Source organism: Cannabis sativa, chromosome 8 (assembly GCF_029168945.1).
Source record: "Cannabis sativa cultivar Pink pepper isolate KNU-18-1 chromosome 8, ASM2916894v1, whole genome shotgun sequence".
Classification (NCBI taxonomy): Eukaryota; Viridiplantae; Streptophyta; class Magnoliopsida; order Rosales; family Cannabaceae; genus Cannabis; species Cannabis sativa.
The window spans coordinates 32340986-32413074 of NC_083608.1; the positions used below are offsets into that span (position 1 = coordinate 32340986).

Below are 72089 nucleotides of genomic sequence, written 5' to 3' on the forward strand. Positions count from 1 at the left end.
AAAATTAAATGGTATAAATCTACTTTAGTCTTGTTAAAGTGATTTGCATAGCACACTAAGTTTTTATAAATTTGAATTTTGGCCCATTCACTAACTTGTGCAACAAGTTTTCTCACACGATAGTTCAAAAAATTTTTTGATTGAATTTCTAAATCACATTTTGTTTAACTAAGAGAACAAAGTTTGAATTTCTGAAATCGGATAATCGAGTAGAGAGTTATGGCCGTTTTAGTGCGAAAAATCGAACTTTTTCCACTGCTTGGATTTAGGTTAACCGGTTTCAAAGAGGTAAACCGGTTCTCCATGAACCGGTTACCCTATTGTAAACCGGTGAACCGATTTTCCCAGAGGGAGTCTCGTTTTTCGTGCCCAACGGCTATAAACGGCTATTTTTCACTCAAACACTATATAAACTCGATTTTCACTCAAAAAATTAAGTTGGTTGAGCATTTATTACATATATCTAACCTATCTAAGTGAGATTAAGGAGCTTCTAAGTTTGAAATCCAAACCAACACTTTTCACACACTTTGAGCCAAAATTTGATTTTATTCATCTTAAGTGTGCTTGCTTTTCACTCTAGGTTTCCATTGTATCATCATATTTCTAGAGTGATTTTAGCTTGTATATCAAACACATTTCCATATTGTGATTGAGGTGAGGTTGGCACCGGTTTTGTAAACAACCCGGAAATAGTGAGATTGGCACTTTAACAATCCGAGAAAGAGGTTAATAGTCCTCGGGGGTGCGAAACTATTGTAAGAGGTTTGGAAATACCTTGGTGAAAATTTCCCGGTTGTAAGGGTTAGTCAAGCCCGTTAACTTGGCTCGATATTGGAACTCAAAGCTAGGTCCATAGCTTTGAAGACCAAGGACGTAGGTGGCATAGTTCTACCGAACCTTGTAAAAATCGAGAGTTTGCATTTTCTAATCCTTAAACTCTTTACTTTACAAGTTTAATTATTTGTCTTAATATATTGCTTGCCATACTACTTGCTTTTACTTGATTAATTGACTAATTGCATAATTTTGTGTTAAAAGTTTTAATTTTCCGAAATTAGTTTAAATTTCCAATTCACCCCCCCTCTTGGAAACATATCTTGGGCTAACAATTGGTATCAGAGCAAGGGCTCAAATTATTTGATTAGATTTCACAATCTAGAGCATGGCGTTTCCAAGTAATTCACAAAATAACATGTTAGAAGGTTTTAGCACAAATAGAGCACCATACTTCAATGGAGTAGATTTTCCTTATTGGAAAATTAGAATGGAAACTTACCTTCAATCTATTGACTATGATTTGTGGCATATTGTATCTAGTGGTCCTTATGTTGCTAAACATGTCATAAATGGTGTTGAAGTAATTAAGACTTATGAAGCATATGATGAAAATGATAAGAAAATGCTTTCTAAAAATGCTAAAGCTAAATATGCTCTTATATGTGGTTTGGATAGAGATATTTTTAAAAATATTGAACAAGCCTCTACCGCTTATGATATGTGGAAAATGCTTGAAGTTACTCATCAAGGAACTAGTCCTATGAAGGAAACTAAAATTCAAATTTATTCCACTCAATATGAGAACTTTAAGATGAAATCGGATGAAACCATTGCTAATATGTATACTCGCTTCACTACAATTACTAATGGTTTGAACTCTCTTGGCAAGGTACTTACTCAAAAGGATATGGTGACCAAGATTTTGAGAAGTCTCACCAAGGCGTATCAAGGAAAGGTGGTTGCCATTCAAGAAGCCAAGGATCTCTCAACACTTCCCTTGGAAGAACTAATTGGCTCACTCATGAACCATGAAATTTTCATGAGTGCTCAAGAAGAAGAGGAGGTTGAGAAGAAAAAGAAGACTATTGCATTCAAGTCTTCCTCCTCCCATGCCATTAGTGAAGAAGATGAGGAAAGCTTATGTAGTGACATGGAGGACTTGGCACTCTTCTCTAAGAAATACAAAAAGTTCATGAAATTCAAAAAGAACTTTGGGAAGAGGCCACAAAGAGGGAGTGACTCAAAAGAAAGAAAAAGCAAAGATGATCCACCAATTTGCTTTGAGTGCAAAAAGCCCGGACATATGAAGATGGATTGTCCAATGAGAAAGAAGAACAAATACAAAGGAAGGGCAATGTTGGCGGATTGGCTCAATAGTGACGAAGAGGACTCCGAAGAAGAAGGAAAGAATGAAGTGGCAAACATGTGCATGATGGCACTTGATGATGGGGTAAGCATTTCTAACCAAAATGATTGTGATAGTGAAAATGATGATGATAACTTAGATATGTCATATGATGAGTTGTCTAATTCATTTAAGGAACTATTTGATGATTTTGGTAAATTGCTTGTTAAAAACCAAACCCTTAGAGAGAAGACCAACATGCTTTTAAAAGAAATTGAGATTTTGAAAATAAATGAAAAAGAACTTATAGCTAAATCTCAATGTGCTACATGTGCTTCACATAAGAAAGAAATTATTGATTTGAAAGCCCATGTGAGAAGCCTAAAAAATGACATATACACCTTCACTAGAGGTAAGGAAGGCTATGATCTCATGGTGGGAAACCAATCATGTGGTTTTTCAAAAAATGGTATTGGTTATGATCCTAGTAAGAAACAAAAATTTTTGAGAAACTTTTTTGTGAAATCATCTAGTCTACCTCACTTTACATGCACATATTGTAACCGAGATGGTCATACTATTTCCTATTGTCATGTAAAGAAATTTGCATATCTAGGCAAGACTAAATGGGTACCAAAAGGTTCTAGAACTAACATGAATGGACCCAAAGTTATATGGGTACCAAAAGCCAACAAATGAACTTGTTTTTGTAGGAATCAACAAGAAAGAGCCAAAGCTTATGGTTCTTGGATAGTGGATGTTCAAAGCATATGACCGGTGATCCATCAAGATTTTCAAGCTTTAAAAGCAAGGAAAGTGGCTTTGTCACTTTTGGAGACAATTCAAAAGGAAAAATCTTGGGCATTGGTGATATCGGTAACGTATACTCTCCATGTATTAAAAATGTGCTTCTTGTTGATAATCTTAAACATAACTTGCTTAGTATTAGTCAATTATGTGATATAGGTTTTCGTGTTGTGTTTGAATCCTCAAAATGCTCCATTGAAAATGTTTCAACCAATGAAGTTATTTTCCTTGGAGTAAGGAAGGATAATGTGTATGTTATTGATGTTGACTCTTTTGATAGTAAAAATAAATGTTTAACCGTTATGAATGATAATTCTTGGTTGTGGCATAGAAGATTAGGACATGCTAGTATGGATTCTATTTCAAAATTGGTTAGAAAAGATCTTGTTATTGGTTTGCCATCTATTCCGTTTGTTAAAGATAAACTTTGTGATGCATGCCAATTTGGAAAACAAATTAAAACATCTTTTCATTCCAAGAAAGAAATTTCAACTACTAGACCTTTGCAATTGCTTCATATTGATTTATTTGGTCCTTCTAGAATTGCTAGTCTTGGTGGTAAATACTATGCATTTGTAATTGTTGATGATTTTTCAAGATTTACTTGGGTTATTTTCTTGACTCTTAAAAGTGATGTTTTGGAAAACTTTGTCAAATTTTGTAAAAATGTGCAAAATGAAAAAGGATATTCTATTACCTCCGTTAGGAGTGACCATGGTGGTGAGTTTGACAATGATGCCTTAGAATTGTTTTGTGATGATCATGGTTTTAATCATAACTTTTCGGCACCAAGAACTCCACAACAAAATGGAGTTGTCGAAAGGAAGAATAGAACAATTCAAGAAATGGCTAGGTCAATGCTAAATGAAATTTCATTACCAAAATATTTTTGGGCCGAGGCCGTTAATACCTCTTGCTATATTTTGAATCGTGTTTTCATTAGGCCCAACATGAATAAAACCCCTTATGAGCTTTGGAAAGGAAGAAAACCCAACATTGGTTATTTTAAAGTTTTTGGATGCAAATGTTACATTTTAAACACCAAGGACAACCTTGGAAAATTTGATGCGAAATCCGATGTTGGAATTTTTATAGGGTATTCAACACATAGTAAAGCTTATAGAATTTATAACAAAAGAACTAATGTTGTTGAAGAATCTATTCATGTTGCTTTTGATGAGACTAACCCGCCTACAAGCAAAAGTTTAGATGATGATGTTGTAGGTTTGGGAGATGAGGTTCAAAATCTCGAAATTGGAGAGACTTCCAATGCTCCTTCACAAACTCCCAAAGAGGAACCACCCGTGGAAAAGGTAAATGAAAGCCAAGGTATGAACTCTAACCTTCCACATGAGTGGAAATTCAAAAGTGCTCATCCTATAGACCAAATTCTAGGTGATCCTTCTCAAGGTGTCACTACTAGAAACTCCCTTAGAAACTTGTGTAATTTCATTGCTTTTATTTCTCAAATTGAACCAAAGAATTTTAAAGAGGCCGAAGTTGATGAATTTTGGCTTCTAGCTATGCAAGAAGAAATAAATCAATTTATAAGAAATAATGTTTGGGAGTTAGTTCCAAGACCGTCACATCAATCGGTGATTGGAACAAAATGGGTCTATAGAAATAAGGTAGATGAGCATGGGGTCATTGTGCGTAACAAGGCTAGATTAGTGGCCCAAGGTTACAATCAAGAAGAAGGAATTGATTATGAGGAAACCTTTGCCCCGGTAGCAAGACTTGAGTCCATTAGAATGTTGTTAGCTTTTGCATGCCACAAGAATTTTATCTTGTATCAAATGGATGTAAAAAGTGCATTCTTAAATGGGTACATTATGGAAGAGGTTTATGTCTCTCAACCACCCGGTTTTCAAAATCATAAATACCCTAACCATGTTTACAAATTGAAAAAGGCTTTATATGGTTTAAAGCAAGCTCCTAGAGCTTGGTATGAAAGATTAAGCACTTTTCTTATTTCAAATGGTTTTTCAATGGGTAAAGCGGATAATACACTTTTTATAAAAAGAAAATCTAAAGACATTATTATAGTACAAATTTATGTTGATGATATTATTTTTGGTGCTACTAATGATGCTCTTTGTGAAGAATTTTCTAAGTGTATGCATAGTGAGTTTGAGATGAGCATGATGGGAGAACTCAATTTTTTTCTTGGACTTCAAATCAAGCAACAAAAGGATGGCATATTCATAGGTCAAACTAAGTACATTAAGGATCTTCTTCAAAAGTTTGACTTGGCAAATGCAAAGTCCATGAATACACCCATGAGCACATCCATAAAGATGGACAAAGATGAAAGCGGTAAGAATGTAGACATCACCAAGTATCGAGGTATGATTGGCTCTTTATTATATTTAACCGCTAGTAGACCGGATATTTTGTTTAGTGTTGGTCTTTGTGCTAGGTACCAATCTTGTCCTAAAGAATCCCACTTAAGTGCCGTTAAAAGAATATTTAGATACTTGATAGGCACAATGAATCTAGGACTTTGGTACCCCAAGAACTCAAACTTTGACATAGTTAGCTACTCGGATGCCGACTTTGCCGGTTGTAAGACGGATAGAAAAAGTACTAGTGGAACTTGTCACTTTTTAGGAAATTCCTTAGTGTCATGGTTTAGCAAGAAACAAAACTCGGTAGCTCTATCCACAACCGAAGCCGAATATATAGCCGCGGGTAGTTGTTGTGCACAAATACTTTGGATGAAACAAACTCTTAAGGATTTTGATATTAATTTTGAATGTACACCCATAAAGTGTGATAACACTAGTGCCATTAACCTCTCTAAGAATCCAATATTGCATTCTAGAGCCAAGCATATTGACATAAGGCACCACTTCCTTAGAGATCATATCCAAAGAGGTGATATTATGCTAGACTTTGTAAGCACCGAATTCCAATTAGCGGATATATTCACCAAGCCTCTTAGTGATGAGAGATTTAGTTTCATTAGAAGAGAGCTAGGCATGACCAACTTAAATGAAATATAAGGTTTGCTAGCTATGAAAAATTTCATATCTCTTTACTTACTTATTTATGCATAATTGTTCCAAGTATGATATTAATGAGATTTATATGCATAGATGAGAAAATTTATTGATACTTGACCTACATGAACTATCCTTGTTAAAAAAAAAATTATAGGTCAAAATGTGGACTTTTGGTGAACTTTGGACTTGTTTTTAAACAAGTGAACATGTGAATTTTTGCATATTTGATTTTCTTGTGTGTCTATATGCTTGAATATGTGAAATAGAGTGTATTTAGTATGCCTATAGGTTTGCCTTGATTGAAATATGCATGAAACAAATTTTTGGTACCTCACTTGTTGAATTTTTAGATTTTTAGGCCTAAAAGAGTGTTTTTCGCCAAACTCTCTCATTTTTCAACATTTTTCGATTCCGTAAGTTTGTACACCTCACATTTTATTTTATAAAACTGCTGGAAAAAGAATTTTTCAATTTCGTTGCATAAAACTCATTTTTGGTACGGTTCTAGTTTCTTGGCAATTTTCGAAAAGCTTACCGTAAATCGTCATTTTTCATCATTTTTGAGTTTTTCTTGTTTGAGCAATTTTGTTTTATCATATTTGAGGTGCTAAAAAAATTTTTGGTCAAACGGTTGGACAAAACGGGTTTTCAAGCAATTTTCGGGAAAATGGCCTGCTGCAGAAACCGGTTTACCGGTTCTGCGTGTATCTGATAAACCGGTAAACCGGTTTTTCACTGGGCCCGATTCCAAGGCTGTTTCAGTCTTTTCAAAACTGATTTTTTTGCTATAAAAACCCCATTAACGACTTCCTCACCCCCCATTCAGATACCTTAACCCTAAATAGAGCCTCAAACCCTTTTTCTCTCAAATTCTCACTCTCTAAACCTAATCTCCTTATTCTCTTCAACCTCCTACCACCATGGCCTCTTCTTCAAGACCAAAGAGGCAAAAAGTGTCAATGCAACAAAAGGAGCAAAGGACTAAGGCAAAGCATGATCTCTTCTCACATGGAAAAATTGCAAGGAAGTTCAAGGAAGATTACTCTCAAAGGGATGTCATCAATGGTAAGCAATGTGATCTCCAAGCCCTTGAGTATGTCAACTTTAATTTTCTTATTGAGCGTATGGGATGGGAAAAATTGTTAGAAATTCAAACAAATATATATCCTAGGTTAGTTAGAGCCTTCTATGCTTGCATTGAGTTTCAATGTGATCCATATAGAGTTAAGGGAGATCTCAAAGGAGTACATTTTGAGTTAACTATTGACTCGCTTAATGATTTTCTTAATGCACCTAAAGATGGCCTCTTGCTTGACCATAGACCTCGCCTTAAAAATAATGCCTTTTTCAATTTTAACCTCTTTAATAATCATGTGTGTGTAGGTAACTCCTTTAGATCAAAACAAAAAAGAACCTACCTCACCCTTCAAGGGAAAATAGTTCATGCCTTTATATGCTCTAATCTTATTCCTAGGAAAGGCCATCAAGATGAGGTAAGTGCCATTGATCAAGTTCTCCTATACAATCTTATAATGGGCGAAAACCAAATTAACCTAGGCTATCTCATCCTTAAAACCATGCATGAAGTGTTTAAACCTTCCCTAAAAAGGGCATTACCCTATGGTTATCTCCTTAGCTATTTATTCCCACTTCTAGGAATCCCAATAGAAGATGAAATTGATGTTTATGAACCCAAGGATTCCGACACTCTTGGTGAGATCACATTCAAATTCATGCGCTACAAATTCGATGAAGAGGAAAAGAAGTGGATTCCCACCACTTCAATGTCCCATGTCCATGAGGATGAACACTTGGTCCCAAGTGAAGATGAAGGGGAAGAGCAAGATGTCCAAGCTCAAAATGAAGAGGAAGGCGAAGAGGAAGTGCCTCCAATACCCCAAGCTCCTCACTTTAACCTTGAAGAAGCTTTTGCCAACCTTACCACTTCCATGACTTCCAATTTCACCACCTTGAGAGGTGAAATGAACAATCAATTTTCAACTCTTCAACATGAGATGACAACCATAAGGAGTGATATTACCACATTGAGAGTAGACATGGAGCAAGGGTTTGACAACATGCAAGAGGAAATGACACAATGGAGGGCATACATGGATCGCTTTGGCCCCCCACCAAACTAGTTTTTTTTTTGCATATCTTTTTTTTTTTTTTTTGCATCTTTATTTTATTTTTTTTTGGTTGTGTGCAAAGGCTTCATGCCTCTTGACTTTGTGTTAGTTGGTCTTTTTCTTTGTTTTATTTTTTTTTTTGTTGTGTTGAATGTTATTTTGGATATTATGTTTTTTTTAATGCATTGGATTGTTGCTTTGTTTTTATTTTTATTATTATTTTTTTTTCTCTCTTTTCTTTTATATTTTGTGAATTCCTTGCCACCCTTTTTGATGAATCAAAAGGGGGAGAACAACTATTGATTAATTTTTGGCATCACCTCAATTTTTTTTTTGGTATCTAATTCATTTATCATAAGTAAAAATTGAGGGGGAGTTTACAATTTCATGCAAGGTAAAATTAAAAGGTAAATTTTTTTTTTCTTGCACACATTAAGGGGGAGCTAATCCAACTTACTTTGCTTAAATTTTTTTTCCCTTTAAAAATAATCAAATATTTGATATCATCAAAAAGGGGGAGATTGTTAACTCAAACTTTTCGATCTCCTTGTTTTGATGATTATCAAATATTTGATTATTATTTGTTACTAATGATTTATTGATTTTGTAGCAAATTTAAAAGAGAAAATAAATATTTTGGTATTTTTACCAAACTTTTGAAAGCAACACTAAATGGATTCAACAAGCATATCAAGAGCAAAAGATTCATCAAGGGATCAACAACTCAAGACCCTATTCAAAAGAGGTCTTCAAAAACCCAAAGTCAAAAAGTCAACCCGAAAGTCAAAGTCAAAGTCAAAGTCAAGGTCAACTCTCGGGAAAAGTCAACGTGGGATCAAAAACATGCAAATCAAGATAGGAGGCTCATCTACATCAAGACTACTCAAAATTAAATGGTATAAATCTACTTTAGTCTTGTTAAAGTGATTTGCATAGCACACTAAGTTTTTATAAATTTGAATTTTGGCCCATTCACTAACTTGTGCAACAAGTTTTCTCACACGATAGTTCAAAAAATTTTTTGATTGAATTTCTAAATCACATTTTGTTTAACTAAGAGAACAAAGTTTGAATTTCTGAAATCGGATAATCGAGTAGAGAGTTATGGCCGTTTTAGTGCGAAAAATCGAACTTTTTCCACTGCTTGGATTTAGGTTAACCGGTTTCAAAGAGGTAAACCGGTTCTCCATGAACCGGTTACCCTATTGTAAACCGGTGAACCGATTTTCCCAGAGGGAGTCTCGTTTTTCGTGCCCAACGGCTATAAACGGCTATTTTTCACTCAAACACTATATAAACTCGATTTTCACTCAAAAAATTAAGTTGGTTGAGCATTTATTACATATATCTAACCTATCTAAGTGAGATTAAGGAGCTTCTAAGTTTGAAATCCAAACCAACACTTTTCACACACTTTGAGCCAAAATTTGATTTTATTCATCTTAAGTGTGCTTGCTTTTCACTCTAGGTTTCCATTGTATCATCATATTTCTAGAGTGATTTTAGCTTGTATATCAAACACATTTCCATATTGTGATTGAGGTGAGGTTGGCACCGGTTTTGTAAACAACCCGGAAATAGTGAGATTGGCACTTTAACAATCCGAGAAAGAGGTTAATAGTCCTCGGGGGTGCGAAACTATTGTAAGAGGTTTGGAAATACCTTGGTGAAAATTTCCCGGTTGTAAGGGTTAGTCAAGCCCGTTAACTTGGCTCGATATTGGAACTCAAAGCTAGGTCCATAGCTTTGAAGACCAAGGACGTAGGTGGCATAGTTCTACCGAACCTTGTAAAAATCGAGAGTTTGCATTTTCTAATCCTTAAACTCTTTACTTTACAAGTTTAATTATTTGTCTTAATATATTGCTTGCCATACTACTTGCTTTTACTTGATTAATTGACTAATTGCATAATTTTGTGTTAAAAGTTTTAATTTTCCGAAATTAGTTTAAATTTCCAATTCACCCCCCCCTCTTGGAAACATATCTTGGGCTAACAATTTACATCTTGGGGACATGATAGTTCAATTGAGTGGGAGCGCTAATCACAGATACGGTATCTATAGTTTTTATAAGTATTTAGAAGTGAAACGATGATTTCCTTTGAGCTTGGCTTAATAGAGATAAATGATTGAGACCTCATTTTAGTAATTATATTAGTTTACTGAAATATCATTTATATGTAGCTAAGTGTTTTAAGGATAAAATACATTGAAGGGTAGAACAGTAAATTTGTCCATATTCGATGTTGATCATCTATAGGGGATCTTTGACTATTAGGATTATAACAATGGATAATTATAACGCATTTATATCTTGGTACATATAAAACGTTCTATATTATTGAGAGTGCAATTCCAAATCTATAGTGGCGCAAGGCAGAATTAATAAGTTATTGAATTTATTTTGTAAATTCTAGATCTACTTATTGGAAGCTCAGTTATATAGGCCCATGGTCCCCTCACTAGTTGAGATAATACTACTTGCAGACTCAGTTAATTGGTTTTATTTAATCAATTATAATTCTAAAATTAGACTATGTCTTATTTAAGAATTTTCACTAAGCAAGGACTTAATTATGACGAATAGAGGTTTTTGGGTCAATTTATTAATTAAGAGATTTTATATGGTCTAATTAATAAATAATATAAATGACAATTTTATTTAATAATTAATTATAATTATTAAATAAATAGTTTCTACATTTATAGGATTGAATTAGAAATATGGTATTATTGAAAGAAGAATAAGTGGTTGAAATAAAGTGGCAAAATTGTAACTAGAATGTGGTTCATTTAGTGGTCGACCATGCTAGTGATTTTTGCCCAATATTTTATTCTTTTTTAATCCATATAATTTAAACCTAAGCCCTAGTTGAAACACTATAAAAGGAACATGGTGCTCTCATCTCATTCAATTATTGCCTTCAACTAAATCAAAGCTAGTTTTCATTCTCTGACAACTAGTAGATGAGAGACATCTTCTATAGTGATTCAAACCCTCCTTCATTGTTCTTCATCCAATTCGCCCATAGTGATAGAGTGTCTTGCCCACACATAGCAAGTCAAGTACTCAACCATAGTGCGGACGGTGGTAACCGGCCCAAAGGAGAAAGAGATCCAGGCTCAAATCTTGATAATACTCTGCGACAAAAAGAAACAAGGGTTAGAAATCTGAGCAAAAGGAGTCATAATATTTCGCTGCAACCAATGTAAGGTTTTCTAAACTCTTATGTGTTTAATTTCATTGTTTTAGAGATATTCATATTTAAAATGTTAATTCAACATACTTGCTAATAAATCTAGATTCTCGTAAAATATTCTCATCAAGTTTACATTTTATGGTAGGTGATTTAAATTAATATTAAAATAAACAGTAATTTAAAATAATAATAAATAAAGTATATAATTAAGAATGTTTTATAAAGAAAAATATAATAACAATTTAAGCTTATGAGAATATTAAAATAATACAACAATTATGTTATTGTATCTTTTATAATAAAACTAAGCATAAAATTGAGCTATGTAAATGTTTAACATAATATAAATAATAAAAATATTTTAGTTGCGAAAAATTATTTTTCACTAAAATAAATAGCAATACAAAAATTTAATATAATAAAAATATATTTTTAAAATAAAATTATTTTTATAAATGTATATAAAACATTAGAAAATTTTACATTGTAGCCCTTAAAAAGGGTGTATTAATACACCTTTATCTGTTTTGGTATTTTAAAAAAAAATTAGTCCAAATTTTTTTTTGTGATCGTATACGTTGTGGTTATGTAAGACCTCCTGCCAAATTTTGGAAAAATTTTAAAAAGTTAAACACGCTGAAAATAAGGTTCAAAGAGCCTGTCACACGCGTGTTTTTTTTATTTTATACGCATGTGAAATAAACGGTTTGAACATTAAATTTTAGGCTAATTAGCAATTTTCCCCCTAACTTTAACATGCACTAAATCATGCTCCCTGAATATTTTTGGTCGTTAAAAATTCTCCCTGAACTATTAAGATTGTTAAATTTAAGGACTTTTGTCTAATTTTAGTAAAAAAATTCTAACATGGATGAAAGTTCAGGGGGCATGATTTAGTACATATCAAAGTTTGAGAGACATAATTTAGTAGATTTTAAAATCTGGGGAGCATGTTTTAGTACATAAACAATCACTAAAACAGTAAAATTGAATGAAATTAGACAAAAGTCTTTAAATTTAACAATCTCAATAGTTTAGGGGGAATTTTTAACAGCCAAAAAAGTTCAGGGAGTATGATTTGGTATATGTCAAAGTTTGGGAGAAAAAATTGCTAATTAGCCTAAATTTTATATTGTAAATTATTTCGAATTTCTCAAAATTTTACAGAATGTCTTAACTAATTATAACATGCATGACTTCGAAAAATATTAAACTAAAAAATTATTTTAGATGCCGAAACAGTAAAGGGTTGTAGGTACACCTATTTTAGTGTGGTGCATTGTACAAACACCTTAAAACATTTATTAAAAAAATATTTATTAATTATTAAAAATAACATATTAATAAAATACTTAGAGGAAATTACACTGTATACCCACTTTTGTTTCATATTTTAATTTTTACCTTCATTTACTACTCTTTAATTTATACCTACTTTTATAAGTTATATTCCCATTATGTATATTAGGAAGTCTAATTTTGATAAGTTTTGTGAGGTTATATTTGATACTTTGATTATAAAAAAAAGTATTTATCAATTAAAATTATTTTAAAGTTATAATTGGTTAATATGTAATAAAAATGAGTAGTTTTCAACTTATCCCAAATACTTATGGGATATTAGTCCATTACGCATAAAAATGTGTCAAAAAATTAAAATGATAAGAAGAAAAAAATATAAAATCACACATAAACTCATCATATATAAATGGGCCAAGATGCAAAATGGCCCTAAATCTAACAATTAAGTTAATAAATGTCCCCTTTTTAAAAAAAATTAACAAAATATCCTTTTAGTTAAAAATTTGATGATAAAATTACAATTATAACCTTGAATAATTAAGTGTTTTGTATAGTTATTTTGTACCATAGTATATCGTTTTTATGTGCAATAATATATTAAAAAAAAACTGAAAGGTAGTATATATATATTTTGAAATAACTGAAAGGTAGTATATTAGTTTAAGATTATAATATATTATTTTAATGTGCTATGGTATATAATGAACGAAAGACGAAAATTAAAAAATATGGAATATTAGTTTAAGTTTGAGGTATAGTTATATTTCACTAGGAAATATTGTCTTTATGTTCATTAGTATATCATGAAGGAAAGAAAAAGAAAAAAAAAACATGGGGAATATTAAATTAAGTTTTTAGTATATATATATTTTCCACTATATTGGTGGTATATTAATTTTTCACTATAGTATTTCTGCTTATGATTGCAGAATATAGTTTTTATATGCTATTATATATCGTGGAAAAAAATCATTTAACAGTATATTAGTTTAAGTTTATGCTATATTTATATTGGTCTAAGGTATATCGTTTGTATGTGATATGTATATCGTGAAGGATATAAAGAAAAAAAAAACTATTAAATATTAATTTAAGTATGAGGTATAGTTATATTTGACTGAGGTATATTGATTTTATGTTTATTGGTATTTCATGAAGGAAAGAACAAGAAAAGAAAAACTTGTGGAATATTAAATTAAGTTTTTTGTATAATTTTTTTTTCACTATGCTGGTAGTATATTAATTTTTGACTATGGTATATCTGCTTATGATTGTGATATATAATTTTTGTATGCTACTGTATATTGTGGAAAACAATTCATTTAATAGTATATTAGTTTAAGTTTGTGATATATTGTAACGTCCCCGCTTCAAGCCTCCATTGGGCCCTTACACCCACGGACTAATGGCTCTTATACACGGGTACGCCACTCTGGCTACTTCATGGAATGATGACTGACCCTACAGACCAACACGAGTGTTTTCAGCGTGCTTTGTCCTCACTCACACGCATCCTGGGAAAACTTCCCAGGAGGTCACCCATCCTTGAAATTACTCCAGGCCAAGCACGCTTAACTATGGAGTTCTTTCGAGATGGGCTACCGAAAAACAAGATGCACCTTGTTGATATAGGTAGTACCAATTAATCCATTTAAGCCTTCTTCAACTGTGTAGTCCCATACCTACATAGTCTTAGAATCATCCCACTTGACCTTCCCCAGGCGGTGTGGGATTGCACAGCTTACCCGGTGTTTCCCCTTACGGATCACGGGACTACTGACTGTCACAATCACCCCCCCTTACGGGGTCCGACGTCCTCGTCGACCACACTTCCGGCTGGGTCAAGGCTCTGATACCATTTGTAACGTCCCCGCTTCAAGCCTCCATTGGGCCCTTACACCCACGGACTAATGGCTCTTATACACGGGTACGCCACTCTGGCTACTTCATGGAATGATGACTGACCCTACAGACCAACACGAGTGTTTTCAGCGTGCTTTGTCCTCACTCACACGCATCCTGGGAAAACTTCCCAGGAGGTCACCCATCCTTGAAATTACTCCAGGCCAAGCATGCTTAACTATGGAGTTCTTTCGAGATGGGCTACCGAAAAACAAGATGCACCCTGTTGATATAGGTAGTACCAATTAATCCATTTAAGCCTTCTTCAACTGTGTAGTCCCATACCTACACAGTCTTAGAATCATCCCACTTGACCTTCCCCAGGCGGTGTGGGATTGCACAGCTTACCCGGTGTTTCCCCTTACGGATCACGGGACTACTGACTGTCACATATATGTATATTGGTTAAGGTATATTATTTGTATATCATACGATATATTAATAAAAAATTAATTATATAGTTAAATAACATATTAGACAACAACAACAGCAGCAAAATGTAAAAGAATAAAATATATAACACCTTTTATATAATGAAAAAATAGTTGACAAAAATTCAATAGAGATGTTTTGATTTATTATTTTTCATAATTTCTATTAAAGGAATAAAATATATAATACATTTTATATAATGAAGAGTATTTTAGGTATTAAAAAGTAAAAAATGATATTTGCTTTATATTTTAAAAAAGAGACATTAACTATCTAAAATATGGTCATTTACTTACATTTCTCTATATAAATACTTTTCTTTCTATATATATATATATATATATTTATAATTTCATATCTTTATATATTAAAAGTGTCTATCTAACGGCAATTCTTGGTTTAACGATGTTGTTTTGTTTCCTGCGTTAACTTTAACAGAATATTCCCAATTAATTTATATTATTTTTTTAACAAAAATTTATTCAAAAAACCACACATTCTGTTAACATAACATTATTTTATTAAAAAAAAACACACATTTGGTTAACATCCCAAAAATAACAAATTATGCTAAAAATTAGGAGTAGAGAATAAAACAAATTGTTTCTCACTCTGTCGACGATTGAAAACGATTTGGTTTCTTAATTCCTACTTTCTAAACGAAAACTATTTGGGTTTCATCTCTATCATCATCTTCTTCAATCTCAATCTCTTCTCTCACATCAATTTGGGAGCCGTTTTTATCAGCAATGACAGTTCTGAAGCTCCGTAATAGAGCGGGAACACACCCAAATACGCCACGATAACAATCAGGTTTTTTGTTTTTGATTTTCTTCAATTTCGATCGTAATTGAATTCGTTTTGATTTTGATCCATGCTCATCTCGATTTTAGTCTTACCCATTAGGAGGAAAAAATGAAAAAAAAATAAAAAAAATTGTCTGTACCCTGTTCTTGATCTGTATGCTCCTTAAATTGAAGTGGTTTGGGGAATCTGGTTGAGTTTGAAATGGTTTTCAAGTGGTTGATCATTAAAAGAGAATTTCGGTGTTGGATCCTTTGATTTTGTGCAGGGGACTATTTATTGAAAAGTGTTTAGGTGGAAAGTGTTTAGGTGGGGCTTAATAAACATACTTGTACTTGAGAAATAAATCATAATTTTATAGTATGCAAGGAATTTCTGTGGTATGTACACCTATCACATTACTTTCACTCCAATTTTTTTATTATATTATATAATTGCATGCAAGAGGGGTGTTTCTAATTGCATTGTAAATTATATATAATATTATTAGGTGAGAATGGCGAAGCCTTTCCAAAGAAGATACGCCTCAGGTCAAATTTGCTGGTTAATATTAGACCATCTCCGGGAATTCAAGTAATTAATCTTTCTAACTATTAATTAATTAATTAAGTAGTAACTTATATGTACATTACAATAATTATGTAACGGTGTAGTATCTTCTCCCAACGTTTGCTCTGTCCATCTCCTCGAGCTTAGATCTGATAGATCTAGCTTTTTTCAGAACGGAAACAATGTCGGAATTGATTCGATGTCGAGGTCTTTCATGGCGGCCTTTTTGAGATCGATGTAGTTGGTGAAGGACTCTATGACTTTCTTTCTCGTATTTGTTCTTGATATTTTCTTTAATTATTCTAGGGATTGTCTGGTTTTTTTTTTCCTTTTTCTAAGAGTTTAATCTTTGATAAATTTAAAGGCATAATTGATCATTGACTATGAATGTATAACTGGACATGAACAAGATGACTTAGGATTAGTATTTAGGGTTGCCATAGATGTGGGTGACTACCCAATATTGCAATCACTATCATATTTAAATGAAAACATTTTGGAGGAAAATATAAAGGGACATCAACTTAATTAAGAACAAAATTAAACTTTATATTGAAAAAGAAACAGAACAAATTTCATTGTGATAATCACTGATATTTTTCTCTAGTTATTGTTTAGGAGAAGTATTTTGAATTTGTACTAATTGAACTGCCATATCGGAAACTTTTTTGCAACTTTTGATAGGTGAATTAGAGAAGCAGTTGGATCTTTGCTTTCAGTCACGGGAGAGGGCATCTTGGCATGGTCTGGAGATGATAATTTTGTTGTGGAGGATAAATCAAGGATGCAACCTGAGGCAATATATTTTATTTATTGTATTCTTTTTTTTTTTTTTTGAAACGAATTTATTGTATTCTAACTCCTCAAGTTGATAATAGCTAATTCTTACAATGTATATTTTATATGGCACCCAATTATTTTAGCAATTGTTATGCAATGTTGAAAAATTATTCCAATATAAGAAAACTTCTTAATCTTTAACCCCAAAAGTGTAATGAACTTATAATAAACGTTTTAAATATATTTTTTTGGGCTTTCAATTTAAGAAAAATAATCTACTATGCAACTTATAAAAAGTAATATGGTAGGAATCTTAATAGAATTATATTTTTAGCATGGCACACAACTGTGAGGTAACTGTTATGTAATGTTAAAAAGACTATACATGTATGCGAAAACTTCTTAATCTAAACACCAAATCTGTTATGAAATTATAATAAACTTTTTTAAATATATTGTATCTCTCATACAACTTAAAAAAATATTATTCAACTTTTAAGAAACCAATATCTTAGGAACCTTAATAACAATGTATTTTTAACTTGGTACACAACTGCTTAGCAATTGTAATGCAACCTTAAAATACTATTTTAGTATTAATAACAATCTACCCAAAGTAACTTTTTATGCTGTAAGAGTTCACAGAGAAATTTAAAGAATTAAAATAAATGTCATGTCTCCATTTAATTGCTTAGTTGTGGTCTGTCTTTCGGTTGTGACCTTTTTGGCCACGTTTGCTGCACTTATTATGTTTTTTATTTTTTTTTATTTTTCATCCACCTATAAACTTTCGTTTCCTTGGTCTTCCTGATCTCACTTTCTCTATTCAGGCATCATTTATCTCGTTGAATCTGCAACGTCTTGATGAACAACTTGCGAAAGATGTTTGCGTAAGTTCAACATACATATACATTTTCCCACTGTTTCTAGCTGAGAAAGATGTTTCCTTTGCTGCTCATGTTATCCTTGAAATAGTTTTATTGTTCAAATCTTCAAATTTTAAAATAGGGTATACCATACTTATCATAGTTTGTTGTACAGCGTGCAACGGAGATATCAGAAGCAAGCAACTCTCGGGAAAGTGACCAAATTCCTGCAACCAATGATCGTTCAGCACTGAAAGAAATATCTGAAGATTTAATTAATTTTTTGGCGAATATTTCTGAGGTTAAAGCACCTGCCAGTCTTCATCCGTCTCTGGGATTTTGTGATTCATCAAAACATATTGATGATGCCAAATCTTTAATGATGCTACAAAAAATTACATTTTGAGAAACAGATTGTGTCTTCTAAATTTTCTATAAGTAAATAACAAGTATTATTTTGTTATGACTTAAATATACCCAATTATATTTTACTAACCAAATATGATAGCACATATATTACTTTAATAAAACAAATCATTCGCATGATTATACATTTAGATACAATCTAAATAAAACAATACAAAATTAAACTCTAAATAAAACTAATATTTACGTGTCTCGGCACGTAACTTCTAACTAGTATATATATATATATTTTTGAGAACATATCTTACCTAATATATAAAATGTCTATGTAACGTTTTTTGTTGTGTCTTTTAACAGTTTGGAATCTATTTAACAGAATATGCTCAAAAATAAGTTAACTTTAACAGACACCTTAAATAATCACAAACCAAGACAACCATTTGCGTTCGCAAGACACCCATTCGTAAAAGCACCAATTCATTCACAAAGTCATAAATCATAAATGAAACAAAGAGAAAATCATCTTCTCAATAGTTTTAAAAAAATCAATATCAAACTTTTAATGGCACGGCCATCGACCACCACAAAAACAACCGCAACTTATTTCAATCAATCTCAAATTCAGATTCAAACACAAACTAAAATAAAACTAAAAATTAATATCAGATACAAAACAAGACCAAAAAAATCACAATCTCAAATCTCAAACAAGAAATGAAGAAAAATAGAAAAAGAAGAAAAAAATCACTAAATCTAGATCTGAATTGCTCTCCTCCCTGTCGCTTCCACCAACCTGTACGTCGGAATTTATCACAAATCTCTATTGATATCGGCAGCGAAACGGAGGCCACGAATGGCCAAGAACACGTCTCACACAATTTCTCTCTCACGCAATTCTCTGTGTTCCAGTTTTGCGTCTCCAAAGGAAGACCAACCTTTAAGCCATCATTCATCTCTGGGTTTATAATTATCCCTCCATTATATTGGGCTGTTAAAGGGTTTGCCAAATACTGAAATTCATAACTAATTAAATACCAATTTCACTTCGTTTTGTAATTAATGGTAATTGGAAAAATCTCTGTGAGAAGAGGGAGGAAAGAAGAAGAAAGAGAGTACCGATGGAAAAATTGACTTTTAATTTAGGGTTTTATTTTTTTTAACTTTTTATTTTATTTTATAATATGTTTTTAAAATTAATAAATTTAGTATTAAAAATGAAAATGTGAAGTCAATGAAGAATCTTTTTTGAAAAAAAAGTAAAAAACCATTTAAAGATATTTTTTTTAAAAAAAAAAATTTAATATATAGAAAGATAAAATTAAACCTTTCTAAAAGTTTAGTTTTTAAATTATTTCATAATATTGCATTTAATATTTTTAAATTATATTATTATTAAATTTTTTTTATTTGTAAAGATTATGTATACCAACGGATAATTATCTCTACAACAAAAATAGAAGAATTGATAAAAAATGAAGACAAAAACTATAAAATAGTCAATTTTAATGATTTGGACCCCTAAATGTCTTCTAAAGAAGAAATTAGTAATTTAATATACTAATAATATTTTCCTTCTATGCAAAGTCCTAATTAAATCTAAAATATTTTAACATTCGAAAAGTAGATATATTAGTGGTCGCAATACAAGTCAAGTCACCAAAAGATGTAACATATGTGGAATAAAAAGAATTCAAGAAATATATCTGATTAATAAGAGGTAAGAAAAAACTTAGTTAAACCGAATATAATATTTTTTATATTATTATAGTTTAAGAATTAGAATAACAACCTTATGTAATATTTTTTAATAATTAAACATTTTATCTAAAGAAATAGAACTGAAACTTACTTAATATGTAATATAATATTTTATGTAAGTATATACAATAAAACTTTTAAATAATATTTATATTATTATATCAAATGTTAAATAGAAAAAATACATTTACAATTGAGATGCATTTATATGTAGTACAAGAATATATACTCAAATAAATGACAAAAATACTAACTTTTGTAATTTATTTCTCAAGAAAAGACTAAATATATTGAAAATATTTCTAATGAATTAGTAACAAAGTGTTAGATAATACAAACTTCTACTGATCAAGAGAGGATAAAGACTCAAAGATACAAGAATTTTAATGTATACTCTATTGAAGAAGCAAAACAAGAAAAAATTATTATATCTTCATCTTAGATTATAAATTACATATAAGTAATAATTTAAAAATTATAATAAAAATACTTATCCTATGTATTTCTTTTAAAAAGATAAAAAAATTATAAAAAAAAAATTCAAAAAACTTAAAGATACAAGAATTTTAATGTATACTCTATTGAAGAAGCAAAACAAGAAAAAATTATTAAATCTTCATCTTAGATTATAAATTACATATAAGTAATAATTTAAAAATTATAATAAAATACTTATCCTATGTATTTCTTTTAAAAAGATGAAAAAATTATAAAAAAAAAAAACTCAAAAAAAAGATAAAACGTGATAAAAAAAAACTCAAAAAAAGATAGAACGTGCATTGCACGTGGTTGTTCTCTAGTATAATTTAATATATTGATTAGTTTTGTGTACACGTTTATTTTGGTGTTATTTTTTCAGTTCCCATTTTTTTGTCCTATTTTTAATAATAATAATAATAAGAATTTTATTTGCATCCTATAAAATTATAAATACACTTCATTATTAAAAAAAAATAAACTTATATAATTTTTAAAAATTACTGTTAATATATTTTTTTAAATTTTTCTCATATTATTTTATATTAATTTTAATAGTTATTTTAATTTTATTTTCATAATTTTTCTAACTCATGAATATATATTTTTTCAAAGAAAATTTCATATAATTTTTTATTATAATATTTAAAAAAATAATTTAATTTTAGTTGATAGATATATTTTTTAAGATTGTGAATTGGAAGAAAAATGTTAAAAAAACTTAGTCCAATTAAAGATATAAATTTTATATAAAATAAAATTATTAAACTATGATACAATTTTTGAGATATAAATAAAATTTCCTAATAATAATAAAAGATATTAATTTTTTGTTAAAAAGAAAAAAGATATTAATTCCTTAAAAAGAATAAAGATATTAATATTTGATAAACGTGTACAGTTGTAGAAGTACTGTTGGATAAGAAATAGGATATAGGTTCTCTAGAGAGAGAGGATCTGCTTCCTATATATATTCCAACAAATAAATGAACTGTTTTTCGATTCTCCTGGAGTTTTCACTAGTCTTCTTCATCGTCCCCACCATATCCCTCATCCTCTTCATTACTCATCCAAAATAGAAACCCTAACACCAATTATAAGCCTATAACTATACTTAATTACAACAACAAACCCCATCTCATCATTAATTATAAATATAGATATAAGCATGAGATTCAAGTTGTTCAAGTCCAAGCCACGTACCCCTCGAGAGCTCATTCACCACTTTAGAGATCTTCTTTTGCTTCTTCATGGGAAGAGAGAGAACCGAGTACACAAACGTCAAGAAAAGGTTAATTTATATAATATATATTTATGTACATTGTTTATTTATTTAAATATAATTACATTTACTTATAAATTCAATTGGATCATTCGTTTATTCTTTTTGAATAATTCTTCTGATCACAATACTAACTTTTCATGATTCATATATGTGGGTATTTTTCTTATATTTTTTTTTTATTATTATTATTTTGGCAGATGGAAGAGCTTTGTAAACGAATATCAGAGATTAAAATAACTCTGTTTGGTGACGAAGCGGAACCTAGTCAAGAAGCTTGCTCACAACTCACTCAAGAGTTTTTCAAAGAAGATACTTTTCGTATTCTTATACTTTTCATTCCAACACTTAACTTAGGGGTATATATCTATGGATCACTTATATTTATATTTACTTCATTAGCTTGTTTTCTATTGTTTATCTGTATATATTAATATTCAATCCTCAAACTCAAAAACATATAAAATTTAATATTATTTATGTACTTAAATAAATATGGTTATTCTTCAAAAATATATATATGGTTATGTGATTTCCTTTTACAGTCACGTATAGATGCTACTCATGTGATTGCTAATCTACTAAGGCAACAAGTGAATAAGTCGAGGTTTGTTGGTTTGGAGTACTTGAAAAATAACTTAGATATCGTGGATATTCTTCTATCTGGGTATGTTTTAATTTTATTTCCATTGTTCTTAATAAAATTGATAATATTATTCTATAGAGTTAAATAATTGTTACTTGCTTTTAAAAAATATCAGTTATGAAGACACAAACGCCAGTGATGTTACTTTATCTTATGGCTCTATCGCAAGGGAGTGTATTCGTTATCAGGATGTTGCCAAGTAAGTATAATTTAATTATTATATATAAAGAGTAAATACAAACAAAAATCTGCTTAGAAAACATGAAATATATATTTGAAATATATATGTGATGTACAGGTATGTTCTAGACTCACAGCACATGAAGAAGTTTTTCAATTATATACAAATTCCAACTTTCGAAATATCATCTGATGCTGCATTAACTTTTAAGGTGAATATATATGGTTAATTATGATTGATCATGGTTAATTTTGCTTTTCTCAATTAATTATATCTGATCAAGTTGACCAACTAGGAAATATTAACAGAATTTATTCAGTTCAAGTGTGATCTCTCTCTCTCTCTATATATATATATATACCCGATTGAGTTTTATTACTTTAATTATTTCAGGAGCTTGTGACTAGACATAAATCTACTGCAGCAGATTTTCTTGCTAAAAATTATGAGTGGGTAGGTTTAATTAACCTCCTTTTTCATCAATAACTCACTCTCTTCTAGCTATATACATATATAGTTAATGATAATCCATTATAATAAGTTTTTCCAAACCTGTATTTTCAGTTTTTTCAAGAGTACAACTCTAAATTGCTTGATTCTTCAAGTAATTACATCACCAAAAGGAATGCTGCCAAGGTATTTCATTTTTCATATATATATTATGGAAGTTTTTTATGATGTAATAAAAAGTAACTATATATTTCATTGGGTGTTTTTCTTAATAGCTTCTAGCAGAAATACTACTTGACCGATCAAACACTGGTGTGATGGTTCGATATGTGAGCTCATTGGATAACATGAGAGTCCTAATGAACCTACTCAGGGTGCGTTACATAATTAGAGTACCAAATAATTAAGTAAATGGGGTACTAACCCAATAAATTTTTTAATGACATTAATTATTTTTTGATATATATATTAATTTGCAGGAATCCAATAGAGGAATTCAATTAGAAACTTTTCATGTGTTCAAGGTATTAATTGTACCGTTAAATATATATATCGACAATTATCTTTTGTTTTTTCCTCTTTAATATTTGACTAAATCTATTTTTATGTTGGTTTTTAAAATATGAAAAAGCTCTTTGTGGATAATCAAAACAAGCCTGAAGATATAGTACTTGTGCTTTTATCAAATAAGAGTAAGCTGCTTCGTTTTTTTGAAGACTTCAATGTGAACAATAAAGGTGACTAAGTTTATTAATTTATGTTATCATCTGATTATATTTTATTATAATATCTGTGGAATTTTTATGTTAATTTAATTTTGTTTGGCAGAGGATGATGAGCTGTTTTTAGCAGACAAAGATAGAGTGGTTAACGAAATTCGTAATCTTAAACCCAGAAAGCTTCTATGCAGAGCTAATAAACATCACGAGATTATCCCATGTGTATTATCTAAGCCTGTGCCACCTCAGCAAAGTTAGTATCCATTTTGCTCGATTTGTGGCTATGGGTTGTTACTTTAGAATGCTAGCTTATTAGTCTTAGAAAATGTTGTTTTAGTCTTTTTCATGCTATAAGTGTAGTATAAATAGTATACAATTTTGAATAAGATAAATACAAAGGAACACTTTTAAGTATCATAGTAAATCGTTATTGATGTATTTTAATATCGAATCCAACAAATTTTGATTTAATAAATAATGAGGAGAACGGCTAACCAATTATTGGATGCCACATCAAAATTTGAAAAAGTGAAAATTACATCAAGTATGGGATTTTGTAAAAAAGTTACAAAAATATGGCATTTATAGGTTTGCCTCTCTTCTATGACATTTTTTCACAATTAAGATTTTTTATGGTATTTGATATGCCATATTTTTGTAAACTTATTATCCATACTCATATTTCATATTTTTGTTTCTAACTTAATTAATTTTATTTTTTTTTAGTTTATTTTACATTTACATTTTAGGGTTTCTTTTTATTTGGAAAATTTACACCAAATACTAACTTTTTTTTTTTCAAACATTACACTGACTTTTTTTTTTTCTTTCTTTCTCTTCTCTCTCTCTAATTTTCTTTTTTATTTTTTTTTTCTAATTTCTTTTTGAGTCTCTCTTTTTTTTTTTTTAATTTTTTTCTCAAACTATTTTTTTTCTTTGTATATATATAAATACTAGCAAAAAACTACGTGCGAGGCACGTATATTAAATTTATGCTAGTTTTTTTTTCATGTTATTTAAAAGTGATACAATTAAAAATAAAAGAAAAAATATTATTAATTATTATGTGAGATTATTATTATGTGTATATAAATATTATATTTTATAATGTTGTCAATTAAAAGTGAATACCGAATGCAATATATTAGTGTTTAAGAAAGTTTGATGATTTAAATATGTTCTTAAGTTAATCCAAAAATAAATTAAAAATTGATGTTCCAATACTTAAAGAAACATTAATTAAATGGGTATAAGATAAAAAGAAAATTAAAAATCAATCTCTAAATTATTGATAATTGAAGATAGCATTTGTCTAAAAATTGTAGATAAGAAAACTAATGATAGTCATTAGTGGATTTCAATCTTCATTTGCTTTGATAGAGACAATAGTGTAATTTTTGAATTTTGCACTTTTCATTCTAGCCGGGTCCGCATATATCTGGATTGTCCATTTTTTCGTTGATAAATTGAATATGATAGTGTCGACAAAAAGTGAAAACCATGTTTAACAAAAAGTGATATTATTCTATAACAAAATACTACTAAATTATTTTAAAATACTATATTTTATTAAAATAAAACTCTATGCGATTAAAATTTCATATTTATCTTTAATCAAAAAGATAAAAAAAAATAGAAAAAAAAAATGAAAAAAAAAATGAAAAGTTTCTATTATTATCTCCACTGCCTTTCTAGATGTGAATAATGGTCTGTTCTTTCTTCCATATTCTTCTTTATTTTTTGTATATTGTGTTTGCAACATATATGTAAATTATTACGTAACTTTAAAAAACTTTGCTCCTGAAAACTAATGCATATGCCGAGCACTTAGAATCATTTATTAGCTGTAAACTTTGTTGGGTTTTTTTCGCCATTGATGCTTGGTTTTGTGAACTTTGATAAAAGTCACGGTTCTTTTTTTTTTATTATTACTTATATATTTTGTTATTAAGTTGTGAAGAAGAAAAAAGAGAAGTGCGAATTGGAATATTATGTGTGATCCCATGTGAATGTCCAAATTGTAATAGGAAAAAAATTACAATAAATAATTAAAGAAAACCTAATTGTAGATGTACAACAGCAAAAACCCAATCGTATTTCTTTTGGATTTAATATGATTTATTTTATTATATATAAATAAAGGTGACCCATAAATTTCTCATAAACCATTTTATTTTTAATAATAAACCATTATATTTTTAATATAAATAAAAAGTAAATACCGAATGCAGTATATTAGTGTTTAAAAAAGCTTGATAATTTAAATATGTTCATAAATTAATCCAAAAATAAACTAAAAATTGATGTTCAAATACTTAAGGAAACACAATGTGTGTAAGATAAAAAGAAAATTAAAAATTAATCTCTAAATTGTTGATAATTGAAGATAACATTTGCTTCGACAGAGACAATAGTATAATTTTTTATTTTACACTTTTCATTCTAACCGAGTCTACATATAACTGGATTGTCCATTTTTTGTGTATAAATCGAATATGGTAGTGTCGACAAAGCGGTGGTGTTCCTGCAAATAGTTATTTATTTTCATTTAAGATGATTAGATATGGTGTGCATAATTAATTTACTTAAAAAAATTTACTTATGAAAGACAAGTAAAGTTTTTTTATTTCTTTAAAACTACAACTCTGCAGTATAATCCATTAATTGGACACCAGTACACGAAAATATTTTTTCCTGTGAAAAAAAAAATAATTAGAAAATTAATTTTCTTTTTTCTTAAGATAAAACGAAATTAGGGTAAGTAATTTTTTTTGTTTTGATATTATTTTTATAATATTTTTTAAGATCATCAAAAAAAAATTTTAAAAAATATCAGAGTATATTTTTGTAAAGGATAATTTTATGATTTTTTTGACTCATGTGGACCCAACGCGCATGGATAATTCAATTTTTTTTTTGTTATTTCATATTAGAGAGTGAAAAAAAGCTATATATTATTTCAAAAAAAAAGCTATATATTATATTTATTAACTATCCTTTTGAAGATAGAAAAGAAAAAGAATGATTGTATGTGAATATACTGCATAGTAAAACACATTAAGCTAATTGAACGTATTCTTCATAAGATTAAATTTTTAACATAATCCAAATATAGAATATAACAACATGTTTTTTGATGTGAAGGTTAAACATAACAAATGGCATAGTTTAGTCTCCGTATAACACAACAACGATGTGAGCTCATTAATTTTGATAGAAACAATGCAGATTTGAAAAGATTCAATAAGGAGACAAAAATCCCAAAATGTTAGAAAATGAAAAATTAATCTTAAAAATTGGGGGATGATTTACGAATAAAAAGAAGACCCAATTGGATCAGAACTTGAAATTGGGGGACGATTATTTTGAATTTCTCACAGTGAATTTGCGTCAGATCCTCCATTTTTCGCAGATTCACTCATCCATTTAGACGACAATAAGAATTTGCTTGCTCTGTTCATTGAATAGTGGGAGTGGACTGCGATTGAAAAAAATATATAAATGAAGATAAATAGAGGAAACCTAAACGATTTGGTAAAAAAAAATTCCATATATAATTCGTTCTTTTCTTGATCTCTCAACAAACTAATTGTATATGCGGTTTAAGGTTCAATTTATTTTATATATATATTTTTAATTTCTAGAGTTATAGTTGTGATTATATATAGAGTTGAAATATGCTAAATATCAGTTCAAATATTAATAGGATTTGTTTTATTATTATTTTATTATATATAAATAATATTTTATTATTTTATTAAATAAAAATAAAAAGTCACCCATGAATTTCTCATAAACCAAGAATTTCAGTTATATAGGCACACTTTATATAGAATAGATATATAATTAGTGTACATTATTGTATCTCATTTTTTACAGAAATTAAACTTGTTTTTTTTTTATTTAAACTACTATTTATTTTTTTTGTTAAAAACTAATTATTTTATTAAAAACAGCAGAAAAAAAAACCAGTTTCATCAACATCATCATGAAAAAAAATATATAAAAAATCATAATCTGAAAAGAATACAAACTTTAAAAACAAGTTTCATCAACATTGAAAGAAACTAATAATTTTATTAAAAGAATAAAAAAAAAATAGTTTCATCAACAAGATAATGAAAAAAATTGCAATCTAAAAACGATACTAACTTTAAAACCAGTTTCATCAATATTAAAAGAAACTGATTATTTCATTAAAATAGGAAAAAAAAAATAGTTTCATCAATAACATAATGAAAAATACACAATGCCTAATAACTAAACTTTTACAAAAGATACTAAATTTAAAAACCAGTTTTGAACATATAAATTTTATATCAATACCTCATCACTACAAGAAAACCAGCTTTTACCGGCGCATTGCTGCGCCGGCAAAAGTACACTGACTGCGCCGGGAAAGCTTTGCCGGCGCAGTTGTGCGCCGGCAAAGCTTATCTGGGAAGCTTGGTCGGTAAAGGACTTTTTACCGGCGCGTACATTAACTGCGCCGTTAAAACGTCCTTTTACCGGCGAGGAATAACGCCGGCAAAAAATAAGCGCCGGTGTTAAAAAATGCCCTTATCCGCCTTGAACCTGCTATGATTAGGTTTTGCGGCGCAATAGTGCGCCGGCAAAACTATTGGCGCCAATCTGACTGTTGGCGCCAATTGTTTTTGCCACTTTTTACCGGCGCACTATTGCGCCGGCAAAAGTATTAAATTTTATTTTTAAAAAAATTTAATTAATTATATTTAATTAATTTTAATATTAATTAATTAAATATAATTAATTATATTTTTTTAAATAATTATAATATTATATTAACAAAATAAACCAACATAATTTACATTACAAGATAAACCAACATTAATTACTACTAAAATCAATATATAAACAAAATGTTAAATGTTCGAACTGGATAATAAAAAAAGTACAGTTCTATAGGCGGGTAATGTCGTCATCGTTGTTTCTCTGAGTCTTGGGAGGCTGCGATGACGATCCAGCACCAGCAGCAGCCGATGATCCAGCACCAGGAGTGGGCAATGGTGGAAGATCCATGGGAGGCAAGTTGAAACCCGGCACAACTCGAGAAAGATACTCAAACTGATCTTGGAATCGTCTGAGGTAGAGTTGTTGTGTCTCATACTGCTGCCTCGTATGTTGAGTTGTCTGCTCCGCTTCCTCCACTTTTTCTCGTAAAGCCTCGTCTTGTTCCATTGTAACGATCGGTTGGGCTGAAGGATGCGTGGCGAGTGCTCTTTTGGCCCCAACTCCCTTCGATGCGGGGAGATGACCAAAGCCTCTAAGATGCCGAGATCGTTCCCCGAGTACTTGCGTCATAACAGGTAAGTCTCGGGGGTACTGTGTAGGATCGACAGCAGGCTTTTCGGGCTCATCTGCAGTGGGCGCTGGTTGAGTTGCCGCTATTTCAACCATTTGCTCCTAAAACAATTAAACAAGTAAGTTAAATGGTTAATTTTAACACAAAATAAATTGAAAGAAATAAATAAAAATTGAATTAAAACGTAAACTTACGTAAGCTTGTTGCGCAAACTCGTTGCGCCAATCGTTGCCTTTATGGTGAAACTTTTGAAAAGTTTCCACCGCAGTTGGCAGTTCTCATGTGTCGGGGTTAGCCTATTTTCAAGAGAAAATATATTAGTACTGTTATTTTAATAGAAAAAGTTAAATGAATGATAGTTAAATATAAACTTACCCCTTCGACAACATGTGAAACAATGGGCTTGGAGCCCCACCTCCTAAAAATTTCATCTTACCCCGACTTTCTTTATTTTTCATTTGCTCGCCTTTGAAATTAATAATTTTTCTAACAATTAATTATTTATTATTGACTATATAAATTAAACATTACCAAAATTTAAAATTTTAAAAAATGTACCTTTTGTTTGTACCGTGCTCCAATAAGCGATGCGATCACTCCACACCTCTTGAGTTACTCCCTCGGGAGGTGACATGTCGGCCCTCTCTGTCCAAGCTCCTCAATGTTTTGTATCCACTTCTTCTTGCGGTACGCCCTCCGGTCACGTAAACCCTTTGACATCTCGTACTCACCGTAGTCTACGAATGTAGGGTTATCTCGTGGGAGGATAAACTTGGTACGCAAAAAGTTACACATTAATACATTAATTACAATTTAATAAGAGTATAGTAATTTAGAAATTAAAAAAATTAGTAAGGCATACCTCAAGTCTATCCCAGAGTGCGTTGATGTCAGCTCTACTGACATCTTCCCATTTGAATTTATTAATGGGGATAGACATCCGAGTCATCCATTTGGCCATATTGTTGAATTTTTTTCCGTTCTTGCCTACGGGGGTGCCGGTCTGCGTGCACCTCAATCGGTAACTTGGCGGATTGTGTTTTGGAGAGCTCCTCCTCAACATTCTTGCCCTTGTATTTACCTCTGACGCCTTTCTTTTTCGAATCGTCGCCACCCGGTGTAGACATACTACATATACAACACATATTGTTTATTTAAAATAAACTAACATATTGCAAACATATTAAAGAAGAAGGGTTGTAATTTTTATTTTATTTAAAACACTATGTCAATTACAATTCATCATCCTCATCATCAGTTACATATACTGCATTATCATCACTGTCACTCTCTAATTCTAAGGAGTTGTCTTCTTCGGTATTTAGACCCTCGTTGTCATCATCGACAATGAAATCATCTAATTGTTGAGGCTGTGAATTCACACGATGGATGTTTGCAACTTCAGTTGGGTCGACATCATGGCGAACATAGTCAACATCATCCAACTGTGGAAGTTGAACAACGAACTCGGTTTCGAATTTGAATTGTTTTCCTGTACAAAGGGTGTCTCCCCATCCGTGTCCGGGAAGTCCCAAACATTGCGCGGTATGTACTCATTTACAATCAGCCAGTCTTTACCGTTCTTTAAATCAGGAATGTAGTAGATCAATTTTGCTTGAGATGCAAGTATGAACGGTTCATTTTGGTACCACTGTCGGTTGACGCAGATGCTAGTAATAACACCGTCACTATCCATTCTACTCCCGTTAGTGTCAAACCACTTACAAAAAAATAAGAGAACACTGCAATAGTGTTAGCAGATTCGTCAAACCCAGGGTCCCCTCTTAACATGTCCGCCAACACATCTGCCATTTCCTCTTCGTCATTTTCAGGAAGTTCAACTGCGGGCTGAGAGAAAGTCTCCCCGTGAAAATACCAGGGGTTGTACGAAGGTTGGATCCCGCTGAGAAATAAATGAACCCTTATAGTTGCAGGTGTGTGAAAATTCACATTCAAACACCGCATGCATGGGCATCGAGCTAATCCGTCAGCGTTCACGTGGTTTGTTGCTACCGCAACAAACTCGTCAACGCCACTTCGAAACTCTGCAGAGCGCCGGTGCGCCTTCATCCAACTTCGGTTGGCAGGCATCTTCCACTACGAAGTATTTAACAAAAACAATTTAAAAACAAACAAAAAAATGTGCAAGTGTCCTAATCCACCTTCTCACTCCATTACTAAAAGGGTAAAGAACCTATCCCATTCAGGTTTGTAATATACATATAGTGCAATCTACGCTCTTAAGATTATTTCATTTTTGTAAAAATTTCGGCAGCACCTCCCCACAGTTCTTATAAGTTAGCAAACTTGTAGTAATTAAGTTTGCCGACTTACAAGAACGTGTAAGAAGACGTTGTACCAAAATATCTACTAATGAAATAATCAAATAAGCAATAGATCATACTATAAGTATAAAACAAGCCCAAACTATCCATGCGGACAAACAGTCCTGGATAATTTGGAGAAGCGTATTTAAGAGTCCTTACTGACTCAGCCTCTCCAAACGGGTCTAAGGTATTTCGTGCATGTGTAAAATTGAAAAAAAAAAAATAAATTATCACTATGTGATAATACAAATACAATTGTTCTATCCTATCTTTGGTGTATAACCAAAGAGATGAAGAAAAGATAAAAACAATTTAATTTTATGCTATTTTAATATCTTATGCTCATTTATAGTTACTTTATAATTACACTTACTTTATGATAACTTGATTAAATTCTAAATATAATTACTTTAAAATTTTATTTTATTTTATCTTTAGATTATAAGTATAAAAGTTTTAAAATTTTAAAAATATCACTTGATTAAATTTTAATTTTTATTATAAAAGTTAATTCATAATTTTTTATTTTATTTATTTAAATTACAAATTACAAACTTTTTAATCTTCAAAATATCATTTGCTTACATTTTAAATTTAACAATAAATATTCATTTATAATTTTCTATTTTTTTTTAACTTAAAAATTACAACCTTTTTAAAGTTAATAATATCACTTACTTACTTTTTAAAATTAAACAATAAATAGTAATTTATAATTTTCACATTTATTCATTTAAATTAAAGATTAACAATTTTTTAAAATAAAAAATAATTGATTACCTATTATAGATTATAATATATACTAATTTATATATTACATTTTTTTATTTTTATTATTTTTTTTATCGTTTATTATTTAAATTAAAATTACTAACTTTTTCAAAATTTTAATATATAGTAAATTATATATTACATTATTTTTTACTTTTATTATTTTTTAATCATTTATTATTTACATTAAAATTACTAACTTTTTAAAAACATTTAATACCACTTTATTACATTTTAACTTATATATTACATTTTTTAATATTTTTTTAATTAAATATTTTTCTAATTATTTATTATTTAAATTGAAAATATTTTTTTTTTAAATAAAATTACTTCACTAAATTTTTAAATTACATGTTCCAATTTCAATTTTATGTTTTACTTTATTTATTTTATTTTATCAACAATTACTTTATTAAGTTATTCTTAATTTTTTTTTTTAAACAATTAATTAATTTCACATTTTACCTACTAAAATTTCGGCAGCATAACGGCTTAAAAATTGTAAACCCAAAATTTTTAAAACCTATAAACAACACAAACAAATATTTCAAGACAATATATATAAACAAGAAAATAATCCACCCATCCAACAGCAGTCAATTTTATCACAGAACCTACTTCACTAACATGCATATACATATAAACTAATATCAAAAACTACTACGTACTAAGTGAAAGCAAAAAAATATACCTGAATCGAGTGAAAAAATAACAACTTGTGGCAGCTTGCGGTAATCCCGAGCGGTTGAACACGGACCTAATTACATAAAAAAGTAAAATCAAATTAAAAATTTAATACCTAAATACATATCAACACATACACACATATATTAGTATATACACTCACATACACATAGCTATTCACCTACACCCACTTATACACATACACACACATACACATACACATAAACTCACATACACTTATACACACCCATACATACATATATACATATATATGTTTACATACATATATACATACATACACACATATATACATACATATTTACATACATACATACATTCATATATACATACATACACATACATATTTACATACATATATTCATACATACATACATATATAAATACATACACATACACATATATACCTACATACATACATACACATACACAAATATACATACATACACATACACACATATACGTATATACACTCACGTACATATATATACATACATACATACACATACACATATACAAACATATCTACCATATACACATACACATATATACAAATCTAAATATTTAATCAATAGAAAAAAAATAAAAAATACCTTGAACAGGTGCGTTGGGCGGTGCGGTGATGCGGACGGTAGTGGTGGTGCGGTGGTGCAGCCGCCGGTGGTGTCGTCGGAGTGTGGTCGGATTTTTTATTTGGGGAAAAAAATAATGGGAAATTAGAGGGATTGAGTGGGGGAGATAGATTTTGAGAGAAATTACAAAGATTGAGAGAGATTGAGAGGGAAAACAAGAGAGAAGGGGAGTGGGCTTGAGAGAGAAAAGGAGAGGGGGTGAGGGGGTGGCTGCTGTTTGCAGAAAATGAAATGGAGGGGAAGAAAGGGGGCTTCGAAGCCCCTGATACATATCACATCTTTTACCGGCGCATCCAATTGCGCCGGTAAAAGTATTAAAAAAAATTATTTCTGACCTAAGGCAAAACGCGCGTTTCACTTAACACTTTTGCTTATGCGCCGGCAAAAGTGGCCCCACCTACCACATAAAATCCACGCGGGAATTTTCCCTCCAATAAATTTGGTTACTTTTACCGGCGCAAATGTGCGCCGGGAAAAGTATAAATGCGCCCCAAAAATGAAATCAATGGCGGCAAATTCTCGCGCCTAATGTTTTCACGTTTTACTGGCGCATTTAACTTGATAGCGCCGGTATAGATATGTTTTGCCGGCGCACATATGCGCCGGCAAAAGTAAACCCAAAAAAAAAATGGGATTCCATATATTTGTTTGTGTCGACAACTTTTGCCGGCGCATGTCACCAAATGCGCCGGCAAAAAGCCCTTTTCTTGTAGTGCATAACCAAACTTCTAACTTCATTCTTTATTTTGGCATTTAATTTTTATTTGCTTGCTCAAAAAATAGAATTGATTTAAACATACATTATGTAGCAAATATACCAAAGAGAAACATAAATTAAAATCAAAGAGAAAAAAAAAAGGAAACAAAAATGCAATAAAAATCATAAAAGAATAACAAAAAAAAAAAAAACAGTACAATGTGAGAAACAAGTTAGTAAAACAATCAAAATAAAAACAAACAAATAAAAACCAGTTTCTTGAAATAATCAAATAAAAAATTGAAACTTTAAACTCAATTGTGAACAACAATAAAAATACCAGTTATGAAAACTAGTTACTTAAAAAAAACTAATTATGAAAATAATATGTGTGTCAGAAACTGATTATTTAAAATAAAATAAAAATTGTTGTTCAAATATCATACAATAATAAAACTAGTTTTATACAAACTAAAAAAATACAATAATATCATAAAAATAGAGCAACCTCATTACAGAATAGTTAAAACCTATGAATATATATAATTAGTGTACATTTTTTGTATCTTATTTTTTTACATAAATTAAATTTTTTTTTTATTTAAACTACTATTTTTTTTTGTTAAAAACTAATTATTTTATTAAAAACAGCAGAAAAAAAAATCAGTTTCATCAACATCATCATGAAAAAACAAACAATATAAAAAATCATAATCTGAAAAAGAATACAAACTTTTAAAACTAGTTTCATCAACATTGAAAGAAACTAATAATTTTATTAAAAGAATAAAAAAAAAATAGTTTCATCAACAAGATAATGAAAAAAATTACAATCTAAAAACGATACTAACTTTAAAACCAGTTTCATCAATATTAAAAGAAACTGATTATTTCATTAAAATAGGAAAAAAAAAAGTAGTTTCATCAATAACATAATGAAATATACACAATGCATAATAACTAAACTTTTACAAACGATACTAAATTTAAAAATCAGTTTTGAACATATAAATATTATATCAATACCTAATAATCAAACTTCTAACTTCATTCTTTATTTTGGCATTTAATTTTTATTTGCTTGCTCAAAAAATAGAATTGATTAAAACATACATTATGTAGCAAATATAACAAAGAAACAAAGAAAATTAAAGAAGCAAAAATGCTATAAAAATCATAAAAGAATAACAAAAAAAAAAACAGTAAAATATGAGAAACCAATTAGTAAAACAAACAAATAAAAACCAGTTTCTTGAAATATTCAAATAAAAAATTGAAACTTTAAACTCAATTGTGAACAACAATAAAAAAATCAGTTATGAAAACTAGTTACTTAAAAAACCAGTTATGAAAATAATATGTGTGTCAGAAACTGATTATTTAAAATAAAATAAAAAATTTTGTTCAAATATCATACAATAATTAAACTAGTTTTATACAAACTAAAAAAAATACAATAATATCATAAAAATAGAGCAACCTCATTATAGAACAGTTAAAACCTATGAAACCAGTTTCGACCTGTGAAACCAGTTTTGACGCTATAAAAAATCATAACAAAATATAAATATTAATTATAAAGTTAACTGAAACCAGTTTCATCAGACAATCAAATAAAAAAAAAATACACACACACAAAAATACAAAAAAAAAAAACAAAACAAATCACAAATATAATCAAAACAACATACCATGCATACCAATATTAAAAACAAAATATAAGTGTAAGTTTCAAACCTAGTAACAAAATAATAAAAAAGTAACTTAAAATAAAAAATTTGTAATAACATAATGAAACTATTTTTTTATTCTTTTAATGAAATTATTAGTTTCTTTCAATGTTGATGAAACTAATTTTTAAACTTTGTATTATTTTTAGATTATATTTTTTATATTGTTTTTTTTTCAAGATGATGTTGATGAAACTGGTTTTTTTTTTTTTCTGCTGCTTTTAATGAAATAATTTGTTTTTAACAAAAAAATAAAGAAATAAAAATAAACAGTAGTTTAAATAAAAAACAAGTTTAATTTATGTGAAAAAAAAAAATAACATCTACAGTTGAGATCATTTTTTATTTATTTTAGTGTTTTATTTTTTTAAAAAAAAAATAATAATAAAAAGAAACACAAATTTAAAGTTTTTTATGGCATTCCTTATGACTTTTTTCCATATTTGTAAGTTTTTTTAAAAAAATGCCATATTTAGGATGATTAAGTTTTTATTGTTGGAAATTATTTTACCAGGATCTTAGATCTACTCACAAGTATGTTTATTAACATCCTAAATATGAACTTTCTAAAACGATGAAATTAAACACATATAAAGTTTAAGAAACCTTACATTGGTTGCAGCGGAATAATATGACTCCTTCCGTTCAGATATCTAGCCCTTGATTCCTTTCTGTAGCAGAGCATTATCAATATCTGAACCTGGATCTCTTTCTCTGAATCTTTGATGCTGAATCTCCTTTGCTGATGATCTTTCTTCACGATCTTCCTCACTATGATTGAGGTATCACTTGCTGTGTGTGGGCACTACTCATACACTAAGGATTTCGAAATTCAAGAGGGAAGAGAAAGAAGAAGTGGCAGCTAAAGATAGGGAGAGAGAAAGGCTCAGGTTTTTCTCTGAAGGAAAAATAGAAAAATTTAAGTGTAATTTTCCTGAAGCCTTCACTATCTATTTATAGCATTCCACTAGGGTTAGGTTTGAATTATTTGGCATTAAAATAATGAAAAAAATCAGTTTAAATTCCTACAAAAGTGGCTGGCCCTATACAAGTGGATTTGGGCCTCACTTTTTGCAATTTTTGCAGTTTTATCTTTTCTGCATCTGATTTTCTCAAAAACGCCAATTTTCTAATTCAACCATTTAAATGCCAATTCTAACTATTTAATAACTATAAATAATTATTAAATAATATTGTCATTTATCATATTTATTAATTGAACCATACAAAGTATCATAATTAACAAATATGCCCCTATAAACTCTTTCTTTACAATTTCGCCCTTACTTAGTGAAAAATTCACAAATAGACATAGTCTAATTTGAGAATTATAATTGATTAATCAAAACCAATTACATGAGTCTTACAAGCAATATTATCTCAACTAGTGGGGGGACCATGGGTCTATATAACCGAGCTTCCAATAAGTAGATCAAGAATTTAGCACTAAAATTCACTAACTTATTAATTCTTCGTTGAATCCACGCATAGAACTTAGAATTGCACTCTCAGTATATAGAATGCTCTATATGTTCCACCATATAGACACATCATTAGTTATCCATTGTTATAATCCTAATGTGATCAATGATCCTCTATATGAATGATCTACACTGTAAAGGGATTAAATTACCGTTACACCCTACAATGTATTTATTCCTTAAAACACTTGACCCCGTATAAATGATATTTCAGCTTATGTGAAATGAGTACTCCACCATTTATGTTCGTTTGGTCAAGCTCGAAGGAGATCATCCTTTGCTTACTATTCGCCAGATAGAAGCTATAGATTCCATGTTTATGCTAGCACTCCCACTCAATTGCACTACCGTGTTCCCAAAAAGTACGTATCACCGTGACCAAAAGGTAGGCTTAACTAACAATTCAAGGAACACGAATAGCCTTTCAAGATTGAGCCTAATCATAACAGGATTAAGATCATTTGATCTAGGATCAACTAGGCGATATTGACTTGAATAGATTTTACGGTAAGTTTAATTAAATCTAAGTCAAAGTTCAATATCGGTCCCTTCCGATGCATACTCCATGCATCCAACCTGAGCTTTACTTTAACCAATGCTCTGGAAAGAACATAGCACTTCTCCAAATGCAAGTAAACTCTTCTTGTAGATTATCATATCAGTAAAACCCTGTGTCTGATAAATCTAGGAAACTTTATTCACATAGTCATGTTTACTTTCCAATGTGTTGACGGCACAATAAACAGGATCAAGTATGTGAAAAGGGTTTCAGATGAATTTATACATTATGTACATATAATCATGAAATAAATCATGTGAACCATGCAACATTAAATGTTATTTCTGATCTATATTAATAAGTAAATCTGATTATATTGAAATGAGTTTTATTTAGGGCATAAAACCCAACATTTATGCCATATATATCAAAACACATCTTTATTTTCCCATATTTTTGTAAATAGCCCTTTGATAAATAATAATATTTGGCACATTAAAAGAGATATAAAAATAGTATTTTATTTGGCACAAAAATAATATTATGAAATATTTGTATTAATTTTTAGCTTCAATGCACAATTAAAAAATTTGATGCAAATTTGATGAAATATTAAATTTTAAAACTTAATATTTTTATTGAAAATAATAACTATATCATTAATTTTATTATATAAAACAATAAAAATTGTATAAATTATCATAATCTAATGTTATAGTTAAATATTCTAATAAAATAATAAAAATAACATAAAAGGAAAGGAAACAAAAAGAATCGTTCATTATTGTTTATTGAGATTTTTGGAAACTAAATTAAAGAAGAGCTTAAGAAATTATAGATAAGTAGTTAAGTAATGAGATGGTGATTTTTCCCTCTAGGTTTTTCTTAGAAGAAAAAAAGCGTCAAGAGAACCTGAAAGTTTTTCTGTCCTCCCTTGCATGAAGGGGTAAACGGGTTTTTATAGGCTTAGATTCAGATCTCGGCATACATGTGACCCATTTAGGGTTTTTGTGCAAAATAGGCCGACTAGTGGGATAAATACATGGAATACATGAGTTTGAGGCCTACTATAAGATTTTGGCTCGTGGGGCGAAAGTATCTGTACAAATGGGGCCCACACGGTCTGGACAGGTGTAACGTGCGGGCGCTGCTACAGTAGACAAGAGTGTCAGATAGGTGTCACTGGACAAAGAGGATATACTCCCTTTAGTGGTGCGCACCATATCATGTTCTGAGAGGACTGATTTGGTGGGACCAGACGTCAGAAGGCAGCCATGTCAACCTACAAGAGGCTTTTAAAGGCGCCTCTTGGACTTCCTCTCTGGATGTGTCTCATCGATTGTCTGAAAGGCTTCGTTTGTTTCGTCTCCTGGAATGTTGGACGGTCTTTTGAAAGTGGAGGGGCCTCGTCCTCGGACGTGAGGCTTTTGGAGTTTAGATGGGCTCGGGCCCATCTTCGATCTAGACTAGGCTTTTTAATGTGGGAAGGCTTGGGCCTAAACTTATGCAGACTAATTATATTTTGAAAATGTAACGTGTTGTCCATCCAGAAATATAGATAATAGTTATGGTGATGTAAATTCTGCATTGACCAATATTATGCCAAATTTAGCTATAGAAAAATGATAATTTTCCCCAAATTAAGACAAGAAACCTAAAACAGATAATACAATACTTAGCTTTTGTAGTGCTCCGTGATTTAATAAATAAAATGAACAATTTTCAATGTCCAATTAGTTTTTTTTTTTTCAGGAAGTTCCCAGTTACACATTATTTTTTATCATATACATCACTTTCACAAATTTATTGATATTGGCCTACATGGAAACCACCATGGACAGAAGAACTCGATTATTCATCTCATTTTGGTCAGCTAAAATAGAACGTACTAGAATTTAGGTACTTGGAAAAGCAAGAGAGTTCAGTGAATTATTAGTGAAAAGAGAGAAAGAGAATAAAGTAATAAAAATACTCTATATTATAATTGAATGAAATGAAGAATTACAAGTAATTATAAAATGAGATACAAGATAGCTAAGCTACAAAACTGAAGTCACAAAATTATAACAAACTCTTAACTAACAACTTTCTCTACCTATAGACACTTAATACTCCCCTAAAGATGGAGCATAACTATTATGAGTCTCATCTTGTCTTTGAGGTATTAAAATTGAGTTAGAAAAAGATCCTAAGTAAAGATGTCAATCACTTATTCTCGTATAGCTACATGAATGGTTTTAATCAACCTAGCTTGAATCTTTTTTATTACAATATGATAATCAATGTATGATTGATCCTGTAATGACCGCTTAGCTTTATTTTGAGAATTAGTAGATAATTAAGACTTATTATCAAAAATAAACTTTAAGTTATTATTTTTGCAACTATGATGATATATGTGAATTTTAAGTGTATTAATTATCATTCTGCTAAAACTTTACGACACATTCAAGAGAAAAAACTACTTTTGCTCTAAAATTACTTAGCAAGAAAAATGGTAAAAGTAGTTTATGAGGATTTTTCACCATATTTATAAGCAAAGCAGTGAAAGGAATGTAATCAATTAAAATCTCAAACGCCTCGATTTTTCTCCAAAAGTAAATATTGGGAAATTAAAAGCAATTAAGTACCTGGAGAAGAGTAACCGTCAAAAGCATGCGAGTGAATGGCGCGTCTCAAGGTACAATTTAATCAGTGCATTAATTAGCCGAAAACTGAAGGGACTCCTGGTCAGAGTCACATCGGATCACGAACAGACGCATCCAGCACGTGTCACCCATCTAGATGCAAGGTCGGCTCGAGTGAAGTCTACGCGTGACTTCGGAAGTCCCGTGCGGACTTGGGGGGCAAATGTTATCCCATTTTTCGCACTATGACGTGGCAGCACATGCTGGTGACACGTGGACCTAATTCCCTACATCTGGCTTAAGAGATGTTCCGAACAGAGCACAGCATACACCTGCACGGATAATGTCTACCTAGCCGAGCAGTGGACAATCTGAGCAACGCATTAACACCTAGCAATTCCAGAACTTGCATCGTGAAGCACAAAAGCAATCCCTATAAGTCTTGGATCGTATCACAGAGATATAGCAAACTGTCCAAATTCCACAATCTGTGTATTCTAAATATGTAATAGATGTTCTTACCAATTGTAGACATTGTAAGCAAAAGGGAAACCTACCCTCAAGCATTTAGCCCTATAAATAGTTATCCATTCTCATTGGTATAAGGATCAAAAGAATTACTTGAGAGAAATCTAAGAGAGCATACTCAGAGATTTCATTGTGAGAGCTTCAAGAGAGGAAACACTATATTCTTTGTTCTTAAGTTAATACAAATCAAGGGGAGTAGGCTACTACCGAACTGAACAGGCCGAACCTCTTAAAAACCTTGTGTTCTTTATTATTTATTCGTTCATACTTCACTTTAATTATATTTCTTATCGCTTATTATTTGACTCATTGTCGTTGGCTAAAAGCGAGGTCAACAATTGTTTGAAATTATTACTTTAAATAATTGAAAATGGTAGAAATTATTCAAAATGATTATACCAGCTGGTTTTCGAAAAATCTTTGTTAACATTTTTGCTTTTTCCATATGAACGATTCAATTGAAAAAAGTTCTGAAAGTATCCAACTAGGAGAAAATACATGTTAATTTTTGAACTTACTTTCTTCTCAAAAAATGGAAGTTTCAAAGTCCAAATATGTATTGATGTATTTATTCTTTTAAAAAATTTCATGTCACAATTTTTTTTCCACAAACCCAAAGAGAAATTTTATGAGAGAGGGAGAGAGAGAGAGAGAGAGAGAGAGAGAGAGAGAGAGAAATGATGATGATTAAAAACAACTTTGATTAATTTATTGGTATTATTAACAAATGTATTGGAAAGATTATACATGGAGTTATTTTTATTTATGGGTAATTTACACCCAAGTACGTAAATTACAATTTATTTCTAAAAATATGGTGGGTCTAATATAAATCAAAATTATGCCGTTTTATCATACCCTTTTGAAAATAATTAGTTTTCCTTTTGATGACGTCAGCCCATCATAGCTTTCCCCCACGTTTGACAACCTGCAAAAAAATCATGATCCACCATTTTCTTAGTTATTTTCAAAATTGTAGTTGGTTATTTTTGTGTGTGTAATAGTTTATAATCAAATAATTGTTAATAAATTATGTGACTCATTTTATTTTATTTTAAAAAAAAAAATAAATGTATATTTTTCACGAAAATAACATAAAATTATCTTAAAAAATTATAATATAATTTAAAAATGAACATATAGTTTTAAAAATAACTACTCCAAATATTGAAAGTTACATATATAATATTGGGTGATTCTACAGATAGGGGTGCATCAATATATCCATTTTAAGGGTGTGCATTGTAGAATTTTCCTATAATATTTTTATTTTAAAGTATATTGTTTTATAAAAGGTAACCAATTAATATTTTATTGACATCATAACCAACTATATCGCTACTCATTAATTTTGATTCAATTGTATATGAAATAATAAAATACTATAATATAACCTACAAAACAACTAACTCATTATTAAGATGTATACAAATAAGTTTGGTAGAAAAAAAAATATATCTCAAATTATATACTCATTAGTTATCATTCTACAATTTTTATTAGTTAACAAATAAATCTTATTTTTAAAATTCAGAATATATACTTATATAATATATCAGTGACAAAATATATATTACATCGTTTTATTTGAATATTATACTAAATAAAATTAATTTATATATATGCTTATTTGTTTTATTATTTGAAGTATACTAATAGGTTTATTAGCGTATATCATTATATTTGATTATAGTTTACTCTGTATTGAAAAAAACATATTTTTCCAACAAATAAAAACTAGTAGGTTTAGCGACATATATAATGGTAGGCTATATGAAATAAAGAATTGTTGTTCCAATATACGAAAAGTAAAATAAAAATTTGTTTCAATATGCTAAAATAAACTAATGGATTTATTAGCATATACGATAGTATAAGCTATACGAAAAGGCTACTATGTAAACAAAGAATAAAAATTTGTTTCAATATGTCAAAATAAATCATTTTATTTTGCATGTATGAGTATAGGCATAGTATAGCCATATATGCCAAATAAACTTCTGAACAAGACATTTCATGTGAGTAAGATATTTCATCATATTCAAATATTTGACAAGTGCATATATTGTTAGCTAGGTTTACTATGTAAGGCATGTTACAGTCATGTTCTTTGTATACAGCCAGATTTGATGTCTAGACTTGAAAAAAATAAACTAATTAGTTTGTTATTTTATAGCACACATTGTGTTTGAAATAAAAAATGAACTTTTATTCCAATATACGAAAAATAAACTAATAGGTTTATTGGTGTATATCATTATGTTTGATTATCGTTTACTTTGTATTGAAAACTATAAAATATTGTTCCAACAAACGGAAACTAGTAGGTTTATTGACATATATAATGGTAAGCTATATAAAACGAAATGAATTGTTGTTCCAATATAGGAAAAAAAAATGTAAATTTGTTTCAATATGTCAAAATAAACCAATAGTTTTATTAGCATATATGATGGTAGGCTATACGAAAAATGTAAACAAAAAATGAAAAATTGTTTCAATATGCCAAAATAAACTAATAAGTTTGCTTGGCATATATGAGTATAGGAATATCTGACTATAGGATATTTGGTCTGATCCTCATCTTTTTATTTTAAAATTGATGATTTTATCAAAAGTAACCAATTGGTAACTTATCGAAATCATAACTAATTGGTCCAAAAAAAAAAAATATGTCTTGTTAGTAATAATTTAGAAATTGTTTATAACTTCATTCTTTATTTAACTAATCAAAAAGTATATATTAATATACATTTAAAACATATGGGTGACTTAAACATTTATGATATATATTTTTTAAAAATATATTTTACTAAGCTTACTGGATGACAACTCATTATTTTTGAAAATAAACTTCAAAATTACTCAAATGTATTAATATAACCTAAATAATTAATTGATTATTAAAGTGTATAAATATAAGTTTTAGAGGTAACCAAAATGTATCTCAAATTATATAATATAAAAGTGATACTTTTTTATAAAAAAGTTACTTATTGGTTTATTATCAAAATCATAAGTAACCAAAAGGTTACTCTTGAAACGCAGGAAAATTAAAAAAAAAAAAAAAATAGAAAAAAAAAGAATTTCGGGATTAGTTTTATTCAGGTATATAATTTTGAAATTAAGGTATTTTTTAATGATATGGTAAGATATTATTGTAATTGAGATTTATTAAGTTATTTTTGTAATTATTTTCTGTTTTACTTATATTTTTGAAAAAATCCCTTTATTTATTATCCCTTGGTTCCAATTTTAGTCGATACAAATACGCTGACTTCTTGGAGCAATTGGACTAAGTCTAGTGTTAGGTCAGCTGACTTTGATAGATAGATCGACAAGAACAACTAGTCTATGGTTGCTTATCCTTTTTGGACACCACTCCTTAATTCAGTAACACTTTGGTATATTGATTATAAGTACATGGCTACATTAAGTACCGTAAATTGTTCATCAAAACTTCAAACCAAAAATAAACAAAAATTATCTTACTTGTCATTCCATCAAACATTCTCTAATCACATCAAGCCGCGTAAAACATTCCAACACATATTTCCCTTTTTTATCATTATCACAAATTCGAACAAGTAATTGTATTTGGTCGGGATAAGTCTGAAGAATATTTAAATATATAGTTTGACCCAAAGTTGAACTTAAACCAGTACAGCGTGAGAGACTACTCATGCTAGACTTATTTACTTAGAGAACTTACAAATTAAAGAGCAATATGTCCATGAATTTTATGTTTTTTATTATTAGTATTATTAAGATATTTATTTTCACTTGAGGCAACATTTGAATGAAGTCCTTGTTGGTTTACCAAATAACATCATTCCTCGAATGAGGTTGTCTTACATTGGTGGTAGGTTGGAAAAAGAAGTTGCATGGTATGTCAGAAGAGATTCCTATACAAGATTAAACTAGCTTATAACAATGTCAAGTTTATTTGTATTATAAACCTCAACCTCTTCTCTTATAAAAACTCCCCAAGTTTTCTATGATTTCCTCTCATTAAAACTCAGCATAATTCAACAGAGTAAAATATATAGTTCATCACTACAGTCACAAGAGCCTTCTCTTAACAAACAATCTCTGATTCTAGATCTCTCGGCCAATCTTTTAGTTAAACACAACTCCTAGAAATGGCTACAATTACAAGACAATTCTTAATGATCTTGCTTCTTGTCCCTCAACTGCTTACTACTTTAGCTCAAACCTGCTCAAATCATACCTTCTCAGACAACAAACTATTCGATTCTTGCAAGGACCTTCCAATGTTACAAGCACACCTCCACTGGAACTACATACCATCCACCAAAAATGTCCATGTTGCTTATAGAGCTGCTCAAGAATCTACAGGATGGATTGCTTGGGCTATAAACCCAACTGGAAAAGGTATGGTTGGATCACAGGCCATTGTCGCCTTTCAAAATTCTAACGGGAGCATGACTGCCTATCCAACAGCCATAACCAGTTACAGCCCTTCTATGCAGCCAAGTTCTCTCAGCTTTCAAGTTTCAAACATCTCTGCAGAATATACCAAAGGTGAGATGACTATCTTTGCTATCGTTGGTCCATTAGCTAAAGAAACTTCCACCAACCTTGTCTGGCAGGCCGGAACTTCAGTTTTGAATGACATCCCTCAGGGTCACTCAACCTCCGGGCCAAATGTTCAATCAATGGACACAGTTGATTTTCATTCAGGCTAAAATTCAACCCAAGTACCTATCCTGTGTTTCTATTAGGAATCTAAGTTTGTCAGTTCAGTCCTTCATTTGGTTGTTACAGATGGTGGGTTGAGTGTTATCAACTTAGTATTATTACGAGTGTTTACATGTATGCTATCTTAGTTTCCAACTTCACGTCATTGGAATTACTTTCGTTATATGTAGTACATTTTACAAATACATTTCTAACTACACTTACTGATACATTACAAAAAAAAAAAAAAAATCTGCGCTTTCTCAAGTTAGCAGAAGGCCACAACACGCATAATAATTGAGAACTAGTTAAGAAAAGGCAGTAGTTTTGTCAATAAGGATATTACCTTTTTTTTTTTTGTCAGGAATAAGGCTATTACTTAAGTAGTATATAAGTAGAAGTTATGATTGTCCAGCAAGCAATAATCATCACTTGCCTTGGTTTTGAATATTATTGGAATCCTTGTATTCTAATAATAATCTTTGTTATAGAAGATGCATTGTTTAAGCATATATCTAAGGTCAATAAGCTTCAAACCTCTCAAGGAGAAGATGCAGGGGTAGATAGATAAATCAGATAGGAGCTTCAAAGCTACTTATGTGTAACCACATTATCCATCATACATAACAGCTCACTGCTCTTGGCCTCTGTTACTTTTAGCTCTAAAGTCACCTGCCAAACATGTTATGAAAATAGACAAATTAAGCAGATGATATACATAGAAATAGTCAAAATCCAAGTCATCCAATTTAAAGTCCCCCGGAAAATACGTAAAGGTAAAGCTAAATATAGATGGCACAATTTATAATATACGAGACGTGTTGTGGTTGGTGATTAACAGATAATATTATGCTCACCTCTTGGAAGATTTCACTGTGGGAGATCTCCTCAAAACCCTATACAGAGCATATTAGACTTTTGTCAGCTGAAATTCTTGCTGTAAAAAATTTGTGCATCTAAAAAAAAGCCAACACTAATAATATGTAGAAATACAAATTTAGGGCCACAAGGGATACCAATTTTCGGAACATAATAAGGGACGGTGTATTAGAGTCTCCAATTTTAGCTCGAAAGGTGTGGATCCCCAAGTTCTTAATTGCAAATGCCATCATGATTAAAACTGATTCCTTTCCAATGCCTTTACCACGGCTATGCTAGCAAAAGAAATTGATGAAACATAAGATTTAAGTGGAATACATATGAATCCATCAAGTTGATATAAGAGTTAATAACTGAGGGTGGGAGAAGAAGGGATTGTATCACAACTAATCATCTAGAAATGCAAGGACACTCCGAAGAAGAATTTGGTGATAACTAGACTGATGTAAGAAAAAATAAAAATACACATTTCTGAAAATGATTCGCATCAATAACTGGCAATTTTCCACAACAAATACTTCTCTAGCTCTCTATGACAAAGAACCAAAACAAAATGACACAAGCAAAGATGTGCTAGATTTTAATTGCAATCAAAGGAGCACTTAGCTATTTTTATTGTCAGAAGAAAGTAGGGAAAAATACCATTTGGATTCAGCAATCATTATTTCAATCTCTGCCATTTGTGGATCATCCGGGTCATTCATATAGATATTCACATCACCCACCATGGCTGACAAAAGGGAAAGCGCACATCATTCATAACAGTTGGTTTCAGGAGAGCAAAAAGATCAAGTACACGACAGACAGGACAACAGGTGAACATAGAATACAATTTAGGATAGGATAACATTTCATATTGTAACTCAATTTAGGATACCGTTCCTATATTTAAAAGATACAAAGATAGACTAACTCATCAACATAAATGACCACCATTCATGGTTAAAAAATGACTGCTTTTATAGAAAAATTATATTGTTACGTTTCATTCTTAATAATGAAGTGATGAGTGTGAAGAAGGTCTCAACAAATTGACTGAGGAAAGCTCCATCTTCATTGCCCATATCAACTAAGAACATATATATGTGTTATGTACATAAACAAATACTCACAAAAGTACTCCTACCGTGATATAAAAGTAGATAACATAAGAAAATCCTTCCAAAAACAAATTAAACAAGAAAAAGGGTTTGATCTTTTAAATGCAGGTGATCAATATTTTCCAACAAACTCTGACTGTTTTCATGGGCCACACCAAAGAAAACAATATTAGAACTAGAAAATTTATTTCACAAATTTAGAATGAAATTTGTCTTAAAACGAAACAAAAGAAAAGAATGGCAAACCTTCAACATGAGGATCTCCATGAACAAACTCTCCGACAACCGAATGCTTCTCCAATACAATGAAAGTTCTTTCTGCAAAATAAAAAAAAAAAAAAAAAATCAATTAATTAATCCCAGCAAATTCATTAGAGATCCAATTTTTTTCTTTTTGATATAATCAAACAACTGTGCTTTTTGCTGGAACATAATCAAACAACTGTCGTTGTATATCAAAAGTGAGGGTAGCCCAATATTCAATCACGGTCAGGAAATAATAAAATCCAAATTAAAGAACAGAAATTTTAGAGTGGGCAGTAAGTAGAGAGAGATAACTGTAGGGGTCTTGGTTCCATGAGAGCTGCATCTGATACTCCTGGTGGAGAGTGAGGGGCTCGGATCCAGTGGCTTGAAGCATAGCTGGGTCTTGCATCCATTCGTGGTATTTCGGCACGTGTTCTGCCATGTATGGAACCAGAATTACCTTCTCTCCCAATAGACTAACTCCCATTTTTCAGGCTTTGATGAACTTTTGGGGTTGAATCGATTTCCACTCCAAAACCAAAACGTAACGAGCAGAGTGAAAAGAAAGTGCCAGAGCGAACGAACGACATCAATTCAATTGTCAAAAATCATAAACATACTAGTTCAGTCACGTGCACGGATCCTACTTTTTTTTCTAAATAAAAATAATAAAAAAAAAAATAGTAAATTGCTGCATAAATACTGAGGCCTTTGGTTGGGAGGAATGAAAATATAGGAATAGGAATGGGAATGGGAATGGGAATGGGAATAGGAATAGGAATAGGAATAGGAATGGAATGGAATAAAATTTAAAATGTATAAAAAAAATTATAAAAAAATAATTAAATTTTTTTTCTTGTTACATTAGAATGGTCATTCCTTTCTTTTTATGTCACGTTTACTATACAATAATCAGAATCGGAATAAATTAATGGAGAAATGTAACGGAATAAATGAAAAATAATCGGAATCAATATTTGTAATATGTTGTTTACTAAATTTTTTTAGAAATGGAATAGTTGTGATTTATCTTGTTTACTTTATTAGGAAACGTAATCGGAATGCTTAAATTAACTAAATTGCCCTTTTGAGTTAAACTATATTATATGGTAGTTATTTTGCAAGACATATTTTAAAGGACAAAATTGTCATTATATATTTAATATTAAAAAATAAAATAAAAATAATAAAAATTCATTACCCTTAATGTCATTCCTTACAAAATTGGTGGGAGAAGTTCTCCCTTTCTTTTCTCCCTTATTTAATCAACTTCTCCCTTTCCTAATTTTAATAATGCAAGTAAACAAATGTAAGGGAATGATTACCTTACTACTGATTTCTATTACTTATTAGTAAACATGCCATTAGGGTAAATACCATTTTGGACCCTCTCTTTTACAAAAGTTACTAATTGGACCCTGTGTTTTGTTAAATGACAAAATAGACCATGTATTTTCTAAAATAGTTTAATAGGACTCTGAATTGATTTTTTGTCAAAATAAAGTTTAATTATAATCCGATCTAAAAGTGCTATGACAAAACTGTTTACATTTTTTGTATCTGTTCGTATTAAGCATTGTCTTCAAGTTGGTTGTATTAAAAAAAAATTGTCAAAAATTAAGCTCAGGGTCCTATTTTTACTATTTTAGAAAAATGCAGGGTCCACTTTGTCATTTAACAAAATACAGGGTCCAATCTGTAACTTTTGCAAAACACAGGGTCTAAAATGGTATTTACCCTTCTTTTTAAAATTGAATAGCCATTCTACCAAAATGGTGGAAAGAGCATTCCATTGGAATGCCATTCTAATACTTTAAAATGCAACCAAACAAAGGAATGTAATGAAAATTGTTTTATTTCCATTCCATTCCATTTCATTACCTCCAACCAAACGCCACCTTAAATGTTTTAAATTTTATACACGTAAATATTTTGTTTTTTATTTTTGGAAGAAAAAAATACTTAAGGCTAATTAGGATTTTTTCTTCTTGAATTTTGACATGTATCAAATTATGCCCCTGAACTTTTAAGGTCGTTAAAAATGCTCCCTGAACTATTGAGATTGTTGGATTTAAGGACTTTTGTCCAATTTCATTCAATTTTACTATTTTAGTGATTATTTATATACTAAACCATGCTTCCCAGACTTTGATATCTACTAAATCATGCCCCTCAAACTTTGACATGTACTAAATCATGGCCCTTGGACTTTCATCCATGTTAGACTTTTTTACTAAAATTGGAAAAAAGTCCTTAAATCCAACAATCTCAATAGTTCATGGCGCATTTTTAACGACCTTAAAAGTTCAGGGGGCATGATTTGGTACATGTCAAAGTTCAGGGGACAAAAATCCTAATTAGCCAATACTTAATGTTACAATTCTCTTACATTCGTTACTACAACTTCCGTTAACTCATAAATATAGACACGTGGAGGGTCTGGATGTATTATATTTATTTTTTTAATTTAAAACTTTATATTCTTAATATTAGAAACTAAATGGTACTTGTTTCAAAAACAAAAAAAAAACAATTTTCATAACAATTTTTACATGGTATTAGCACTTCAATTCGATAATCATGTTCCATATACTGCACTGGTTCACTCAGCTATGGTAATTTGGTATTGCATTTCTCTCATTTTTTTAAATAAGTAGCAATTAGTTTCTGATATTAAGAATATTAAGTTTTAAAATAAAATAAATAAATTTAATGCATCTGGACTCTCCACGTGTCCATATTTATGAGTTAACGAAAGTACGTGTGTAAGAGAATTGTAATATTTGGTATTTTTACCTCCCAAAATAAAGATAAGGTATTTAAATGTATAAAATCTGAAACATCAGGTATTTATACCGCAATTTACCCTAAAAAGTAACACCAAAATAGCATTTATTCCATCAACAAAACTCTAATGTAGTATTTGGTTTACATGAATGAGTGTAGGAATAGAATTGATATTCCTAAAGAAAGATCATTTAAGTGTTTGGTTTGTTTATTGTGATTGGAAAACTCATTTCAATAAAATATTGTCTATGTGTGTGCAGGGGCAGGTGGAACCGAGTCTGAAGCCGCAAGATGTAGATCGCTGGAGTCTAGGCCGACCACAACATCAACAAGCTGGCCGACCACCTCCTCTGCAAGTGGGTCGGCCAGCCCCACATCATGGTTCCCTGAGGATGACCCCTCTCAATAGGCAGCGGTCTGGTCCGCTCCCAATCGGCTCTCGAAGAGCATCTTTCCTTGAGCCAACGTGCTCTCCACGAAAGCCTCATTGCCCAAGTATGACAGATTAGCTCTGGGGTTACGTAGCTTGAACTCATAGGTGAGTTTTGAGGACAAGCTGGCATACTCATCCTTTATGGCCTGTTGGCCATCAAGAGCCGCTCTCAGTCTCTCCTCATGCCCTGCAAGTTCAAACTCTAGCTGTAACGCCCTAAATAATTAGGCACGCTACCCAAAATACTTATAAGGCCCTAATCCCCTAACCGGGATTACTAATTAAAATAGCGCAAAATTTAAACTTTTATATTAAACAGACTGAAAATAAACTTGTAATATATTTAAACTTTTCAAAATAGTTGGGATCCCAAAAATATTTACAAACTTATTACAAGTTCTTTCTTACTAGCCGACCTAAGCGGCAAAACAGAATACAAAAGTCAACACTGTTAGACCCATAACCCGCTTGGTCTGAAGTGGCATGAACATGTACATTCTTCGCCCTGCTCCTGAAACTCATGGCTGATCAGCTAATGCCTTACCCTTTCCTGCACAGTAGAGCACCCGTGAGCCAAGCCCAGCAAGACAGTATAAATCATAACAAATATATTATGCTCATTCACATATGTCTGTATAGCACAGACCTGATCATTATTTCATCATGCCCATTTATGTCTACGTGGCGTAGACCTATGTGTTGCGCTCACACATCTAATTAAATCTACGTGACGTAGACCCACGTGTTACTCTCACACGTCTAAATACATTAAGGCCTTAGAAGCGGTTCATCTCGGTTATGAGTACCGAGTCCAACCTGATTATGCCTTGAGCACATAATCCTTAAATCTCATTTCAATTAGCATGACATGGCATTTATACACATATATCACTAGGGTAATAACCCTAGGCTATTAGACCGTTCCTATTAGGGTAATAACCCTAATCCCGGTTACTTAACATTTATGCATATCATTCTCAACATAAGCGCCACTGCGCATACTCTACGTGCTAATCACTGTCTTACCTGTTGTCCCGCAATAGTAGAGATTCCAAATCCCCGGGTGCTCCTGACCAGGTGCCGGTAATCCTAGTCACACACAACCCGGGATTTTCACAAATAGGGTTAACCCCTGATTTCACATTCATAAAATAAATTCATGGCATTTCAAATACAGATAATCACATAGAGCTCGAAAAGAGCTTTCCAACGGTATAAAGAACGTCCCAAACGGAGTCCCGAGTCAAAAGTTATGGCCAAAACAAATTTCAGCATTTCCCGATGAACTCCAACCGAATTAGGATGAACCAACCGGAATTCCGGTTGTCCGGCAGAGAACACGAAATTTCTCAATCTTTAAACCCCCAAAACTCACTCAAATCATTCCCAAACATTCCCAAACTTTCCAGAGCATCAATATATGTCATAATAAACATATTCCACAACTTAAACCCAACAATTGCACTAAAAATCAAAAAGTGCCATTAAAGCACCAAGCTTGAGTTCCATGAACTCAAGCTTGCTTTTCACAACCAATTTCACAATTAACCCACTTATAGCAGCTAGCAAATATTATAGGTTCTAAAACACATAATTATGCATCAAAATCCAACAATAAACCCCATAATTTCAGATTGCACAATAATCACAAATCATGCTTCAACTAGCAAAACTCCAAGTTCAAGAACATGAACTTTAACCCAACACATACTTATTCAATTTCCAGCAGTAAAACAATAGATAAAAAAATTAGATTAAGCATGTAAAACATCCTTGAATTGTACTCTAAGCCCAATCAAACACAAATCAAGAGATTAACACACAAATTATCAAGATTAAACATCCATTTCCCTAAACATGCAAACCAAGATCAAACAACTTAAAGCATGCTTTTTCCACAATAATTTCAGCAAGAATTCAACCATAAATTTCACATAAACTTAGCAAGAATCTACCTCAACTCCAAGCTCAAGAATTCACAACTTCAAAGCTCCAAAACAAGCTAAGAACCAAGCTTTTCTTCAAATTCAACTTTGAAATAATAAGAGGGTTTGGGAGAGAGAGGGGGTCGGCCAAGAGTGAAAGTAAAACCAGAATTTTGCATTTCATTTCATTAAAAATCAATTTTAATCAAACATAGTAAATAGGGGTCAAATGACCAAAATGCCCTCATGGCTTATTATTCACACCTACACCCTCACAAGGGTAAATAAGTCATTTCAATACTCAATTAATTTCAAATAAATTTCAGATTATCATTCATCAAATAAAATGCCAAATTATCAATCCAATTTACATTTCGGGCCCGAACCCGGTTTGGCCCGAAATTCCCGGTTGTGACTATACCGCGCTAACCTGTCAGAACACACCTGAAAAGACAACACAGGTATACTATATAATAATATAGTTCCATTAAGCACGTAATCAAATTAATTTCATAATTTTACCCTTCTCGGGTCATAATTACTAAAATGCCCCTGGCTCACCAACGGGGTCTTAACATAATAAAATTCATATAATTTCACATATATTAAATTATATAATAAAATAATTTCCTCAATTATACATAATTATCTAGTTAGGGTTTTGCTAATCCATTTCTTAATTCCGGGTATTACACTAGCCTAGAGATAAAGGCAACTTTCATGTTGTTCTCCTTGTTCCTGGCGCCAAGCATGGTCTCCAAGCCAGAAATCGTGCTCTGTTTTTCCACAAGGAGAGCCTCCATCTCAGACATGGCCTTGTCCTTCGCTAGAAAGGATGCCTCCATGGTCTTCATCTTCTCATTTGCAATTAGATTTGCCTATTGATGAAAGTGAAAGGTCTATGATTAATTACTAGTAGTTGCCTAAGTCCTTCTAGGGATATACCCTAGTGATAAAAAAATTTTAGAATGATGAAATGGTTGTATACTTAATGTAAAACATTACTAGATTCATGGGTGTCCTGATCGTGAACTTAAGAAAAGCTAGAACTGTTAACTTATGTTTGCATATTTGTTAGCTATTCTAAGTGATTAGGGGTAGACCATCCTATGGTCATTAAGATAAGAAAGTGTTTGTTTCAACAAATACTACTTCTCTAAGAATATGACTTAAAACTGAAAATAAAGTAGCAAAGTAGAGGAGATAATTTATTTTATCTTGATTCCAAATTGTTATATCATCTTATTCTATATAAGATGATCCCACTGCCTCTGTTGTCATGACACAACCGAAGAGGACAATGCCACTTATGTTCTTAGACAGAAAGTCATGGTACCTTGTCGTAGTGGGAGGGTTTTAAGGAACTTATGACTTGAAAGACACTTGTGATTAAAATCCATTATTAGTTTAAACAAGTAATGGATAGTCAGAATAAGGAACTAAGAAGCAAAGTCAAGAGAACTATGGTTAAAACCATTCATATGGAGTAACCAAAAGTTTTCTATTACAAGGACAAGACAGGAAATTTTGAAAATAAGTCTATTCAATGGACTTAACAAAACTTCCTGGTCCTAGTATTAAAGTTTTAAGATTATCTAAACCTATGGCTTATGCTATACCTGGTGATTTAATTACTCTAGTGCGAGCAACTTGCTTTAGTAAGATGCTGGAGCATTTTTCTAATGGCAATTTATAGAAGCTTCTCGACTTCTAGATATAGATTTTATTTATCTAAGGAAAAGTTTCAACTATTCCAGAAGAGATAAAGGCCAAGGAAAGAATTCCTTAGGATCAACAGTGAGAGGTCTTAGATATGCTTTGCTATGCATTAGACCAGACACGAGCTGTTGAGTGGGAGTAATGAGTAGGTCTCAGATTAATCCAAGAAAGGAACATTGGAAGACAATCAAGTAAATCTTAAGATCAAGAAGAGGAACTATATATTAGTCTATAAGGGTGGTATTTAAATACTCTTATACTACACCAAATTAGGTTTCTAGACTTGTCTTAATGCTAGAAAGTCTACTAATGAGATGGTGATTACTTTGGGGTGGAACAATGATTTTGGAGAAGTGTAAAAACGGATCTGGAGTCTCTAACTCTACCAGTAAGACTAAATGTTAAAGTTGCAGGAAAGATACTTATTCACTTGATGGAAAGTTCTATACAGTTTTTGGCATTGTACCAACAATTTATTAACTACTAGTGTTACTTCCTGACTAACACAGAAGTAGTTGCCAAAAAGTAAAGAATCCAGTATCCCTAGAGGAGTAGACATATAGAGAGCAATTTCACAATGTCAGTATTAATTTGTGATTAAGGAAATGTAATGATGGAAAAAATATTGTATTGAATACAACCTGTCAGATCATATTACGGAGAGAATACTACATACTACACTTGATCTGGATGTCAAGGTGTTGAGATTATTTGAAATGCACTTTTGTTTTATATTAGTGTAAGTGGGAGTTTGTTGGGTTTTGTGCCCTAAATAAAACCCATTTCAATATAATCAAACTTACTAATTAATAAAGATAAGAAATCGCATTTTATTTTACATGGTTCACATGATTTATTTCATGATTATGTTTAATATATAAATTCTATTAAGTCCATAACATATATATATATAAATATGTATATACTTGTTCATGATTATAGTGTCATCAGCACAATGAAATATAATTATGATTATATGTTCAAAAGTTTTATTCCCATGAATTGTCAGTTCACTGGATTTAGACTGACATTATAATCGGCGATAAGGTATATTTACACCTTGGATAAGTGTTATGTCATTTCTAGGGCATTGGTAAAGTTTACCAGTATTGGATGTATGGAGTATACATTGGAAGGGACCGATATTGAGCTTGGATAAGATATCATAAACTTACGATTATATCTTTCTAAGTTAATATCAATAGTTGATCTTAGGTCTATAGATCTTAATCCTGATATGGTTAGGTTCAACTTAGTTGCATTATTTATGTTCTTAGAGGTGTTCGTGGGAGCTAACTTATGGTTTTGGTGGATATTTACATCTTGGGAACATGGTAGTTCAATTGAGTGGGAGCGCTGATCATATTTATAGAATTTATAGCTTCTATAAGTACTTAGAAGTGAAATGTTGATTTCCTTTGAGCTTGACTGAATAGAGATTAATGATTGAGATCTCATTTCAGTAATTATATTAGTTTACTGAAATGTCATTTATAGGTAGCTAAGTATTTTAAGGATAAAATACATTGAAGGGTAGAACGGTAAATTTGTCCATATTCATTACAGATCATCTATAGAGGATCTTTGACTATTAAGATTGTAACAATGGATAAATATAACATATCTATATCGTGGTACATATAGAGCATTCTATATAATTGAGAGTGATATTCAATTCCATATCTATAGTGGCGCAAGGCGGAATTAATAAGTTAGGGATTTACTTAATGAATTCTAGATCTACTTATTGAAAGCTTGGTTATATAGGCCCATGGTCCCCTCACTAGTTGAGATAATACTGCTTGCAAACTCAGTTTATTAATTTTAATTAATCAATTATAATTCTAAAATTAGACTATGTCCTATTTATGAATTTTCACTAAGCAAGGACTTAATTGTGAAGAAAAGAGGTTTTGAGATCAATTTGTTAATTAAGAGACTTTGCATGGTCTAATTAATAAATAATATAAATGACAATTTTATTTAGTAATTAATTATAATTATTAAATAAATATTTTTGGGATTTATAGGATTGAATTGGAAAATATGGTATTATTGAAAGAAGAATGTGAGCTATATGTGGAATAAGCGTAATTTGTAAATTACGGAGATTTATATAGCATGTGTGAATGTAATATGAGCTATATGTGGAATAAAATATTTTCAGGTTCGGCGACCCTGAAGATTTGATAAGTGGATATATAAGCGTAATTTGTTAATTACGGAGATTTATTTGAAATACGTGGATATAATATGAGTTATTTGTGAAATAAAAATATTTTTAAGTTCGCGACCTTGGAGACCCGATTGGAGGCCAAAAATATCACAACAGTTTTAGTTAGAAATATTGATGAGATTATTGTGATAAGTTGATTTTAGAAATATTGGAGTATTTTAGGATACTCGAAGTTGGCTAAATACCTTATAAATAAATATTTCTTAGTGGCTAAAAAATAATAAGATAACTATTAATAATAAAGTTTTTATTAATATTATTATATTATTATTAATATTATATTTTTAATATATGTAAAACGAAACTGATAAGTTTCGTTCGTTTCATATATATATATGAATTAAGTTTTAAGATATAACAGTGAACGAAGAAAGAAACTCTCGTTCTCCCTCCTTCGATAAAGCCTTCTCCCGTTAGATCCATTTTCTTCGATTTTCAATTCAAAACTTAGCAATCTAAGCTCCGGTAGTAGCAGGATAGTAAATCCTTAAAGAGGGAAAGCTTAAGGGCTGAGATTATCGATGATAGTTCTCCACTTAGGTTGGTCGAAATGTATGAACCTGAATTAAAGGTAAGAAAAGTATATTGTACTGTATAGTACGTTGTATGCAATACAATTAGTATTGTTATGGATTGATTAATATTGAGATATAGTTAAAATTGTTATATAATGAAAAGACTGATTGGTTGAGTAATGATAATGTGATAATATTATGCATATGATATATGGGCTCACCTGATTAGGTGATGCGATTTTCCTAGCGACGTACTAGACGTAAGTACGGGCGTCAGTGATATATGATGAGTACCGAGTGTAGGTACGGGCTCACCTAATTAGGTGATGCGATTTTCCTGGCGACGTACTGGGCGTAAGTACGGGCATCAGTGACATATGATAAGTACTGGGAGTAGGTACGAGCTCGTCTAATTAGACTATGCGATATATTGGTGCCAGATTGTGGCACGGGCTCACCTGATTAGGTGATGCAATTATATGATATATGAGTGCAGGTTTTTGGCACAGGCTCACCTGATTAGATGATGCAGTTATGCGACATATGGGTGCCAGGCTATGGCATGGGCGTGCTTGATTAGGCAATGTAATACATGATTATCAGATTAAAGCATTGACTTGCCTGATTAGGCAATGCAATACAAGAATATCAGATTAAAGCATCGACTTGCCTGATTAGGCAACATGATGTTATGAAGATGGTTACTTTATGAGGTAACATATATATATATTATTTATATAATGAATATGAATTCTATTATTGGTATAATGGTTTTGTATTACCAAATATATGTATACTGATGTTTATTCGTGGCAGATGCCAGTAGTGATTTGGATTTCATCTTATGAACAATGTGTGATGGTTTGATTCTTATTGTATATAAATGATAATATTCGAATAATAAACTATATGATTGTTATTATTACTTTTCTTGCTGAGTCCTTGTGACTCACGGGTGCTATGTGGTGCAGGTAAAGGCAAAGAAAAGCTAGATCAACCATGAAATGGCAGTCTTCTCCAGCAATGTACATATTGACCTCACTGGCCTGTGTGCCAAATTACCAGGAGTTATTTTGGACTGGCTGTATCTGCTGTATATTTTAATTTTATGTTTAAATGGTTGTCGTATATATTTCGTTAGCAAAACATTTTATAACAGGGATTCCCGGAACACACTTTTTATGCTGTTATAATGTCCATTTTTAGTGTTTTATTTTAGTTAAGTTTTTAATATTATCATGGTTTTTAATAATTAATTATTCACTAGTATTAAACTAGTTTATAAAATCACACACGTGGCGTCCCTATAGATTAGGGCGTTACAACTTGGTATCAGAGCAGCCATGTTTTTAAAGGTCCTGAAGACTGGTCGAATATGTACATTTGCTGCGAGGACAGGTCGACTCATGGTATAGTAAGTATTTATATTATTTGCTATTGGATTACCTGCCTAGGCTATTATAAAGTATGTTGGAAAAATAGCATAGTGAAAATTTTGATAAGAATATGTGTATGGTATATGCATATTGATATTGATATCCTTTTGAGTTTTAAATGGTTAAAAGATGTACTAAATGTGTGATAAGTTATGCAATAAGGGAAATGGAATAGTCTGGTTAGCGAGCTATTTCGGCTCGAGAAAACGGTAAGGAAGAGAATCCTTTATTGCTGTAATACTGGAAACATGTAAATTCTGCTATGTTGGATATGATTAGACAACAAGGGGAAACAGATATGAGATCTGAAAGAATAATTGGCTCATCTTGAGTCTATTCTTATATTACCGATACTTCTTGTTGTACCACTAAATGTGGTGGAATATATGAAGCCAACTTACTAGTAGATCAGGAAGCGAAAACTTAATAAACCACCAATTATAAGACAGGACAAAAAAGGTTCTAGGGTGGTCAAGATAGCGGTCAAGGTGAGAATAAGAAATGGTGACCTTATCCTGAGTGTTCACGATGCAAAAAGGCGCCATTTGAACCAATGTAGAGCCAAATTTTGTTTTATTGTGGGGTAGTGGGTCATCTGAAAAGAACCTCCCCACAGTTAAGAAAGATTGATGTTAAAGAAGAAAAGTGTACGGATCCTGCCCAAGTGCCAGTTATGATTCAAGGGGACCCGAATATCGGTCCTTCGGCCGACTCAAGTTAGAATTTATGGGCAATATTATAATTTTTATTGATATTAAACATTGTACATTTAGTTAGAGACATCAAGAAATCTGAATGGATTGTGCATGTATGTTATTTAGTGGTAACCTATTTAACAAGATAGACAGATTAGAAAGATGACAATATGAGTTAAATTGTTGATATTCCCTTGTGGAATATAGAACATGAGTAGTTAATGGAGGCATCGAATCTTATCATCTTGTTCATTAATCCTAGCTTGCATTTCTGCAAACCTGTTTTCCCACTCTTGGGCAACTTGGGTAGCTTGGGCAGCCTGTGGCGGGTTAGCATCACCCCGACCACGTGCCCTGCCTCTAGGACCTCTACCAAGGCCGCGAATATTTAGGAGAATCTGAGCTCCCTGACCACCACTTGATCCAACCGAATTTCCCTAGCTCCTGGTATTTCGCCTGGCGTCCATACTAATTAGAACAACCTGCTTAACCAAGAACTAGTCTAGTCAGATTGTGATCAAAGAAAAACTTACTAATGCCACTAATTTGGAAATTATAAACATGCGTCTATTCTACTATCAGGCTACTAACATGCTTCCTAATAGGCTTTTCTTAAATCATACCATTAAAATAAACTACTATGTAATCTAACAGGCTTAACTAACATGCACACTAAACATGTATATACCATATGCATACCATTATACTAATCTTACCTTGTTTCCGAATTCAGGTGTGCCGGCCAACCTGAGTGGAACAATTGCTCGGCGAATTACAGGCTCCTAAATTACATCAATCATAACATAGGTAAGTGACACGCTAAATTACTTTCCAGGACTTAAACTTGAAACTAAAAGTTTCCCTATCGATAAATAACATGGAAATACCCTAAACATCACAAAAATGAGGAAAACTAGGGTTCCCAAAACTGCCCCAACCGGTAGACCGGTTCCCAATTAGAATTCCAGTTATGCGGGGTTCCTGGTGTTGGGAATTATTTTACCAGGATCTTAGATTTACTCACAAGTATGTTTATTAACATCCTAAATATGAACTTTCTAAAACGATAAAATAAACACATATAAAGTTAAGAAAACCTTACATTGATGCAGCGGAATAAATGTCTCCTTCCACTCAGATCTCTAACCCTTGATTCCTTTATGTAGCAGAGTATAATCAAGATCTGAGCCCGAATCTCCTTCTTCTTCAAGCTTTGATCCTTCACAGTCTTCCAATCTATGATTGAGTTACTGCTTGCTGTGTGTGGGCACTTACTCTTTCACTAGGGTCACGAAAAGATGAAAGAAAAGAGGGAGAAGTATATCGGCCAAGGTAGAGAGTGAGGGAAGGCTCAGTTTTTCTGAAGAGAGAAATTTATGTCAGAAAGCTAATGAAAGCATGTGTTGTGAATGAGCCATCACTTTCTATTTATAGGCAACTTACTAGGTTTAGGTTAGGATTTATTTGGCATTAAAATAATGAAAATATTAATTTGAAAAAGCCTTATAAGTGGCCGGCCATATGGTGTTAATGGGCCTCACTTAATTTTGCAATTTTATCAAATTTTATCTCTATTTTCTCAAAAATGCCAATTTTCCAATTCTAACCTTTTAAATGCCAAAACTAATTATTTAATAATTAAAATACATTATTAAATAATATTGTCATTTAATTTAATTATTAATTAGATATAAAAAGTCCATTAATAAATAAATAAACCTAGAAAACTCTTTTCCTTACAATTTCACCCCTGCTTAGTGAAAATTCATAAAATCAGACATAGTCTAACTTTAGAATTATAATTGATCAATCACGAATCAATTAATGAGTCTTACAAGCAGAATGTTCTCAACTAGAATGGGGACCATGGATCTATATGCTGAGCTTCCAATAAGTGAACCAAATTTACCAAGTAAATTCCTACTTATTAATTCTTCGTTGAATCCACTCTTAGAACTTAGAATTGCACTCTCAGACTTATATAGAGCATATTGTATGTTTCACGATACCAATATACTATCTCATTTAACCATTGTTATAATCTTATTGTGATTTAAAGATCCTCTATATAGATGATTTACATCGAGATGGGATTTCTTTACCGTTCTCACCCCTCAATGTATTTTGCCCCTTAAAACACTTAGCTACCTGTAAATGGTGTTTAGTGATCTAATAATTAGTCAGTTAAACAAGAGCTCATCCATTTACTTCTATTTGCTAAGCTCGAAGAGAATCATCACTTAACTTCTATACACCAGTAGAAGCTATAGATTCCATATTTATGTTCAGCACTCCCACTCAATCATACTATCATGTTCCCAAAATATACGTATCACCCTGACCCAAAAGTAGGCTTAACTAATAAATCAAAGAACATGAATAGCACTCCTGAGTTGAGCCCAAGCATATCAGGATTTAGATTCTTTTAATCTTAAGATCAACTACTGATATTGACTTGGAAAGATATGTATAACGGTAAGTTTGTAATATCTTAACTTAGTTGCAATATCGGTCCAGTCCAATGTATACTCCATACATTCGAAACTAGTATACTTTACTAATGTCCTGGAAAGAACATAACACTTACTCCAAGTGTAAGTATACATCATCGCTGATTATCACATTAGTGTAAATCCAATAACACTGATGAAACAGGGACCAAAACTTTTGATTCATATGATAACAATCACATTCCACTGTGTTGACGATACTGTAATTTTGAATAAACATATGATCTGGATTTAACTGATTTTGTGTGTATGAATGTAATAAACATATTAAACATATTAAACCATTAGCATGTAAAATTCAAGCAAACATCAATCACTTCAAATTTCTTATATTGATAACTAATCAGATTGTAAAGAGTTTTATTTAGGGCATAAAACCCAACACCTGGGGACCAACCGAAAATCCAGTTCAGTGTAGGAAACACACAATAATTCACTACAACCTCAAATCAACTACAAACAGCACAATAACTTTCAGACTTGCTATTTAGACCACATAGAACATATTCAAAGCAACAAAACACTTCTACAAGTACAGAATCAAATTTCACCATTAAAGCTCCAAGTTTGAGTTCTAAAACTCAAAACTTAGTTAAATCCACTATCAGCCATTACAACTAGCTCAAAACAACATAATCTAACATAAATAAACTCCAGAAAACTAAATCAAACCCTAACAGCAACTACATAACTCAATCTCTCAAAATCATGCAAAATCCATTTTCATACAATTTAAGAAACTTAAGAGAAAGCTACAAGAGGCTAACCTTGGCATAGAAATCACTAAATACTTGCTAAACTAGCTTGAATTACAGAGAAAACATCAAACCCTAGCTGGTCTAGGGGGTTTGAATGAGAGAGAGATGTGTTTCTTTTGTCAAATTTTCTGTTTTTTAATAAAATGAAATAAAAGATTGGTTTTATCTAATATTATCAGCTTAATATTCACCTTAAAAATTAGATTTAAAACTTAACATAAACTCACAAAAAGACAAAACCTAATTTGGCAAAATGACCATTTTGCTCCTTCTACACTAACAACCCTAAAAGGTCACTTAGGGGTATTTTGAGAAATTCTAAAATTTTGACTATTCTCGACATTCCCAATGTCTTACTATACTGCCCTGCTATACTAAAAATACTAAGATGTGATTAAAATAGTCAAACACCGCGTTCTAATGTTGCCGGGCACAAAACATGCAAAATTATGAAATTTCTATATATGACATATAAAATGCATTATGAATTCAAATAAATCATCGTAAATTAATAATTCAGAGCTAATAAATAAGTTTCATAATTAAACCCTCATAATCTGCTAATTCCAAATTAAAGCTAAGCGGTCTTTACATATTTTGTGGTGGAACTAATTTGGTTTTTAATTTATGTTTCAATGTTTTAGGAACTTATTTTCTCTTTATTTTTTAATTGTAATCGGTTTGAGTTATTGCGCATTAATTGTTTGTATTCATTATATTATATAACCAGTTTTATTTTAGTTATAAACGGCTTGAGTTATTGCTTGTTATTTATTTTTTATTCATTATAACACTATTATGGAACCGAATCTATTTTAATCATAACTGGTTTGAGTTATTTTGTGTTATTTATTTTTATTCATTATGTTACAAAACTAGTTAATTATATTTCAATTATAACCGGTTTTATGAGGTATTATGTGTTATGAGGTATTTTGTTGTAGAACTAGTTTTGTTTTTAATTTATGTTTTAGTGTTTTAGGAACTGATTTCCCTTTTTTTTTTTAATTATAATCGTCTTGAGTTATTGCGTGTTACTTGTTTGTATTCATTATGTTATATAACCGGTTATATTTTAGTTATAATCGGTTTGAGTTATTTCATGTTATTTATTTTTATTTATTATAGCACTGTTATAGAACCAGTTCTATTTTAATTATAACTGGTTTGATTTATTTTGTATTTTTTATTTTTATTCATTATGTTACAGAACCAGTTACATTTTGATTATAACCAGTTTGAGTTATTTTTTGTTATTTATTTTTATTCATTATGTTATAGAACCGGTTCTATTTTTATGTATATTTGAGACATTTGATCCCCACTTTTTTTTAAAAAAAATTAATACCGGTTTTATGAGGTATTATGTGTTATGAAATATTATATTGTGAAACTAATTTTGTTTTTAATTTATATTTTAGTGTTTTAGGAACTAATTTCTTCTTTGTTTTTAATTTTAATTGGTTTGAGTTATTGTGTGTGACTTGTTTGTATTCATTATGTTATATAACCGGTTCTATTTTAGTTATAACTGGTTTAAGTTATTTCGTGTTATTTGTTTTTATTCATTACAACAATGTTATAGAATGTTGGAATTATTTTACCAGGATCTAGATTTACTAACAAGTATGTTTCATTAACATCCTAATATGAATTTCTAAAACAATGAGATAAACACATATTAAGTTTAAGAAACCTTACATTGGGTGCAGCGGAATATAATGACTCCTTCCGTTGAGATCTCTAGCCCTTGATTCCTTTCTGTAGCAGAGCATTATCAAGATCTGAACCTGGATCTCTTTCTCTCCTTCTTGAGCCCGATTCTTCTTCTTGTTGATTGGATTCTTCACAGTCTTACACACTATGATCGAGATACCACTTGATGTGTGTGGGCACTCACTCTATCACTCAAGGTATGAAAATTTGAAGAAGAAAAGAGAGGAAGTGGTTTCGGCCTAATAGAAAGAAAGCTCAGGAAAGTTTTCTGAAAGTGAAATTTCATCAATCTTAAGTGTGAGCCATCACTATCTATTCATAGGTAACCACCTAGGTTTAGGTTATATTTAATTAGCATTAAAATATTAGAAAATAAATGGTAAAATCCATGCATAGTGGTCGGCCATGGGTTGGATAATGGGCCCCACTTTGCAATTTTGCCATTTTATCATTTTCCCATCTTATTTTCTCAAAAACGCAAATTTTCTAATTTAACCACTTAAATACCAATTCCAATTATTTAATAACTAAAAATTAATTATTAAATAATATTTTCATTTAATATATTTATTAATTAGACTTAATAAAGTCTCTTAATTCATAAATAAGACCTAGAATATCTTTTCTTCACATTTAAGCCCTTGATTGATGAAAAATTCATATACTAGACATAGTCTAATTTAGAATTATAATTGATTAACTAAAATAAATTAACTGAGTCTTACAAGCAGTATGGTCTCAACTATTATGGGGATCATGGGCCTATATAACCGAGCTTCCAATAAGCTGACCTAGAATTTACAAAGTAAATCTACTAACTTATTAATTCCTCATTGCATCCACTCATAGAACTTGAAAATGCACTCTCAGTAACATAGAACGCTCTATATATTCCACGATATAGATACGCTATCAATTATCCATTGTTATAATCCCAATAATCAAAGATCCTCTATAGATGATCTACATTGAGGGATAAAATTACCGTTACACCCTTTCAATGTATTTTATCCTTAAAACACTTGGCCACCTATAAATGATATTTTAGTGAATTAATATAATCACTAAAATGAGATCTCAATCATTTATCTCTATTTAGCAAGCTCGAAAGAAATTATCGTTTCACTTCTATGTCTGGATAAAAGTTATAGATTCCATATCTATGATTAGCGCTCCCACTCAATTGTACTATCGTGTTTCCAAAATGTACGTATCACCCTGACCAAAAAGTAGGCTTAACTAACAAATCAAATAACACAAATAACACTCTTGAGATCAAACCTAATTATGTCAGGATTAAGAACATTTGATCTAGGATCAACTATGTGATATTGAATTGAATAGATATTACGGTAAATTTATCATATCTAATCAAAGTTCAATATCGGTCCCTTCCAATGTATACTCCATATATCCGATACTGGTAAACTTTTCCAATGCCCTGGAAAGGACATCACTTATCCAAGGTGTAAGTATATCTATCGCTGATTATCATGCCAGTCTAAATCCAGTGAACTGACAAATCAAGGAATTAAACTTTTGAACATATAATCATGATTATATTCCACTATGCTGACAACACTATAATCATGAACAAATACATATGTTCTGGACTTAATAGAATTTATAATCATGAAATAAATCATGTGAACCATGCAACATAAAATGATTTCTGATCTTTATTAATTAGTAAATCTGATTATATTGAAATGGGTTTTATTTAGGGCACAAAACCCAACATTGAACTGGTTCTATTTTAATTATAACTGGTTTGAGATATTTTATGTTATTTATATTTATTTATTATGTTACAGAACCGATTATATTTCAATTATAACCGGTTTGAGTTACTAGTTTTAATTCATATAACCCGTTATATTTTTAGTTATATCTAAGACATTTACTTCTGGTGACTTTTCCGACGACGTTGACTTTTCTAGCGACGTTAACGTTTCCAGCGACAATGATTTTTTCAGTGACTTTTTCGGTGCCGGCAACTTTTCTGGAAAAATTTATTGTTGTTTTACAAATATGAGATTTCAATTTTTTTTTTTTTACAAAAATATGGCATAAAAAAACTCATATAAATGTAAATAATAATAATAATAATAATAATTATAATAATAATAACCCATAACCCTATAGTGTTATTTATTTATGCCATAAAAACAGTAAACTATAGCCTCAATTATCATATTTATGAAAATTCACTTACTAAATTTGAGTTTGTAGTATCCCGTTAGAGATGACGTTAGCTTAGGCTTAATTGTAAGGACACATCCTTGATAATTGATTATCATAGTTGGCAAGTTAAAATACTTTATAAATTAGGGTGGCGTTTGGTAATATTTTTTTATTCAATTTTCTCTTTTTAAAATTGAAAAAGTGGAAATACTTTTCAAAAATATGTTTTATAAAACAGTTTTCACTTTTCAATTTTTTAATTGAGAATCATAATTTTGAAAACAAAAAAAAAATGATACTTTTAATTTTTTTTTAAACATTTTTTTCTTACTCAATATTTAGACTCCGATCAGATCCGGACCCAAATCCTCTCCCATGGAGTTGAACCGGCCTCAGACTCGAATCCGAATCCGACTTTAGACCTAGACCTAGAGATGGAAATTTATATCGTGGGGATGGTTAACCGAGGGTACCTGCCCCTAATGGGGTGGGATTCCCCGTCTTGGTGGTTAATGGGGCGGTGGTGGGGGACAATTTCAATACCCGAAGCGGGAATGGGGTGGGGGCGGGGATAATACTATCCGCACCATATCCGACCCCGATATAGATATATATAATTTCCTTTTTATCTTAACATATATAGTATATATATGATTGATAATCTAAATTATTTTGATTATCATCCATAATCAAAATTATATATCATATGCTTAAATTATGAAGATCTAATGACGATAGTGAACTGATGATCATTGTGGATTACATGTGTAAAGATATTTTCTTCTCGATTCTTAATTTCATCTTTGTTTACTTTTTAATTTGTTTGGAGGCTTGAGAGGTATGAGACTATGAACCTATACTTAAGCTATGATTTTTTTTTTCAAACTTTGAGATATATTTAATTTTTATTTTCTACTAAGTTATGTTTTTTTTAGGTAGGTTTATCTTTTATCTTCTATGAATTATGAATGCATAATAAATATTTGTGAGAATATTGGTTTAATTTATTTTTTTCAATTATTTTAATTTTTTTTTTCATTTTACCTTAATGGATACCCAATGGGTTTCCCATAACCAATAGGTATTCCCATACCCCGAATCCGTAGGTTATTAGACGGGGATGGGACGGGGATGTAGGTATAAATAGGTAGCGGAGATGGAGCGGGGATTGCATTCCCCGTACATTAACGGCCTAATTTCCATCTCTACCTAGACCAGACTTAAATAAAATTAAAAAATAAAAATGAAAAATAAATTTTACAAAACACATATTTTCTATTTTTAAAATTAAAAAATAAAGTGACTACACGTATTTTTATTTTTTAAAATAAATTTTTAAAAATAAAAATTGTACTTTATTAAAAAATTAAAAAAATAAAATTATTACCGAACAACATTTACAATGATCAAGCTTTTGTAATCTGAATAACGTAAGGCACTACTAATTTAAGATGAGTACTCCCACTAAGTCCCTATATTTCAAGTTGCAATTAGTATAATTTGGTTTGCTTGGAAATGAGGATTCAATCATTATGCTTACGGTGAATTTCACTTCAGCCTTCAAGTCAAACAGATCAAGGTACAAGTCATTACATTATTATTAGAATCTTTAATATTCAATTAAATAAATAAAACATTAATTATACCAGACAACAAAGTCAAGATGGCCGAGTTGGTCTAAGGCGCCAGTTTCAGGTACTGGTCCGAAAGGGCATGGGTTCGAATCCCATTCTTGACATTATTTGACATCTTTTTTTTATTTTATTTATAATAATGTGAATAAAAACATCTTCATTATTATTAGTTTTTTTTTGTTGCTATGCTTGGTATAAATATGAACAAAACCTTTTATTTCCTTAAAAAAAGAAAAAAAAATTATGAACAATATTTATCCAAATCCATGATGAAATGGGAGTGGGACACATGAAGCAAGATTAACTTATTAAGGGGTAACACTGGAATGTGCTTATATATCCTTAGTTACAGGTTGCATGTTAATAAACACCAAAAAATAAAAATACCAAAGAAAGCTCTCTCAACTCCTATATCTATCTATATATATAATTTCCTTTCCCTCAAAAAATCAAAATAAAAACAGCAAGACTAATAAACTATACGTATTTTTTTTAAGGAAGAAAATAGCTAGTAATCTTAATTGAGTGAATTATGGATGCCACTCCCCTTATCCGATGACCCAATTAAACCTTCCCTCCTCAACTTGTCCTCCTTAGCTTTCCTGCAAAACACCACCCAAGAATTGACCTCAAGAGATATACAAGCGCCGATCAACGTAGCCAAACACAAGCAGTACCCAAGCTTAGCGTACGAGCCCCCTTGACCCATTACTTCAAACCCTTGGAAAACGTTGATCACTCCCAAAACCACGCACGCGTACCCAACAAAGTGGTGATATGACTTCCAATACTTTCTGAATTTGTTCGTTGTTTTCGGCCGAAACAGCAGAGCCAATGTCTGAAGCGCTCCCAGCAAGAACGCCGCGAAACCCAGCTTACGGTGAAGACCGTACTGGACTCCCGGTGACAGATCGCCTAGCCGTATTCCAACAGCAAATCCCACCGTTCCCAGCACGAACCCCGATAGCTGAATCCCCATGTGGACGTAGAACCAAGTTGGCCCAATTGACTGTATGTGTCTCAGGTAACGCGCCGTCACGGCTCCCGTCGGGAGTAAGATACCCCAGGCGATGCCGTTAATGACGCCGTGAAATGTTCTCAAGGTTAAGATGACGCCGTTTCGCTGCCCCCCTGCGGTGGATCCGGATTCCACGTCGATGGTTGCCGTGGAAGACAGGTCATCGGCGTTGGTCGGGTGAATCGTCGGGGAGTAGCCCTGGACGTAGAGGCCGCGGTTCCAGACGTGATGAATTCTTGTCCGATTAGGAGCCAGTTTGAGGGTGGCGAAGATCTGGACGGCGGCGCCGGAGTGGACGGTAGCGAGTTTTCCGCCGTAGAGTGTGGCGGAGGAAGAAATGAGGTGGATGTCGAGAGGACGAGAGAGGAGTGGGGTTCGCTGGAGCTTAACAGTGGGGTCGATTACGTAAGGGAGGAGGACAATTTGGCCGGAATTAGGATCGGGAAAGGCAATGAGAGCTCGGGTTCCGGTCATCTCTGAGGATACGGGGTTGATGCCCCAGCCTACCCAACCGGAGGGAGAGATGAAATTTCCGAAGAAGACGAGGTCAAGTGTTGAGTTGTGGCGGTGGAAGGTCCAGGCTATGGAGGCTTGTTGGGATGGGAGTGTCATGCATTTTTGGAAGGTTTTTGTTTGAGTTTGGGTGTTGCAGTGTGAAGAAAGTGCATTGTTGGGAAAGAAGAAGAAGATGATGAATACAATTATGATGAAGAGATTCATGTTAATTGGGAGAAGTGATCAATATGGAATAAGAATGTGATATGAGTTCTTTTGTTTTTGAGATTTTATGTGTTGGAGACTTGGAGTTTTTGATAACAAGAGTGTATAATAATATTATTGGACGGTCGTGAAGATGATGATTACTACCAAGTATAATGATGATATGAGTGGAGGAATACTGATATGAGCTTAGCTTTGAAGTAAAGCTTATATTATTTCTTTCTTTTGGTTTGGTGGTGTAAGTAGAAATATAAGATGTGATAATGAAGGTTATTCCTTTTTCTTATATAATTAAATATATTAATTGTCGCTTGTGTAAAAAGCTTGCCAGTTAGAAAATACCATTCAGTCAAAAAAAAATGTCTATTGTTGTGTAATCATTTTTATTAATTATAACATAACAATGTAAAAAAAATGGAATAATGAAACGAGTGGTTGATTGAATTCATCGAATATTCGAATTCAAGTCTACCGGTACGTATATTAGAGAACGCTTACCGCACTTCCCTTTGACACCATCGTACTATGATAAACAGCTCATATAATTGAAATGAGGGTATTAAAGCTAGATATTATTAATCACTACAAGAAGAATGGTCATTAGCGATTGAAATTTCCACGGTATTTATAAGGAGATCCCTCGGTGTTGGATATTATCGCAATGACGCTAATGCGCGTTGGTAATAAATTGTCGCTAATGAAGTTTAATAGCTGCCCACTGATACTCCGCCGTTATTAATAATTAATAGCGACAGTCTTGCCAGAACTATATATTGTCATATGTGTAAACTATGGTACTTTATTTTAAATAATATATATGTATTTTGTGAATAGGTTAACTTAAATTATAATTTGTGAGAATATTTTATATATATATATAAAAAAATAAAGGTTAATTTAAATTTTTGCACCTTGAATTTCGACATATACCAAATCATTTCAAGTTGTTAAAAATTATTGAGGTTGTTTGATTTAACGATTTTTATCTAATTTTACTAAAGAAAGTATGACGTACGTGAATGAAAATTTTAATAGCACAATTTAATCCATGTTAAAGTTCAAGAGATTTGATTTGATAGACAAAATTTAAGGGCAATCGTCACATTAGCAAAATTAAATAAAATTAGATAAAAGTTCTTAAATCCAATAATTTCGATAGTTCAGGATAAATTTTTAACGATCTGAAAAATTTAAAGAATATGATTTGTTACATGTTAAAGTTCAAGAACAAAAATCTTAATTAGGTTATGTCATGTCCGATGCGAAGAAAGTGATATCTTTTTTGGGGAATTATCTCATAACTGTTTTTTTAACTTTTTTTTTTTAAATTTACGGTTTGGGTTTTTAAAGTAGTTGCAGCGCTAGTTGCAATAGGATTTTCTATACGATTTTTTGTTGTAATTTAGGTTGCAGCGCTAGTTGCAATAGGAGATTCTATGTAGAATTCCGTAAAAATGCAAAAAAAAAAAAAAAAAAAAAAAAAAAAAAGCATTTTGAAGTGTAAAAATGAAAAAGCCCAATCTTTTTATAGAGATATCAAAAAAAGATAAATAAAATTTTATTTTATTTTTAAAATTAATATTTTAAAATAAAGAAAGGACAAAAGTGTTGTAAGATATAGATATGTGTGTAAGGCAAGACTATGTAGGACCTAGCAAAAGTTCTCTACTGGTAGGAAATATTTTTTGACCGTTGATTTTAGATCATGTGGTTATTATAACGTAAGATGTATACTCTTACGATAGGACTACGTGTATACAATTAAAATTTTATACAT

General features: G+C 31.0%; 5 protein-coding genes, 2 long non-coding RNA genes and 1 other non-coding gene across 10 annotated transcripts; 5 read left to right on the plus strand and 3 right to left on the minus strand.

Moving 5' to 3' along the window:
• Nucleotides 1-1556: 1556 nt before the first annotated feature.
• On the plus strand, nucleotides 1557-2857 carry LOC133030246 (uncharacterized). Its single transcript, XM_061102786.1, has one exon. The coding sequence runs from the start codon at nucleotides 1592-1594 to the stop codon at nucleotides 2822-2824; it is 1233 nt and encodes a 410-aa protein (XP_060958769.1). The 5' UTR covers nucleotides 1557-1591; the 3' UTR covers nucleotides 2825-2857.
• Nucleotides 2858-15447: 12590 nt separating this feature from the next.
• Nucleotides 15448-18359, plus strand: LOC115697134 (uncharacterized). Of its 3 annotated transcripts, XR_004007893.2 has the most exons (6): nucleotides 15472-15715; nucleotides 15975-16086; nucleotides 16197-16279; nucleotides 16428-16499; nucleotides 16940-17925; nucleotides 18077-18359. It is a non-coding gene; the product is annotated as an uncharacterized LOC115697134 (long non-coding RNA). The 3 variants fall into 3 exon arrangements; XR_009684109.1 differs by lacking the exon at nucleotides 15975-16086 and having other exon boundaries at nucleotides 15448-15715; XR_009684108.1 differs by having other exon boundaries at nucleotides 16197-16499.
• Nucleotides 18360-21222: 2863 nt separating this feature from the next.
• On the plus strand, nucleotides 21223-24199 carry LOC115700132 (putative MO25-like protein At4g17270). Its single transcript, XM_030627693.2, has 11 exons — nucleotides 21223-21793; nucleotides 21985-22143; nucleotides 22330-22451; nucleotides 22546-22629; nucleotides 22729-22822; nucleotides 23005-23064; nucleotides 23176-23247; nucleotides 23337-23435; nucleotides 23541-23585; nucleotides 23693-23798; nucleotides 23890-24199. The coding sequence occupies exons 1-11, from the start codon at nucleotides 21671-21673 to the stop codon at nucleotides 24036-24038; spliced, it is 1113 nt and encodes a 370-aa protein (XP_030483553.2). The 5' UTR covers nucleotides 21223-21670; the 3' UTR covers nucleotides 24039-24199.
• A 20839-nt stretch (nucleotides 24200-45038) lies between these two features.
• On the minus strand, nucleotides 45039-48657 carry LOC115701155 (GCN5-related N-acetyltransferase 9). Its single transcript, XM_030628864.2, has 6 exons — nucleotides 48339-48657; nucleotides 48027-48098; nucleotides 47323-47410; nucleotides 46818-46950; nucleotides 46659-46697; nucleotides 45039-46473 (listed from the first exon to the last, which is right to left on the minus strand). Exons 1-6 carry the CDS (start codon nucleotides 48511-48513, stop codon nucleotides 46393-46395), a joined length of 588 nt encoding a protein of 195 aa, XP_030484724.1. The 5' UTR covers nucleotides 48514-48657; the 3' UTR covers nucleotides 45039-46392.
• Nucleotides 45243-46005, plus strand: LOC115701156 (cytochrome b561 and DOMON domain-containing protein At5g47530-like). The gene has a single exon (XM_030628865.2). It carries the CDS (start codon nucleotides 45243-45245, stop codon nucleotides 45807-45809), a length of 567 nt encoding a protein of 188 aa, XP_030484725.2. The 3' UTR covers nucleotides 45810-46005.
• A 2876-nt stretch (nucleotides 48658-51533) lies between the features above and the next one.
• On the minus strand, nucleotides 51534-54015 carry LOC133030248 (uncharacterized). Its single transcript, XR_009684110.1, has 3 exons — nucleotides 53202-54015; nucleotides 52273-52335; nucleotides 51534-51796 (listed from the first exon to the last, which is right to left on the minus strand). It is a non-coding gene; the product is annotated as an uncharacterized LOC133030248 (long non-coding RNA).
• Nucleotides 54016-68597: 14582 nt separating this feature from the next.
• TRNAL-CAG (transfer RNA leucine (anticodon CAG)) lies at nucleotides 68598-68678 on the plus strand. The gene has a single exon. It is a non-coding gene; the product is annotated as a tRNA-Leu (tRNA).
• Nucleotides 68679-68855: 177 nt separating this feature from the next.
• LOC115701206 (cytochrome b561 and DOMON domain-containing protein At2g04850) lies at nucleotides 68856-70871 on the minus strand. The gene has a single exon (XM_030628934.2). It carries the CDS (start codon nucleotides 70310-70312, stop codon nucleotides 69092-69094), a length of 1221 nt encoding a protein of 406 aa, XP_030484794.1. The 5' UTR covers nucleotides 70313-70871; the 3' UTR covers nucleotides 68856-69091.
• Nucleotides 70872-72089: the final 1218 nt, after the last annotated feature.

Coding starts and splice junctions, on each gene's coding strand:
- LOC133030246 (XM_061102786.1), top strand. CDS start 1,592: ATGAAATCGGATGAAACCATTGCTAATATGTATACTCGCTTCACTACA.
- LOC115700132 (XM_030627693.2), top strand. CDS start 21,671: ATGAGATTCAAGTTGTTCAAGTCCAAGCCACGTACCCCTCGAGAGCTC. Junction 21,794..21,984: donor TACACAAACGTCAAGAAAAG/GTTAATTTATAT, acceptor TTATTTTGGCAG/ATGGAAGAGCTTTGTAAACG. Junction 23,586..23,692: donor AAACTTTTCATGTGTTCAAG/GTATTAATTGTA, acceptor AATATGAAAAAG/CTCTTTGTGGATAATCAAAA.
- LOC115701156 (XM_030628865.2), top strand. CDS start 45,243: ATGGCTACAATTACAAGACAATTCTTAATGATCTTGCTTCTTGTCCCT.
- LOC115701155 (XM_030628864.2), bottom strand. CDS start 48,513: ATGGGAGTTAGTCTATTGGGAGAGAAGGTAATTCTGGTTCCATACATG. Junction 47,411..48,026: donor TGGAGATCCTCATGTTGAAG/GTTTGCCATTCT, acceptor CCCTTTTGTCAG/CCATGGTGGGTGATGTGAAT. Junction 46,474..46,658: donor ACAGTGAAATCTTCCAAGAG/GTGAGCATAATA, acceptor CATGTTTGGCAG/GTGACTTTAGAGCTAAAAGT.
- LOC115701206 (XM_030628934.2), bottom strand. CDS start 70,312: ATGAATCTCTTCATCATAATTGTATTCATCATCTTCTTCTTCTTTCCC.